General features: G+C 42.0%; 3 protein-coding genes across 5 annotated transcripts in view; 2 read left to right on the top strand and 1 right to left on the bottom strand.

The window, feature by feature from the left end:
- The window catches only part of ube2m (ubiquitin conjugating enzyme E2 M), a 7,535-nt gene extending 7,264 nt beyond the window's left edge, over positions 1–271 (top strand). The window contains exon 6 of the mRNA XM_082185667.1: positions 1–271. This exon is cut by the window's left edge and continues 829 nt beyond it. The gene's annotated coding sequence lies outside the window, so the exon portion shown is untranslated.
- Positions 272–33,957: 33,686 nt separating this feature from the next.
- Positions 33,958–61,193, top strand: kpnb1 (karyopherin (importin) beta 1). Of its 3 annotated transcripts, none has more exons than XM_082186066.1 (22): positions 33,958–34,170; positions 34,928–34,986; positions 35,504–35,686; positions 37,165–37,365; positions 41,458–41,610; positions 41,688–41,747; positions 41,901–41,990; positions 43,080–43,190; positions 43,282–43,371; positions 47,533–47,757; positions 47,839–48,030; positions 49,665–49,795; positions 51,285–51,432; positions 52,088–52,159; positions 52,243–52,387; positions 52,989–53,071; positions 53,452–53,559; positions 54,307–54,450; positions 56,247–56,352; positions 56,432–56,546; positions 58,482–58,643; positions 60,013–61,193. In XM_082186066.1, coding segments are annotated over exons 1-22 (2,619 nt in total). In that variant the 5' UTR covers positions 33,958–34,130; the 3' UTR covers positions 60,014–61,193. The 3 variants fall into 3 exon arrangements, with proteins under 3 accessions (XP_082042192.1, XP_082042191.1, XP_082042190.1); XM_082186065.1 differs by having other exon boundaries at positions 43,270–43,371; positions 60,089–61,193; XM_082186064.1 differs by having other exon boundaries at positions 43,270–43,371.
- Positions 61,194–64,944: 3,751 nt separating this feature from the next.
- csf3b (colony stimulating factor 3 (granulocyte) b) lies at positions 64,945–67,322 on the bottom strand. Its single transcript, XM_082185668.1, has 5 exons — positions 66,982–67,322; positions 66,576–66,724; positions 66,235–66,333; positions 65,760–65,900; positions 64,945–65,288 (listed from the first exon to the last, which is right to left on the bottom strand). The coding sequence occupies exons 1-5, from the start codon at positions 67,052–67,054 to the stop codon at positions 65,103–65,105; spliced, it is 648 nt and encodes a 215-aa protein (XP_082041794.1). The 5' UTR covers positions 67,055–67,322; the 3' UTR covers positions 64,945–65,102.
- Between the last annotated feature and the right edge of the window lie 4,262 nt (positions 67,323–71,584).

The following is a 71,584-nucleotide window of genomic DNA, read 5'->3' as shown; positions in this document are numbered from 1 at the left end:
AATAAAATATTGATTTGAATGCCTACATTTTAAGATTAGTGTAAATTACAACAGCAGATTGTCTTTAAATAACAACAACGACGACAATAAAATGTTTTATCTGACTTGGACCAAAGTGCCTCTGCATCAGGACAGACAGTTGCATCGTCAGAACATGGATTATCATGTTGATTATTAACTTTAACATAGGAGAAAATCATACATGTGTTCATGTGATAATCCAAACGCTCTGTTTTGCTGTGTCATCATTAATTAAAAGCTGTAAAAATCACATTTCTTTCTAACAGTTTTACACATTACTTCGATATCCAGTGTGAATGTGCGAGCGAAAGCCACAGGTCCTCACAGGAAAAATCAGGCCACTATTAGCTGCCATCATCCCCATATACTGATTGGCTTCATCACTGTCTCCTCTCCACCAGTAAGCTGGTGTGTGGTGGGCGTTCTGGCGCAATATGGCTGCCGTCGCATCATCCAAGTGGATGCATTGGTGGTGGTTGAGGAGATTCCCCCTTCTATGTAAAGCGCTTTGAGTGCAGAGAAAAAGCGCTATATAAATGTAATGAATTATTATTATTATTATTAAATAAATCAGATTTAAGGAAAAGCATATTTCCTCTTCACTGTGAACAAAGTCTTCAATATCTGGGTCTTGTTCTGGAAACTTCCATTTGTCCTCGAAGAGTTCTGATTGTCTTCTGTCATTGTGTTTTATAAATCTGTCAGAGAAACTCAGGATGACATGTTTCGGTGATATTAGAAGGTTGAAGCGTTTGAGAAGCAGGAGAGAGGAAGAGCTGGAGAACATTGATGATGATGATGAAGGACCGGTTACAGTAACGACCCGCTGGAGAACACTGATGATGATGGACCGGTTACAGTAACGACCCGCTGGAGAACACTGATGATGATGGACCGGTTACAGTAACGACCCGCTGGAGAACACTGATGATGATGGACCGGTTACAGTAACGACCCGCTGGAGAACACTGATGATGATGAAGGACCGGTTACAGTAACGACCCGCTGGAGAACACTGATGATGATGAAGGACCGGTTACAGTAACGACCCGCTGGAGAACACTGATGATGATGAAGGACCGGTTACAGTAACGACCCGCTGGAGAACACTGATGATGATGAAGGACCGGTTACAGTAACGACCCGCTGGAGAACACTGATGATGATGGACCGATTACAGTAACGACCCGCTGGAGAACACTGATGATGATGAAGGACCGGTTACAGTAACGACCCGCTGGAGAACACTGATGATGATGAAGGACCGGTTACAGTAACGACCCGCTGGAGAACACTGATGATGATGGACCGGTTACAGTAACGACCCGCTGGAGAACACTGATGATGATGAAGGACCGGTTACAGTAACGACCCGCTGGAGAACACTGATGATGATGAAGGACCGGTTACAGTAACGACCCGCTGGAGAACACTGATGATGATGGACCGGTTACAGTAACGACCCGCTGGAGAACACTGATGATGAAGGACCGATTACAGTAACGACCCGCTGGAGAACACTGATGATGATGAAGGACCGATTACAGTAACGACCCGCTGGAGAACACTGATGATGATGAAGGACCGGTTACAGTAACGACCCGCTGGAGAACACTGATGATGATGAAGGACCGGTTACAGTAACGACCCGCTGGAGAACACTGATGATGATGGACCGGTTACAGTAACGACCCGCTGGAGAACACTGATGATGATGAAGGACCGGTTACAGTAACGACCCGCTGGAGAACACTGATGATGATGAAGGACCGGTTACAGTAACGACCCGCTGGAGAACACTGATGATGATGAAGGACCGGTTACAGTAACGACCCGCTGGAGAACACTGATGATGAAGGCCGTCACTGACAACATTCAGATGCTCTTTCCCTCCAATTTCCTTCTGTTCTCTAATCAACAGATTCATAATCATATCTGTGTAGGCCAATGTACAAACAGCCTAACATTTAAAAAAAAAATTGTTGATGCATTGATTTTGAATGAAATGATTAATGAAATGTTTATTCCTTAATATCACCATATACTTAAAGGTGTCAGTGTTGTTTAATAGAAATAACATGGAAAAACACTATATTGGGTTCCAGTAAGAACTAAATGAGGATGCATTAAATGTGTCTTGCCCTGTAGTTGTTGTTTATGAGAAATAATTACTTATCTTCATAATATATAACCTTTTACTGTTCATACACATATCAGCACAAATCATGACCCGCCACAAGACCTGACAGATGTCCATTCATGAAGAATTATTCTTTTGTGCTCATTCTTATAAATAAACCAGTTCACAGATCGCATTGAATGATTCATTTCTAATTTTGACTAATCCGATTCCAGACGGAGTCAAATCGCTGAATTAGTTTGTCCGAGTCAGAAACTGGGAGAAACATGATCACACACACATGTTCTCCTGAAGGCTTGAGAACGTAGAGGCTTCACACAGATTATGGTTTTGCGTTTCACTGCTACTTGTCCATTGTTTTCTCTGTTGCATTGATGGATGTATTTGACGCTAGTATATTCTGCACTGCCTCACACATGAGCGCTCAAGTTAGAATAAGTTAAGACCTTACATTTACATTTATGCATTTGGCAGACGCTTTTATCCAAAATGACTTACATTGCATTTCAAGCTACACATTTACATTCTTATCAGTTCTTGCTTTCCCTGGGAATCGAACCCATAACCGAGCCCAACGCTATACTGTTTGAGCTCCAGGAAAGCTCTAAAGCTCTGTTACAGCAGTGAGTTACAGTAGTGTGTTACAGTAGTGTGTTAGAGTAGTGTGCTACAGTAGAGTGTTAGAGTAGTGTGTTAGTGTAGTGTGTTAGAGTAGTGTGCTACAGTAGAGCGTTAGAGTAGTGTGCTACAGTAGAGTGTTAGAGTAGTGTGTTAGTGTAGTGTGTTAGAGTAGTGTGCTACAGTAGAGTGTTAGAGTAGTGTGTTAGTGTAGTGTGTTAGAGTAGTGTGCTACAGTAGAGCGTTAGAGTAGTGTGTTACAGTAGTGTGCTACAGTAGAGCGTTAGAGTAGTGTGTTACAGTAGTGTGCTACAGTAGAGTGTTACAGTAGCAGGGCTCTAGAGTGCGACCAAATTTTGTAAGGGTGCGACTAAAATTTTTCCTAGGTCGCACCGGTGCACCTAATGTCCTCGCATCCGCTGCCTCTCCACGAACTAAGTGTTTGTTCTCCTTTGACGGAACTCACACTCTTCTCTCACGCTTAATGAGTGATGACGGAGGACAGAATTAAACATTCAAACGTAGCCTGGTTACACTTAAGGTCTGTGATATTAGTCTGATTTTATTTTAGATTTCGGCTTCCAAAGATTATAAAAAATAATATATTGAGGTAAAACCATTAAAAACTATAGCCGCATTCTATCTAGCGCAACTTCTTCCCTTCGCAGCATTACACTGTCATTTCTCCCTAAAACTCAAACCTAACGACAGAATCAGCACGATCGGTGATTGTTGTAAAATGCAGTCTAGCTACTGTTGCTAACTTGCGAGACGCGTTAAATAATTAAAAGAGCTATTAAAAGCACAAAATCTGCGCAAGAGATGTTGTTCGCAAGGCGGCACGCGCTCCGAAACCGAGACAAGCAAATTATAGCCTACTTTGGGTTTAATGTGCGTGTCTAAACGATCAAATGTACACAAAAGTATGTCAAAATGACCGGCTTGGAGATTCACTAAAAACAGTTTATGTCTTAAATGGACGTAGTTATGGAAATAGTTGGGAGAATATGGTGCATCAGATCAGTAGCAGATCTGCACTCGGTCTTAAAGGGGCCGCAGTCTAGTAAACATGCGGAGGATTGCGCCATTAATGCGAATCAAACAACAAGAGAAAAATCACTACAAAGCTCTTGAAAGAATAACTTCAGCTTTATTAAGCATTAATATATTTATGAAAAATTATGCAGTGTTATTTTACATTTGATTACTTTATTAGATTTCTTTTTAGACTAATATATATATATATATATATATATATATGTGTGTGTATGTATATATATATATTTATATATATAAAAACAAAAAGAACCGATAAGAATACAGTTAAAGTACCGGATCGATAAGCAGTATCGGTAAGAGTAGGAATACCGTTAAAACCCTTTACTCCCCGGTCAATGCTCCGACAACAGCCCAGACATGAAGCTACTTCAGCCACCATTCTCCCCAGTCCCTGGTAAGATGCCAAGCCCTGGTCTTTCGTCGGAGATGGCATCCGACTCAGAGACGGAGGTAGAGCCTATACCGCGCCTGAGCTAGAGACTCAAAATAGTTAGTTTGGCAGCTCAGTGAAGCACTTTAAATTATTTTTTTATTTTTTTATTTTTTATTTACCTACACCTTATTCTTGTTTAAAATCATTTACATAATATGAATGTATATAGAGCGTGATAAAAAGGTGACCTTGAAATTGTGGCGTTAAAGGTGACGCGAGCCGAGAAAAATTTTCGGTGCACCCAAATTTTGTGCTGGTGCACCTAAATAAAAAAGTTAGGCGCACCAGTGCAACCAAGGCAAAAAGTTAGTCTGGAGCCCTGAGTAGTGTGCTACAGTAGTGTGCTAGAGTAGAGCGTTAGAGTAGTGTGTTACAGTAGTGTGCTAGAGTAGAGCGTTAGAGTAGTGTGTTACAGTAGTGTGCTAGAGTAGTGTGCTACAGTAGAGCGTTAGAGTAGTGTGCTACAGTAGAGCGTTAGAGTAGTGTGTTACAGTAGTGTGTTACAGTAGTGTGTTAGAGTAGTGTGCTACAGTAGAGTGTTAGAGTAGTGTGTTAGAGTAGTGTGCTACAGTAGTGTGCTAGAGTAGAGCGTTAGAGTAGTGTGCTACAGTAGTGTGCTAGAGTAGAGCGTTAGAGTAGTGTGTTACAGTAGTGTGCTAGAGTAGTGTGCTACAGTAGAGCGTTAGAGTAGTGTGCTACAGTAGAGCGTTAGAGTAGTGTGTTACAGTAGTGTGTTAGAGTAGTGTGCTACAGTAGAGTGTTAGAGTAGTGTGTTAGAGTAGTGTGTTACAGTAGTGTGCTACAGTAGAGTGTTGGAGTAGTGTGTTAGTGTAGAGTGTTAGAGTAGTGTGCTACAGTAGAGCGTTAGAGTAGTGTGTTACAGTAGTGTGCTACAGTAGAGTGTTACAGTAGTGTGCTACAGTAGTGTGCTAGAGTAGTGTGCTACAGTAGAGCGTTAGAGTAGTGTGTTACAGTAGTGTGCTACAGTAGAGCGTTAGAGTAGTGTGTTAGAGTAGTGTGTTACAGTAGTGTGCTACAGTAGAGCGTTAGAGTAGTGTGTTACAGTAGTGTGCTAGAGTAGTGTGTTAGTGTAGTGTGTTAGAGTAGTGTGCTACAGTAGAGCGTTAGAGTAGTGTGTTACAGTAGTGTGCTACAGTAGTGTGCTACAGTAGAGCGTTAGAGTAGTGTGTTACAGTAGAGTGTTACAGTAGTGTGCTACAGTAGAGCGTTAGAGTAGTGTGTTACAGTAGTGTGCTACAGTAGAGCGTTAGAGTAGTGTGTTAGAGTAGTGTGCTACAGTAGAGTGTTACAGTAGTGTGCTACAGTAGTGTGCTAGAGTTGTGTGCTACAGTAGAGCGTTAGAGTAGTGTGTTACAGTAGTGTGCTACAGTAGAGCGTTAGAGTAGTGTGTTAGAGTAGTGTGTTACAGTAGTGTGCTACAGTAGAGCGTTAGAGTAGTGTGTTAGAGTAGTGTGTTAGAGTAGTGTGTTACAGTAGTGTGCTACAGTAGTGTTAGAGTAGTGTGTTAGTGTAGTGTGTTAGAGTAGTGTGCTACAGTAGAGCGTTAGAGTAGTGTGTTACAGTAGTGTGCTACAGTAGAGCGTTAGAGTAGTGTGTTACAGTAGAGTGCTACAGTAGTGTGCTACAGTAGAGCGTTACAGTAGAGTGTTACAGTAGTGTGCTACAGTAGTGTGCTACAGTAGTGTGTTACAGTAGAGTGTTAGAGTAGAGTTTAGAGTAGAGTGTTAGAGTAGAGTGCTACAGTAGTGAGTTACAGTAGTGTGTTAGAGTAGAGTGTTACAGTAGTGTGTTAGAGTAGAGTGTTAGAGTAGTGTGTTACAGTAGTGTGTTAGAGTAGTGTGTTAGAGTAGAGTGTTACAGTAGAGTGTTAGAGTAGTGTGTTAGAGTAGTGTGTTACAGTAGAGTGTTACAGTAGTGTGCTACAGTAGTGTGTTAGAGTAGTGTGCTACAGTAGTGTGTTGGAGTAGTGTGCTACAGTAGTGTGTTACAGTAGTGTGTTAGAGTAGTGTGCTACAGTAGTGTGTTACAGTAGAGTGTTAGAGTAGAGTGTTAGAGTAGTGTGTTAGAGTAGTGTGTTACAGTAGAGTGTTACAGTAGTGTGCTACAGTAGTGTGTTAGAGTAGTGTGCTACAGTAGTGTGTTAGAGTAGTGTGCTACAGTAGTGTGTTACAGTAGTGTGTTAGAGTAGTGTGTTAGAGTAGTGTGTTACAGTAGTGTGCTACAGTAGTGTGCTACAGTAGTGTGTTACAGTAGTGTGTTACAGTCGTGTGTTACAGTAGTGTGCTACAGTAGTGTGTTACAGTAGAGTGTTAGAGTAGAGTGTTACAGTAGTGTGTAAGAGTAGTGTGCTACAGTAGTGTGTTACAGTAGTGTGGCCCTGCTGCTCTGCCGCTGCGTTGGATTGGTTTGCGTCTGTAAGCTTCGTATCTTTCGCTTTTAATCATTATTTACTATCATTCCTTGTTATTTATATTTATATTTATACTGCTAAATATAACTTAATCAACATCACACATTAACCTGACATCGCTAGCTTCAATCTAAATCTTTATTGGTAGCACAACACGCTTGAAATTCACTAGCCTGTTAGCGTAGGCTACCATCCGTGCGCTCTTTATTTATTATTTATTCTCTAGCGCGCCCGCGCCTTCCGTTCGCTTTTTATTTATTTATTTATTCTCTAGCACGCTCGCGCCTTCCGTGTGCTCTTTATTTATTTCGCGCCTTTTACGAGTTCATCAAAAAACTGTGGTGAGTATCACTCAACAAACACGGTGAGTCATGTCATCTTCTCCTTTTATTGTCACCTGCACCTCATGTAACATGTATAGCATAGCCTTCTCTGTCAGCACAGGATTTACATGTGATAAATGCAGGGAGATAGTAAAGCTGACGGGGAAGATTTCAGAACTAGAGACACGCTTCCAAACTTTAATCGAGGTTAATTGTAAGAGTGCAAGGACTTTAGATACTGTTTTGGATGCGACTAGCTTAGTGAACTCTGTACACTGTTCGGTTCCGGCTGAAGAAGAGCCCTCGCAGCAGGGCAATTGGGTGACGGTGAGACGCTCTAGTCGCGGGACAAAACACCGCTCTTCCGTTCCGATTACAACATCAAACAGGTTCTCCCCACTCAGTGAAACACCCACTGAGAATCCTGTTGATTGTGCCCTAGTTCTGGAATCTACTTGCTGCACTTACTGCCACAGACTTTTACAAAGGATTGCAGTTCTTGAAACAAAGTTATTTACGGGACCACCAAACCAGACGGAACACACAACAGAGCTTCGTCATGGACACCCTCAGCATATAGCCGGTGAGTCCCATGAAACTAGTGCTCCTCGACAGGTAGAGAAACAAGCCGATCGACTTACAAATCGATGGCACAAACAGGGAGCGAGACCCAAAGGCACTCGAGACATCAGATTGTCACGAGCCCCACATATTACCGCAGTAGCATCCTCTACCCCAGATACAGCTCTGACAAGGATGTCAAACACTGGTCTCCCACCAACACCTATACATCTTGAGAACAGATTTGAAGTACTAATGAATGTAAATGAGGAATCCCCAAACGTGATGAATGTGATCGAACACAGACTGTATCAGCCAGTAGCTAACACTGATGCTAACTGGCGCTCAAGGTCGAGCAGACAGCGGCACTCAGCTCAGAGCGCAGCCGAGCCCAGGACTCTGATAGTGGGGGACTCCATAATCAGAAACATTAGCAGCAGGGATACAACTACGTGCTGCCTTCCACAAGCAACAATTTCTGATATAAACAGGGAACTTCAGAACATTCTAATGAAACATAAGACTGCAAATCGACTCATAATTCATGTGGGGAAGAATGATATTCATAAAGAGCAGTCAGAACTCCTTAAGAAGGATTTCAATGAACTTTTTGAAACACTTAAAAGACTGAAAGTTCAAACATTCATCAGTGGACCACTCCCAGCAAGAGGGACAAACAGGTTTTCACGGCTGCTTGGGATTAATACATGGCTGCAAAAAACCTGCAATATAAAAGGAGTAAACTTCATTGACAACTTCAATCTTTTCTGGAGTCAGAGACAACTATTTCATCGGGATGGCCATCACCCAAACAAACTTGGTTCAAGAGTGTTAAAGGACAATATCGACTTCTCCCTCAATCATCCTTCTGCAGTGTGTGTCAATCTGAACGACACACACACACCTGGAAACAGTATGAATGAACACGGGACTTCACTTCAGCAACAAGATGGACATGCGGTTGACATATCACACAAGGACAATGATAACACCACTGAGCCACAACAACCTCTGCTCACGGACACAATCTCAGCTGAGCCATGCCCACAGAGCTCACCACAGACAGACACATCAGAACTGCTCCAAGATTCAGCACCCAAGGACGACTTCCTGGAAAACAGCCAGGGAAGCCAGGACAGCATATCACAGCCTCCTATAACACCTGAGCAACAGCCCCTTTCACCAGATACTTTCTCACTCTCGCCAGCGACTCCACTCCTGTGCTTCTCACAGAAAATGGAACAACTAGTGCATGCTGGAACCAGACTATCCCACTCCTTTGCTGCAAGCCCCCAGATACCAACCAAAAATCGTCAGGCACCTCAAACACCGAAGCCTGCGCGCCGAGCTCGCCCGCCCCCTCCTCCTGTGAGAGCTCTTCGGCCTCTTCGGCCAAAACGCCAGGGCCCACACCCTCCTCCATCTGCTCGAGGTGAACCAAAAACAACTGATACCAGCTCTCAGTGATTTGTTTTGGGTTCCTGTTATGATAACAGTAACTTTCTCAAATGTTTACAGAACAAGCGGGAACCCAGTGTGCCTGTATCTTTCTCTATTGCTGTTCTATTACAAGATAGAAAGTCTAAGGCCTTCAATAGCCGTACAGCAAACCCAACTAATCTGGTGCCTATTACATGTCAAACTAAGATTGCTGTGGGGACAAAAAGTAAGACTGTTAAGTTAGCACTTTTAAACATTCGCTCACTTAAAAATAAATCACTTCTAGTCAACGACTTAATAACCACAAACAACCTGGACTTTATGTTTCTAAATGAAACCTGGCTAGAAGACAACTGCAGTGCAACAATCCTCAATGAAACATCCCCTCCTAACTTTACTTTTATGAGTGTCTGCAGAGCTGTTAAGAGAGGTGGGGGTCTAGCTGCTCTTTTTAAAGATATTTATCAATGTAAGCAAATATCATTTGGGAATTACCCGTCTTTCGAATATCTGGGTACTGTGTTAAAAGGTGCTCCTCGCATTTTACTTATCATTATTTACAGGCCTCCAAAATATTCTCCAGCCTTTGCTGAGGACTTTACAGAACTGTTATCAACAATTACCTCAGAGTTTGACTGTTTTGCCATTGCTGGAGATTTTAACATTCACATAGATAATGCAGAAAACAATATGGCAAAAGAAATCAAAACTGTTTTAAAAACTTTTGATCTGACTCAGCATGTACATGGATCCACACACAATCATGGACACACTCTAGATTTACTTATCAGTAAGGGTCTAAACATTTCATCGATTTTTATTAAGGATGTAGCACTGTCTGATCATTTCTGTATTTTCTTTGATATATTGATCTCTCCTGCCACTGAAGCTGGATCTGTGTCTGTCAAGAAGAGATGCTTAAATGAGAACACTAGTGTACTATTTATGAAGGCTATATCCTTAACACCAAGCATATCTGCTGACTCTGTTGATTTTCTCCTTGATTCTTTTAACTCAAAAGTTAAAAATATAATTGATGATATTGCTCCTGTTAAAGTCAGGAAGAAGAGTGGCAGACAAAAAGCACCTTGGAGAAACTCAACAGCAGTGCAACATATGAAAAGACAATGCAGAAAAGCAGAGCGCATGTGGCGGAAGACAAAACTTGTAGTCCATTATAACATCTACAAAGACAGCCTGCATGCTTTCAATATGGAAATAGGCAAAGCTAGACAGACTTTCTTCTCAAATATTATAAACAGCAATTTAAACAACACACGCACTCTTTTTGCTACTGTAGAGAGACTGACAAACCCCCCAAGCCAGATTCCTAGTGAAATGCTCTCAAACAGCAAGTGCAGTGAGTTTGCTTCTTTCTTCTCTGAGAAAATCAATAATATCAGAAAGGTGATCAGCACATCCTTGAGTTGCACTGGGGTCAGACAGATCAGACCACCTGAGAAAGTAGTTACTATGTCTGACTTCAAAGAAATTGATGGCAAAATTTTGGAAGAAACCGTACAACACCTTAAAACATCAACATGCGCCCTTGACACACTTCCCACATCTTTCTTCAAAATTGTGCTAAACAGTTTAGAAGCAGATCTTCTAGAAGTGGTAAATGCCTCACTTCTCTCTGGGAGTTTTCCAAACTCCCTGAAAACTGCAGTTGTCAAGCCCCTCCTGAAAAAGAGCAATCTGGATAAGACCATATTAAGCAACTATAGACCGATCTCAAATCTTCCTTTCATAGGCAAGATCATTGAAAAAGTTGTCTTCAATCAGCTGAACAAATTCTTAAGCTCGAATGGATACTTTGACAATTTTCAATCTGGTTTCCGACCGCACCACAGCACAGAGACAGCGCTCATAAAGATAATAAACGATATTCGCTTAAATACTGATTCAGGCAAATTATCAGTGCTGGTACTACTCGACCTCAGTGCTGCATTTGACACTGTCGATCATAACATACTTCTTGACAGGCTGGAAAACTGGGTGGGGCTTTCTGGGACAGTCCTAAAATGGTTCAGGTCATACTTAGATGGGAGAGGTTATTATGTGAGTATAGGAGACCATAAGTCTGAGTGGACATCCATGACATGCGGAGTCCCTCAAGGCTCAATTCTTGCGCCACTCCTGTTCAACCTGTATATGCTCCCAATGAGCCAAATAATGAGAAATAACCAAATTGCTTACCACAGCTATGCAGACGACACACAGCTGTACTTAGCCCTATCGCCTAACGATTACAGCCCCATTGACTCCCTGTGCCGATGCATTGACGAAGTCAACAGTTGGATGTGTCAAAACTTTCTTCAATTAAACAAAGACAAAACTGAAGTTATTGCGTTTGGAAACAAAGATGAAGTTCTCAAAGTGAACGCATACCTTCACTCTAGGGGTCAAACAACTAAACATCAAGTCAGGAATCTTGGTGTGACACTAGAGTCAGACCTTAGTTTCAGTAGTCATGTCAAAGCAATAACTAAATCAGCATACTATCATCTGAAAAATATTGCAAGAATTAGATGCTTTGTTTCCAGACAAGACTTAGAGAAACTTGTGCATGCTTTCATCACCAGCAGGGTGGATTATTGTAATGGACTCCTCACTGGCCTTCCCAAAAAGACCATAAGACAGTTGCAGCTCATACAGAACGCTGCCGCCAGGATTCTGAGCAGAACCAGAAAATATGAACATATCACACCAGTCCTCAGGTCTTTACACTGGCTCCCAGTTAGATTTAGGATTGATTTTAAAGTATTATTACTGGTATATAAATCATTCAATGGCCTAGGACCTCAATACATTGCAGATATGCTCACTGAATATAAACCCAACAGATCACTCAGATCATTAGGATCATATCAGCTAGAAATACCAAGGGTTCATTCTAAACATGGTGAGTCTGCTTTTAGCTATTATGCCAGCCACAGCTGGAACCAGCTTCCAGAAGAGATCAGAGGTGCTCCTACAGTGGTCACATTCAAATCCAGACTCAAAACACTTCTGTTTAGCTGTGCATTTACTGAATGAGCACTGTGCCGCTGTTCGTCCGACTGTTTGTACTGTACTGTATTTTACTCTATTTTTCTAAACTGTTTTAATTATTCTTATTTCTTTTAATTATTTTAATTTCTCCTATGTCAGCAGGGCATTTAGCCCGAAACTGTAAATGCCCACTCAGAAGGTGATAATGTGAAAGTGATTAATGTGGGTTTGAAAGTAGAACAGTATTTAAATGACGATATTAAAGTTTTCGTCTGAGAAAGAATGTGAACGCAGTGCTAAAGTGCTAAAGAAAGTGAAAAGAACGTGTGAGAAAATTAGGGAGAAAAGAAAGTTAAAGGAAAGTTGATAGATGGAAGTCGTAAGAAGATTGAAGGTTAAAAGAAGGTTGAAAGATTTAAGTCTTAAGGGAATCCTTTGAAAGAAAGATCTATAATAAATATTCTTTTTTATTTTTTAAAAGTCAAGTCAAGTCAAGTCAAGTTTATTTGTATAGCGCTTTTCACAATACAGATTGCATCAAAGCAGCTTCACAGTATTAAATTAAAATAATACAACAAAGTTTGTTTCAAGAGGAATTTATTGATTGATAAAATTAAATTAAATATCCCCAAAATATCCCCAACTGAGCAAGCCAAAGGCAACAGTGGCAAGGAACCGAAAAACTCCATCAAGTGACCTAATGGTGTCCTAAAACTCCATCAGGTGCCTTAATGGAGAAAAAAAAAAACCTTGGGAGAACCCAGGCTCAGTCGGGGGCCAGTTCTCCTCTGGCATTGGATAGAGGCCGGATTGTAGTTTGAACTGTAGGATTATATGAATGCCTGGCTGAAGAGATGCGACTTTAATCTAGTTTTAAACTGGGAGAGCGAGTCTGAGCAACGAACAGTATCAGGAAGACTATTCCAGAGTTTTGGAGCCAAATGTGAAAATGCTCTCCCTCCTTTGGTGGTTCTGGATATCCTAGGTATGACCAAAAGCCTTGAATTTAGTGATCTCAAAGAGCGCGATGGATTATAGGGCGATAGAAGATCCGTTAAATAGACTGGAGCTAAGCCGTTTAGGGCTTTATAAGTCAGTAGCAATACCTTGTAATTAATACGGAACTTTATAGGTAACCAATGCAGTGATGATAAAATCGGTGTTATATGATCATATTTTCTTGATCTCGTAAGAACTCTAGCGGCGGCATTTTGGACTAACTGTAGCTTGTTTATTGAGGATGCAGGACAACCAGCTAATAAAGCATTACAGTAATCCAGTCTCGAGGTCATGAATGCATGAACTAACTTTTCTGCATCAGAAACTGATAGCATATTACGTAGCTTAGCAATGTTTCTAAGGTGGAAAAAGGCTGTTTTTGTAACATAAGAAATATGATTTTCAAAAGACAGGTTGCAATCGAGTATAACATAAAAATAAAAGTATTGTATTTTATTTTATTTTTCTAAACTGTTTTAATTATTCTTATTTCTTTTCATTATTTTAATTTCTTCTATGTAAAGCACTTTGAATTGCCATTGTGTATGAAATGTGCTATATAAATAAACTTGCCTTGCCTTGCCTTGCCTTGCCTTGCCTTGCCTAGTTATTGGCGATTCTATTACATGGAACGTGAAAATAGAGACACCAGCCACCATAGTCACATGTTTGCCGGGAGCCAGAGCGCCTGACATCAGAGCAAATTTAAAAGTGCTGGCTAATGCTAATCGTAAATTCTCGAAAATTATTATTCACGTCGCTACTAATGATGTTAGGCTCCGCCAGTCGGAGATCACCAAAATTAACATTAAAGAGGTGTGTGAACTTGCAAGTACGATGTCAGGCACTGTAATTTGCTCTGGCCCTCTTCCTGTTCGCAGAAGTGATGAGATAGTCAGTAGATTGTCCTCACTCAATGGCTGGCTGTCTGATTGGTGTCCGCGTAATAATATAGAATTCATAGACAGTTGGACAAGTTTTTGGGGCAGACCTGACCTGTTGAAAAGAGATGGTATTCATCCCTCCTGGGATGGTGCTGCTCTTCCCTCTAGTAATATGGCACATAGTCTTAGAGCTCAAACATGACAATCTGGGGCTCAGGTCAGGAAGCAGATAGACTGGCTAAACCGACCGTCTGCTAGCTGTCTCACGTCACCAATGTCAGATAAATCCCATCACATAGAGTCTCTTTCACCTAGATATCATCATATAGAGACTGTGTCTGTTCCCCGAACTAGGAAATACAAAAAACTCCTAAACCCATTCAAGGGTAAAAATGTTATTGATGTTCAACAAATAAAAAACAGATATAATACGGATGGACAAATGATAAAGCTTGGGTTGCTGAATATTCGATCCCTTACTTCAAAGATTACTTTTATAAACATGAGCCTCGTCTGAAAGGCAAAGGGGGAGGTGTTGCTGTAATTTATAGTAATATCTTCAGAATTACTGAGAAGTCTTGTTTTAAATATAATTCTTTTGAAGTGTTGTTGCTAAATGTAAAACTATCTAGTGTAAATGATAAATCACGTTTAACATTTGTGCTGGCTACTGTATACAGGCCACCAGGGCACCATAAAGATTTTATCAAAGAATTTGCTGATTTTCTATCAGAGTTAGTACTGGCTGCAGATAAAGTACTAATTGATGGTGATTTTAATATACATGTAGATAATGAAAAGATGCATTGGGATTGGCATTTAAAGACATTCTGAACTCTATTGGAGTTAGACAACACGTGTCAGGACCTACTCATTGTCGTAATCACACTCTAGATCTAATATTATCACATGGAATAGATGTTGATGCCGTTGAAATTCTGCAGCAGAGCGTTGACATCTCAGATCATTATTTAGTCTCGTGTAAACTTCATTTAGCCAAGGCTGCAAAGTTGACTCCGTGTTATATGTTAGACCTATCACTTCTGCCACTAAAGATTGCTTTATTAATAATATTACTGATCAGTTTCATCATCTCAGCATACCAGATAGCTTAGAAGAACTAGATATTGCAACAGAAACTATTAACTCTCTTTTCCAGCACTTTAGACACAGTTGCTCCTTTGCGCTTAAAGAGGATTAAAGAAAATAGTCCAACGCCGTGGTACAACGAGCACACTCGGGCCCTTAAGAGAGCAGCCAGAGAGATGGAGCGCAACTGGAAGAAAACAAAACTAGAGGTATTTCGCATTTCATGGAAAGAGAGCTCGATTGCATATAGAGAGGCTTTAAAAGCTGCTAGATCTGATTATTTTTCAAACCTATTAGAAGAAAATAAACAAAACCCTAGGGGTTTATTTGAAATAGTGGCTAAACTAACAAAAAATAAATCCTCAACCCTAGACGTTTCTAAACAACACAGCAGTAATAATGACTTTATGAACTTCTTTACTAACAAGATTGATAATATCAGGGAGAAAATTATAACTATGCAACCGTCTACTACAGTATCGCATCAGGCAGTGCATTGTAGTCTCCTTGAAGAAAAAATGTATTCATTCGTTGCTATAGGAGAGGAAGAATTTACTAAACTCGTTAAATCATCTAAATCGACAACATGTATGTTAGACCCTATACCGACTAAGCTACTGAAAGAGATGCTTCCAGAGGTCACAGATCCTCTTCTAAATATCATTAATTCATCTTTGTCAATAGGATATGTACCGAAAACTTTTAAGCTGGCTATAATTAAACCTCTTGTTAAAAAAACGCAACTTGATCCTACAGAATTAGTCAATTATAGGCCGATCTCGAATCTGCCTTTTCTGTCAAAGATACTAGAAAAGGCAGTATCCTCAAAACTATGCTCCTTTTTAGAAAGAAATGGTATCTGTGAGGATTTCCAGTCAGGATTTAGACCATACCATAGTACAGAGACAGCTCTCATTAGAGTTACAAATGATTTGCTTTTATCATCCGATCGTGGTTGTATCTCTCTATTAGTGTTACTCGATCTTAGTGCTGCATTTGACACTATTGACCATAACATTCTTTTAAATAGACTCGAAAATGATGTTGGCATTAGTGGAATTGCACTAGCATGGTTTAAATCATACTTATCTGACCGTTATCAGTTTGTAGCAGTAAATGAAGAGATGTCCTATCGTTCACAAGTTCAGTTGTTATGATGGTGCAAGGAGATGAACCCAAATACAGACAGTGTACAATGAACACAAAGTTTATTGGTACAAAAACAGGAAAAACCCACGAGGGGGCAAAACATGGACAGGACGAGGAATCTTGGGCTGACAAGACTAAACTACGACTAGACAATAAACAAATAATACTTCTAATAAATACTCACAATGACAAGAGGAACAAGAGAGTTCATGGGGGATAGTCCAGGGTGGATGGGTGGACTGGGGGTCTTGGGTTTTCGGGACGAGGGCTGAGGACGAGGAATCCGGGCAGACTTGGATGGGGACACATGAGGAAAAGTCTTGGGGGAAACAGTCCGGGGCTGAGAAGTGGCGGGGGTGACCGGGGGAACAGCAGGTAACGTAACAGGATACATGACAGGGGGTGTAGTAGGCGGCCGAGGAGTGGAGAGAGGCAATGCTGCAGCAGGCTGCGGAGCTGGAACGGGGTCATAGAACTCCACAGTAGAACCAGAACTCCTCACATCAGACTTGGAAGTAGTGCTTCTCATATCTGATTCGGGATTAGCGTTTTCTGCAACCGACTCAGGAACAGCAATCCGGGCAGCTGACTCAGGAACAGCAATCCGGGCAGCTGACTCAGGAACAGCAATCCGGGCAGCTGACTCAGGAACAGCAATCCGGGCAGCTGACTCAGGAACAGCAATCCGGGCAGCTGACTCAGGAACAGCAATCCGGGCAGCTGACTCAGGAACAGCAATCCGGGCAGCTGACTCAGGAACCATACTCCTTACAGCTGACTTGGGGACAATACTCTCAGCAGCTGCCTTGGGAACAGCGCTCTCTGCAGCTGACCTGGGAACAACGCTCTCTGCAGCTGACCTGGGAACAGCGCTCTCTGCAGCTGACCTGGGAACAGCGCTCTCTGCAGCTGACCTGGGAACAGCGCTCTCTGCAGCTGACCTGGGAACAGCGCTCTCTGCAGCTGACCTGGGAACAGCGCTCTCTGACGCTGACTCGGGAACAGCGCTCTCTGACGCTGACTCGGGAACAGCGCTCTCTGACGCTGTGGGCTCGGGACTTGAAGACAAGACAGGTTTGGAAGGAATTTCTAGGATCTTGACTAGACTTGACAGATAATTGGATAAGGCTTCAGTGGCAATGACAATAGGCATCCTTCGACGAGCTGATACCGATTGCAGGACTGCTTCTGCAGCTTGATCGGCCGCAGCTCTCACAGCAGCTGACTTGGGATCAGCGCTCTAAGCAGCTGGCTTGGGATCAGCGCTCTCAGCAGCTGACTTGGGATCTGCGCTCTCAACAGCAGACTCGGGAGCAGCCCTCTCCGCTGCAGGCTCAAGAACAGCTCCCCCAGCAGCAGACTTCAGAATAGCCTTCACTGTAGCAGGCTCAGGGACGGCTTTCACTGCAGCAGACTCAGGGACGGCTCTCTCTGCAGCAGCGGTAAGTTGAGAAGCCGACACTGACCCAGGGGAAGACTGAGACGGCAGACAGGGGACTCCCTTCTTCCTCTTCTTTCTCCTGGGCCGTGGAGCAGAGACCAAAGCCGGGCTTGTGACAGGTAGGGGAAGCGCAGCGGGGACCGAAACTGGTGCTGGGAGGACAGTCTCAGGCAGGACAGACTCAGTCGAGGAGGACTCCGAAGCAGACTCCCTCGTTTACCGCGGAGACTTACAGGTGCAGATGACACCTCGGGAGTCGAAGTGGAGCGCACCTGGTCCCCCTGCGTAACAACGGTTAAAACGCGACCCTCCGGGATCACTGGAAGCCTGGCAGATGGCGACGACACGGTGGGACCCTGCGGCTCCTTCCGACACAAACAGTCCACCATATCACTGAATGGGCGACGAATCAGCCCCTCCCGTTCAGTCAGAGGAGGAGAAACATTGAGACTCGCGATGAGGTAAGAATTGAGGAGGAACTCCGGTATGAAAAACCTCCTCTCTTCCACGACCTGGGCGTACTTTCTCAACGACATCTCTCCCTGAGGGGGAAACGGAGTCTTGCCACTCTTTGTGTCAGAGATAGTTGACTGCCACCATTGTTCTCGGGTGTCCGATAGTCGCTTGACACTAAGGGACATACTGTCTGCTGGGTTCTTAGCTGGTCGGTTCATTCTGTTATGATGGTGCAAGGAGATGAACCCAAATGCAGACAGTGTACAATTAACACAACGTTTATTGGTACAAAAACAGGAAAACAAAACCCACGAGGGGGCAAAACATGGACAGGACGAGGAATCTTGGGCTGACAAGACTAAACTACGACTAGACAAACAAACAATACTTCAAATAAATACTCTCACAATGACAAAACTTTCCACAAGGTAAGGATGGCTGACGCGAAACAGTCGTTCCGAAGCTTTGCGAGATCCCGAAGCGCAGATGTTTCGAAACACTGATCCGAAGCGTGATTCAAAACACCTATGTCACGTGACTATGGCCAAACAAAGCCTCGAAGTGTTTCACTAAGTGTTTCATCAGGTGTGGTCCGCCGAATCAGCGTTTGATTGACACGGTCGGGAACAGACCACACAGTCGCACATCTGTATAAAAGTGAAATCAACGCATATTGACCTCGTGGGTTTTTGTGAGAGGAGTTTGATTTTGAGATAGCGGATTTTTGGTGATATAGTGACATAGTGCGATTTGATTAGTTATAGGCTATTTAGGCTTGCATTTAAATTTAACTGGAATTTAAATGAAACTGGAAAGAGATAGCAGTAATCTTTCCTCATTTGTATGTCCTAGCTAAAAAAATATCTCCGCCGTCTGCGTCAATGGTCTCGTGGTCAGTGCGCCGACATGTAGCGTCTTTGCACTCGGGCGCTCGTGGACCTTTCTCGCCTCGTTTTTTTGTCATCTCTCTACTGTCCTGTCACAATAAAAGGAAAATCACCAAAACAATATATATATATATATATATATATATATATATATATATATATATATCTTTGCATGCCAGCAACAAGTGTCCCTTGTGAGAGGATTTTTTCAAAGGCTGGAGAAATTATCTGTAAAAAAAGAAGTAGTCTAAGTCCTTCCACAGCAGAGAAATTAATATTTTTGAATAAAAATCTCTAAAAAAGTGAGACATTGTGGCTTGATTTCTTTTATTAATATTCATTTTGCAAGACCAAAATAACATTATGCACAGTGAGGAGCCTATAGGTTACAATCTTCACATATTAGAAAATTATAATAATAAAAAAACAACAAATTTTTTTAATGGCTCGTCAAGGTTGTTTCAGATCAACACCTGCAAGTGACCACTAGGTGTCACCGTTGAGACGGGTGTCGGATTGATTCGAAGCCTCGAAACACTATGGCACATTTGGTTCAACTGTTTCATTGCTTCACGAGGCCTCGATCTGGCCATCACTACCACAAGGTACTCACAGGTATGATTAGCAATAATAATGAATAACACTCATGTAGGAACCACAATGAACCAACACAGGACAGCAAACACAAGGGGATTAAAAAGGGAACAAATTATGAGGGCAACAGGTGATAATGGGGAAACAATAATGACTAACGAGGAGAACAAGGGGGCGGGGTAAGGTAACGAGACAACACAAGCACATGGCCCAAACAAAAGGCCATGTGCTTGCACACAAAACATGGGTCTGTCATGATCCTGCCTCAGACTACATTTACATTTACATTTAGTCATTTAGCAGACGCCCTTATCCAAAGCGACTTACAAATTAGGACTAAGTTCAGCGAGTCATCATAAAGAGGCAAAAGCAACAACAACGCAGGAAGTGCTCAAAATACGAAGTTCAGGTATTATTCAGAGTAGCATAAGCCTGATAAGTGATGTTTCAAAGGGAAAGGAATTTTTTTTTTTTTTTTTTTTTTTTTTTTTTTCTATAAGGTTAAGTGCTCACGGAAGAGATTGGTTTTCAGCTGTTTTTTGAATGTTGTCAGGGACTAGAAAAAGATAATGACAAGAGGGCAGAATCATGACATCAGTATGGCGTACCACAAGGCTCAGTAAAAGGACCGTTGCCGTTCACTCTGTACATGCTACCCTTAGGAGATATCATTAGGAAGCATGGCATTAGTTTTCACTGTTATGCTGATGATACTCAGCTCTATATTTCTTCACGCCCAGATGAAACTTACCACTTCACAAAATTAACGGAATGCATAGCTGATATAAAAAATTGGATGACTAGTAATTTCTAACTACTTAATTCTGAAAAAACAGAGATTCTAATTATTGGACAAAAAACGTCCTCACGTAATAATCTAGAATACTGTCTAACACTTGATGGCTGCTCTGTCAAGTCTTCGTCGTCGGTTAGGAACCTGGGTGTGCTCTTTGATACCAATCTTTCATTTGAAAGTCACGTGTCTAGTGTCTGTAAAACCGCATTTTTCCATCTTAAAAATATATCTAAATTACGTCATATGCTCTCATTGACAAATGCGGAACAGTTAGTTCATGCGTTCATGACCTCAAGGCTAGATTATTGTAATGCTCCACTGGGTGGTTGCCCTGCATGCTTAATAAATAAACTACAGCTGGTCCAAAACGCAGCAGCTCGAGTTCTTGCCAGAACTAAGAAGTATGACCATATTAGCCCAGTTCTGTCAACACTGCACTGGCTCCCTATTAAACATCGTATACATTTTAAAATATTGCTGATTACTTACAAAGCACTAAATGGTTTAGCTCCGCAGTTCTTGAGCGAGCTCTTAACGCATTATAGTCCTTCACGTCTATTGCGATCTCAAAATTCCGGCCAGTTAATAATACCTAGAATATCAAAATCGACTGCTGGCGGTAGATCCTTTTCCTATTTAGCACCAACACTTTGGAACAATCTTCCTAACATTGTCCGGGAAGCAGACACACTCTGTCAGTTCAAAGCTAGACTAAAAACACATCTCTTTGACCTAGCATACACATAACACATAATAGACTTCTATAATTCCATATTAGGCTGCATAGATTAGGCCAGCCGGAACCGGGAACACTTCCCATAAATCCTGATGTACTCGTTACATCATAAGAAGAATGGCGTCTTTGCTAATATTAGTCTCTCTGTTTATACCGAGGTTTACCGCAGTCCGTCGGATCCAGGCCGTATCCAGATCTGAAGAAGGACCAGCGCCTGGACGCGACGACAATGCAGTCCTGAAGTGTCAACAAGACTCTCCGTTTCCTGAAGTGAGGTGGACCTCGGCCGTATCCAGATCAGATGGTGGATCTGCACCTGGACCTAACCATGACGCATCCTGAGGTGCCAGCCTCATCAGCCCTGTGAAGGCCTCATCGACACGACCAATCTGACTTCTGGCCTGTAACGCTGCCTGGATCATAATCATACACTGTTTGCTCGTTGGCCTGAGGAGAACTGGCCCCCGACTGAGCCTGGGTTCTCCCAAGGTTTTTTTTCTCCATTCTGTCACCTGATGGAGTTTTGGTTCCTTGCCACTGTTGCCTTGGCTTTTGGCTTGCTTAGTTGGGGACATTTAATATTCAACAATATTATTGATCTGCCTTATTATGGGTGGACGATGATGCAATTTTCTTCTAGAAACAAACTTTGTTGTATTATTTTCATGCTATCAATGTGAAGCTGCTTTGATACAATCTGTATTGTAAAAAGCGCTATATAAATAAAGGTGACTTGACTTGACTTACAGTAGAGTGTTACAGTAGTGTGCTACAGTAGAGTGTTACAGTAGAGTGTTACAGTAGTGTGTTACAGTAGTGTGTTAGAGTAGAGTGTTAGAGTAGTGTGTTAGTGTGTTAGAGTAGTGTGTTAGAGTAGAGTGTTAGAGTAGTGTGTTAGAGTAGAGTGTTACAGTAGTGTGTTAGTGTGTTAGTGTAACGATAACCAGCTGGAGTGCCCTTGAAAGCCTCCAGAGGGCACTCCACACCAGACTATCATGTTTCACTCACAAACTACATTTCCCATAACTCACTGCCCGGACTCATCATCACTTATCACTGATCACATTCACCTGTACCTCATTCACTGATTGCATTCACCTGTCTCATCCTGTTAGTCTGTCTATTTATACCATGTTCATTCATTCACTCACCGCGAAGTCTTGTTTGTGTCACACTGCATTTCTGAGCGTTTTCCCTGTTTTCATGTCTCTTGGTTTTTTGGATTTATTGCCTGTTCCCTGGATTACTCTTTTGCCTCTGACCCCTGCCTGTTTTGTTTGTTTGTTTGTTTGTTTGTTTATTTGTTTGTTTGGACTGCCTACCTGTGTTTTGACCCATTGCCTGTACTTTGGATTACGCCTTTGGATTGCGCCTTAAATAAAAGCTGCATTTGGATCTGAACCTTCGTGTCTCCGAGCAGTTCGTGACACAAACAAGACTTCGCGGTGAGTGAATGAATGAACATGGTATAAATAGACAGACTAACAGGATGAGACAGGTGAATGCAATCAGTGAATGAGGTACAGGTGAATGTGATCAGTGATAAGTGATGATGAGTCCGGGCAGTGAGTTATGGGAAATGTAGTTTGTGAGTGAAACATGATAGTCTGGTGTGGAGTGCCCTCTGGAGGCTTTCAAGGGCACTCCAGCTGGTTATCGTTACAGTTAGAGTAGAGTGTTAGAGTAGTGTGTTACAGTTGTGTGTTACAGTAGTGTGTGTGTTTTATGGTGCGTCATTTTAAACACCTTTTACCTTATTTTAATTATTCTCAGGTTAGGTAAAGTAAGTCAAATCTGTCCTAAATAATAAGCATTTGAATTTCCATACTTACAATATTTACATCACAGAAGACTTCTCCGTGGTCAGTTCAGCTCAATCTTTTGTAAAACAGAGACTTATATAATTTTTTTTATTAAATACAGATTAACTAGTTTACATAAAAGGTATCAATATATAAAATAAAAGTAAATCAAAACCAAATAATTTACAAGCTTTTATCTTCATGAGGCGCAAGGGCAAGGCATCTAACACCGGAGAGGCCATCCTTGGTGAATCAGCCTCTGACTGGACATGTCATCCCAGCTCTTTTTAAAGTCCATCAACTTTTTGGCATCTTCAGAAATCTCCTCCTGGAAACTCCCTAAAACTTGTCCATTGGTAATCCCCTCCTGGAAACCTAGGACTTGGTCATTAAAGCCTTTGCCTCTTCGTCCTCCTTCTTCTGGACATTTTCTTCATCGCTGTATCTTCTGTATCTCGTCCGCAACACATAGACGGTAATGCTTGCATTTTTCTTCTTTCTTTGGCAAAGCTCTTTCTAATACATTTTCAATTTCTCTCTACTCTGCCATATGCTTAATAAATGCTTACAACATTCTGTGTGGTATGTTTTTCTTTATAAACCATTTTCTCAATGAATGATTTTACAAAAACAATTGCAGTGTTTTTCTTCATTTACCATTTTCTCAATATATGGTTACAATGATTATTACAAGTGTCTTACATTATATAACACTTTCTTAATACAGTTACAATTGTGGTTTACTACAACAGATAAGTACTTCATATACCAAAAGGCATAATTATAATACAATAATTGCATATGTGTTAGAGTAGTGTGTTAGAGTAGTGTGTTAGAGTAGTGTGTTAGAGTAGTGTGTTAGAGTAGTGTGTTAGAGTAGTGTGTTAGAGTAGTGTGTTAGAGTAGTGTGTTAGAGTAGTGTGTTAGAGTAGTGTGTTAGAGTAGTAGTGTGTTAGAGTAGTAGTGTGTTAGAGTAGTAGTGTGTTAGAGTAGTAGTGTGTTAGAGTAGTAGTGTGTTAGAGTAGTAGTGTGTTAGAGTAGTAGTGTGTTAGAGTAGTAGTGTGTTAGAGTAGTAGTGTGTTAGAGTAGTAGTGTGTTAGAGTAGTAGTGTGTTAGAGTAGTAGTGTGTTAGAGTAGTAGTGTGTTAGAGTAGTAGTGTGTTAGAGTAGTAGTGTGTTAGAGTAGTAGTGTGTTAGAGTAGTAGTGTGTTAGAGTAGTAGTGTGTTAGAGTAGTAGTGTGTTAGAGTAGTAGTGTGTTAGAGTAGTAGTGTGTTAGAGTAGTAGTGTGTTAGAGTAGTAGTGTGTTAGAGTAGTAGTGTGTTAGAGTAGTAGTGTGTTAGAGTAGTAGTGTGTTAGAGTAGTAGTGTGTTAGAGTAGTAGTGTGTTAGAGTAGTAGTGTGTTAGAGTAGTAGTGTGTTAGAGTAGTAGTGTGTTAGAGTAGTAGTGTGTTAGAGTAGTAGTGTGTTAGAGTAGTAGTGTGTTAGAGTAGTAGTGTGTTAGAGTAGTAGTGTGTTAGAGTAGTAGTGTGTTAGAGTAGTAGTGTGTTAGAGTAGTAGTGTGTTAGAGTAGTAGTGTGTTAGAGTAGTAGTGTGTTAGAGTAGTAGTGTGTTAGAGTAGTAGTGTGTTAGAGTAGTAGTGTGTTAGAGTAGTAGTGTGTTAGAGTAGTAGTGTGTTAGAGTAGTAGTGTGTTAGAGTAGTAGTGTGTTAGAGTAGTAGTGTGTTAGAGTAGTAGTGTGTTAGAGTAGTAGTGTGTTAGAGTAGTAGTGTGTTAGAGTAGTAGTGTGTTAGAGTAGTAGTGTGTTAGAGTAGTAGTGTGTTAGAGTAGTAGTGTGTTAGAGTAGTAGTGTGTTAGAGTAGTAGTGTGTTAGAGTAGTAGTGTGTTAGAGTAGTAGTGTGTTAGAGTAGTAGTGTGTTAGAGTAGTAGTGTGTTAGAGTAGTAGTGTGTTAGAGTAGTAGTGTGTTAACGAGTTTGCTTGCCCATAAAATCTTTAAGATATTAGGTTAAACTTATTTGGCTTGCTGTCCACTGAAGAGGGGCTCGATGAAGCAGCTTCAACTCGAGCTCTGATATACTCTGATATATCTGATATGGCAGAGGTGTTAGTGAGGCCAGCAGGGGGCGCTCACCTTGTGGTCTGTGTGGGTCCTAACGCCCCAGTATAGTGATGGGACACTATACTGTCAAAGAGCACCGTCCTTCGGATGAGACGTAAAACCGAGGTCCTGACTCTCTGTGGTCATTAAAAATCCCAGGATGTCTTTCGAAAGAGTAGGGGTGTAACCCCGGCATCCTGGCCAAATTTGCCCAGTGGCCTCTGTCCATCATGGCCTCCTAATCATTCCCATATATAATTGGCTTCATCACGGTCTCCTCTCCACCAGTAAGCTGGTGTGTGGTGGGCGTTCTGGCGCAATATGGCTGCCGTCGCATCATCCAAGTGGATGCTGCACATTGGTGGTGGTTGAGGAGATCCCCCCTTCTATGTAAAGCGCTTTGAGTGCCGAGAAAAGCGCTATATAAATGTAATGAATAATAATAATAATAATAATACCCCCCAGTGGCTAAATGTAGGATATGATAATTGAAGGGCAAGGTACCTGAGATGAAGGTGGAGTTTGGGGAGGTGGAGGGATACTGGAACAGCTGATGCTAGAGAGAGGTAAGCGGCTGCTTATATACTCAGGCTGTTGATTGAAAGATTAGATGGGCTCACTCCTCCCTAACTTGCGTTTAGGAACTTCATTTAGTGTGTTAGAGTAGTGTGTTAGAGTAGAGTTACAGTAGTGTGTTAGAGTAGTGTGTTAGAGTAGTGTGTTAGAGTAGTGTGTTAGAGTAGTGTGTTAGTGTGTTAGTGTAGTGTGTTACAGTAGTGTGTTACAGTAGTGTTCTACAGTAGAGTGTTACAGTAAAGTGTTACAGTAGTGTATTAGTGTGTTAGAGTAGTGTGTTAGAGTAAATTAGAGTAGTGTGTTACAGTAGTATGTTACAGTAGTGTTACAGTAGTGTGTTAATGTAGTGTGTTACAGTAGAGTGTTACAGTAGTGTGTTAGAGTAGTGTGTTACAGTAGTGTGTTAGAGTAGTGTTACAGTAGTGTGTTACAGTAGTGTGTTAGAGTAGTGTGTTACAGTAGTGTGTTAGAGTAGTGTGCTACAGTAGTGTGCTACAGTAGTGTTAGAGTAGTGTGTTACAGTAGAGTGCTACAGTAGTGTGTTACAGTAGTGTGTTACAGTAGATCGTTAGAGTAGTGTGTTACAGTAGTGTGCTACAGTAGTGTGTTACAGTAGAGTGTTACAGTAGTGTGCTACAGTAGTGTGTTACAGTAGTGTGTTACAGTAGTGTGCTACAGTAGTGTGTTAGAGTAGTGTGCTACAGTAGTGTGTTACAGTAGTGTGCTACAGTAGTGTGTTACAGTAGTGTGTTACAGTAGTGTGTTAGAGTAGTGGGCTACAGTAGTGTGCTACAGTAGTGTGTTAGAGTAGTGTGCTACAGTAGTGTGCTACAGTAGTTTGCTACAGTAGAGTGTTACAGTAGAGTGTTAGAGTAGAGTGTTACAGTAGTGTGCTACAGTAGTGTGCTATAGTAGTGTGTTAGAGTAGTGTGCTACAGTAGAGTGTTACAGTAGAGTGTTACAGTAATGTGTTAGAGTAGTGTGCTACAGTAGTGTGCTACAGTAGAGTGTTACAGTAGAGTGTTACAGTAGTGTGCTACAGTAGTGTTAGAGTAGTGTGTTAGAGTAGAGTGTTACAGTAGAGTGTTACAGTAGTGTGCTACAGTAGTGTGTTAGAGTAGTGTGCTACAGTAGTGTGCTACAGTAGTGTTAGAGTAGTGTGTTACAGTAGAGTGCTACAGTAGTGTGCTACAGTAGTGTTAGAGTAGTGTGTTACAGTAGAGTGCTACAGTAGTGTGCTACAGTAGTGTGTTACAGTAGAGTGTTACAGTAGTGTGCTACAGTAGTGTGTTACAGTAGTGTGCTACAGTAGTGTTTTACAGTAGTGTGTTACAGTAGTGTGCTACAGTAGTGTGTTAGAGTAGTGTGCTACAGTAGTGTGCTACAGTAGTGTGTTAGAGTAGTGTGACAGTAGTGTGTTACAGTAGTGTGTTAGAGTAGTGTGCTACAGTAGTGTGCTACAGTAGTGTGTTAGAGTAGTGTGCTACAGTAGTGTGACAGTAGTGTGTTACAGTAGTGTGTTAGAGTAGTGTGCTACAGTAGTGTGTTAGAGTAGTGTGCTACAGTAGTGTGCTACAGTAGTTTGCAACAGTAGAGTGTTAGAGTAGAGTATTACAGTAGTGTGCTACAGTAGTGTGCTATAGTAGTGTGTTAGAGTAGTGTGCTACAGTAGAGTGTTACAGTATAGTGTTACAGTAGTGTGCTACAGTAGTGTGTTAGAGTAGTGTGTTAGAGTAGTGTGTTAGAGTAGTGTGTTAGAGTAGTGTGTTAGAGTAGAGTGTTACAGTAGAGTGTTACAGTAGTGTGCTATAGTAGTGTGTTAGAGTAGTGTGCTACAGTAGTGTTAGAGTAGTGTGTTACAGTAGAGTGCTACAGTAGTGTGCTACAGTAGTGTTAGAGTAGTGTGTTACAGTAGAGTGCTACAGTAGTGTGTTACAGTAGAGTGTTACAGTAGTGTGTTACAGTAGTGTGTTACAGTAGTGTGCTACAGTAGTGTGTTAGAGTAGTGTGCTACAGTAGAGTGTTACAGTAGTGTGCTACAGTAGTGTGTTACAGAGTGTTACAGTAGTGTGCTACAGTGGTGTGTTACAGTAGTGTCCTACAGTAGTGTGTTACAGTAGTGTGCTACAGTAGTGTGTTAGAGTAGTGTGCTATAGTAGTTTGCTACAGTAGAGTGTTACAGTAGAGTGTTACAGTAGTGTGCTATAGTAGTGTGTTAGAGTAGTGTGTTAGAGTAGTGTGCTACAGTAGAGTGTTACAGTAGAGTGTTACAGTAGAGTGTTACAGTAGTGTGCTATAGTAGTGTGTTAGAGTAGTGTGCTACAGTAGAGTGTTACAGTAGAGTGTTACAGTAGTGTGCTACAGTAGTGTGTTAGAGTAGTGTGTTAGAGTAGAGTGTTACAGTAGGGTGTTACAGTAGTGTGCTATAGTAGTGTGTTAGAGTAGTGTGCTACAGTAGAGTGTTACAGTAGTGTGCTATAGTAGTGTGTTAGAGTAGTGTGCTACAGTAGTGTGTTAGAGTAGTGTGCTACAGTAGTGTGTTAGAGTAGTGTGCTACAGTAGTGTGTTAGAGTAGTGTGCTACAGTAGTGTGTTAGAGTAGTGTGCTACAGTAGTGTGTAAGAGTAGTGTGCTACAGTAGTGTGTTAGAGTAGTGTGCTACAGTAGTGTGCTACAGTAGTGTGTTAGAGTAGTGTTAGAGTAGTGTGCTACAGTAGCGTGTTGGAGTAGAGTGTTACAGTAGTGTGTTAGAGTAGTGTGCTACAGTAGTGTGTTACAGTAGTGTGTTAGAGTAGTGTGCTACAGTAGTGTGTTAGAGTAGAGTGTTACAGTAGTGTGTTAGAGTAGTGTGCTAGAGTAGAGTGTTAGAGTAGTGTGTTAGAGTAGTGTGTTAGAGTAGTGTGTTACAGTAGTGTGTTAGAGTAGTGTGTTAGAGTAGTGTGTTACAGAAGTGTGTTAGAGTAGTGTGCTACAGTAGTGTGTTACAGTAGTGTGCTACAGTAGAGTGTTAGAGTAGTGTGTTACAGAAGTGTGTTAGAGTAGTGTGCTACAGTAGTGTGTTACAGTAGTGTGCTACAGTAGAGTGTTAGAGTAGTGTGTTAGAGTAGAGTGTTACAGTAGTGTGTTAGAGTAGTGTGCTAGAGTAGAGTGTTAGAGTAGTGTGTTAGAGTAGTGTGTTACAGTAGTGTGTTAGAGTAGTGTGTTAGAGTAGTGTGTTACAGAAGTGTGTTAGAGTAGTGTGCTACAGTAGTGTGTTACAGTAGTGTGCTACAGTAGAGTGTTAGAGTAGTGTGTTAGAGTAGTGTGTTACAGAAGTGTGTTACAGTAGTGTGCTACAGTAGAGTGTTAGAGTAGTGTGTTAGAGTAGTGTGCTACAGTAGTGTTACAGTAGAGTGTTACAGTAGTGTGTTAACGAGTTTGCTTGCCCATAAAATCTTTAAGATATTAGGTTAAACTTATTTGGCTTGCTGTCCACTGAAGAGGGGCTCGATGAAGCAGCTTCAACTCGAGCTCTGATATACCCCCCAGTGGCTAAATGTAGGATATGATAATTGAAGGGCAAGGTACCTGAGATGAAGGTGGAGTTTGGGGAGGTGGAGGGATACTGGAACAGCTGATGCTAGAGAGAGGTAAGCGGCTGCTTATATACTCAGGCTGTTGATTGAAAGATTAGATGGGCTCACTCCTCCCTAACTTGCGTTTAGGAACTTCATTTAGTGTGTTAGAGTAGTGTGTTAGAGTAGAGTTACAGTAGTGTGTTAGAGTAGTGTGTTAGAGTAGTGTGTTAGAGTAGTGTGTTAGTGTGTTAGTGTAGTGTGTTACAGTAGTGTGTTACAGTAGTGTTCTACAGTAGAGTGTTACAGTAAAGTGTTACAGTATTGTATTAGTGTGTTAGAGTAGTGTGTTAGAGTAAATTAGAGTAGTGTGTTACAGTAGTATGTTACAGTAGTGTTACAGTAGTGTGTTAATGTAGTGTGTTACAGTAGAGTGTTACAGTAGTGTGTTAGAGTAGTGTGTTACAGTAGTGTGTTAGAGTAGTGTTACAGTAGTGTGTTACAGTAGTGTGTTAGAGTAGTGTGTTACAGTAGTGTGTTAGAGTAGTGTGCTACAGTAGTGTGCTACAGTAGTGTTAGAGTAGTGTGTTACAGTAGAGTGCTACAGTAGTGTGTTACAGTAGTGTGTTACAGTAGATCGTTAGAGTAGTGTGTTACAGTAGTGTGCTACAGTAGTGTGTTACAGTAGAGTGTTACAGTAGTGTGTTACAGTAGTGTGTTACAGTAGTGTGCTACAGTAGTGTGTTAGAGTAGTGTGCTACAGTAGTGTGTTACAGTAGTGTGCTACAGTAGTGTGTTACAGTAGTGTGTTACAGTAGTGTGTTAGAGTAGTGTGCTACAGTAGTGTGCTACAGTAGTGTGTTAGAGTAGTGTGCTACAGTAGTGTGCTACAGTAGTTTGCTACAGTAGAGTGTTACAGTAGAGTGTTAGAGTAGAGTGTTACAGTAGTGTGCTACAGTAGTGTGCTATAGTAGTGTGTTAGAGTAGTGTGCTACAGTAGAGTGTTACAGTAGAGTGTTACAGTAATGTGTTAGAGTAGTGTGCTACAGTAGTGTGCTACAGTAGAGTGTTACAGTAGAGTGTTACAGTAGTGTGCTACAGTAGTGTTAGAGTAGTGTGTTAGAGTAGAGTGTTAGAGTAGAGTGTTACAGTAGTGTGCTACAGTAGTGTGTTAGAGTAGTGTGCTACAGTAGTGTGCTACAGTAGTGTTAGAGTAGTGTGTTACAGTAGAGTGCTACAGTAGTGTGCTACAGTAGTGTTAGAGTAGTGTGTTACAGTAGAGTGCTACAGTAGTGTGCTACAGTAGTGTGTTACAGTAGAGTGTTACAGTAGTGTGCTACAGTAGTGTGTTACAGTAGTGTGCTACAGTAGTGTTTTACAGTAGTGTGTTACAGTAGTGTGCTACAGTAGTGTGTTAGAGTAGTGTGCTACAGTAGTGTGCTACAGTAGTGTGTTAGAGTAGTGTGACAGTAGTGTGTTAGAGTAGTGTGCTACAGTAGTGTGTTAGAGTAGTGTGCTACAGTAGTGTGACAGTAGTGTGTTACAGTAGTGTGTTAGAGTAGTGTGCTACAGTAGTGTGTTAGAGTAGTGTGCTACAGTAGTGTGCTACAGTAGTTTGCAACAGTAGAGTGTTAGAGTAGAGTATTACAGTAGTGTGCTACAGTAGTGTGCTATAGTAGTGTGTTAGAGTAGTGTGCTACAGTAGAGTGTTACAGTATAGTGTTAGAGTAGTGTGTTAGAGTAGTGTGTTAGAGTAGAGTGTTACAGTAGAGTGTTACAGTAGTGTGCTATAGTAGTGTGTTAGAGTAGTGTGCTACAGTAGTGTTAGAGTAGTGTGTTACAGTAGAGTGCTACAGTAGTGTGCTACAGTAGTGTTAGAGTAGTGTGTTACAGTAGAGTGCTACAGTAGTGTGCTACAGTAGTGTGTTACAGTAGAGTGTTACAGTAGTGTGTTACAGTAGTGTGCTACAGTAGTGTGTTAGAGTAGTGTGCTACAGTAGAGCGTTACAGTAGTGTGCTACAGTAGTGTGTTACAGTAGAGTGTTACAGTAGTGTGCTACAGTGGTGTGTTACAGTAGTGTGTTACAGTAGTGTCCTACAGTAGTGTGTTACAGTAGTGTGCTACAGTAGTGTGTTAGAGTAGTGTGCTATAGTAGTTTGCTACAGTAGAGTGTTACAGTAGAGTGTTACAGTAGTGTGCTATAGTAGTGTGTTAGAGTAGTGTGCTACAGTAGTTTGCAACAGTAGAGTGTTACAGTAGAGTGTTACAGTAGTGTGCTATAGTAGTGTGTTAGAGTAGTGTGCTACAGTAGAGTGTTACAGTAGAGTGTTACAGTAGTGTGCTACAGTAGTGTGTTAGAGTAGAGTGTTACAGTAGGGTGTTACAGTAGTGTGCTATAGTAGTGTGTTAGAGTAGTGTGCTACAGTAGAGTGTTACAGTAGGGTGTTACAGTAGTGTGCTATAGTAGTGTGTTAGAGTAGTGTGCTACAGTAGAGTGTTACAGTAGTGTGCTATAGTAGTGTGTTAGAGTAGTGTGCTACAGTAGTGTGTTAGAGTAGTGTGCTACAGTAGTGTGTTAGAGTAGTGTGCTACAGTAGTGTGTTAGAGTAGTGTGCTACAGTAGTGTGTAAGAGTAGTGTGCTACAGTAGTGTGTTAGAGTAGTGTGCTACAGTAGTGTGTTAGAGTAGTGTGCTATAGTAGTGTGCTACAGTAGTGTGTTAGAGTAGTGTTAGAGTAGTGTGCTACAGTAGCGTGTTGGAGTAGAGTGTTACAGTAGTGTGTTAGAGTAGTGTGCTACAGTAGTGTGTTACAGTAGTGTGTTACAGTAGTGTGTTAGAGTAGTGTGCTACAGTAGTGTGTTAGAGTAGAGTGTTACAGTAGTGTGTTAGAGTAGTGTGCTAGAGTAGAGTGTTAGAGTAGTGTGTTAGAGTAGTGTGTTACAGTAGTGTGTTAGAGTAGTGTGTTAGAGTAGTGTGTTACAGAAGTGTGTTAGAGTAGTGTGCTACAGTAGTGTGTTACAGTAGTGTGCTACAGTAGAGTGTTAGAGTAGTGTGTTAGAGTAGTGTGTTACAGAAGTGTGTTAGAGTAGTGTGCTACAGTAGTGTGTTACAGTAGTGTGCTACAGTAGAGTGTTAGAGTAGTGTGCTACAGTAGTGTGTTAGAGTAGTGTGCTACAGTAGAGTGTTAGAGTAGTGTGCTACAGTAGTGTGTTACAGAAGTGTTAGAGTAGTGTTAGAGTAGTGTGTTACAGAAGTGTTAGAGTAGTGTGTCACAGTAGAGTGTTAGAGTAGTGTGCTACAGTAGAGTGTTAGAGTAGTGTGCTACAGTAGAGTGTTAGAGTAGTGTGCTACAGTAGTGTGTTAGAGTAGTGTGCTACAGTAGAGTGTTAGAGTAGTGTTCTACAGTAGTGTGTTAGAGTAGTGTGTTAGAGTAGAGTGTTAGAGTAGTGTGTTAGAGTAGTGTGTTACAGAAGTGTGTTAGAGTAGTCAAGTCAAGTCAAGTCAAGTTTATTTGTATAGCGCTTTTCACAATACAGATTGTATCAAAGCAGCTTCACAGTATTCAATTTAAATAATACAACAAAGTTTGTTTCAAGAGGAATTTATTGATTGATAAAATTAAATTAAATATCCCCAAAATATCCCCAACTGAGCAAGCCAAAGGCAACAGTGGCAAGGAACCGAAAAACTCCATCAAGTGACCTAATGGTGTCCTAAAACTCCATCAGGTGACCTAATGGAGAAAAAAAACCTTGGGAGAACCCAGGCTCAGTCGGGGGCCAGTTCTCCTCTGGCCTCTAGTGTGCTAGAGTAGTGTGTTAGAGTAGAGTGTTAGAGTAGTGTGCTAGAGTAGTGTGCTACAGTAGTGTGTTACAGTAGTGTGTTACAGTAGTGTTTTAGAGTAGTGTGTTAGAGTAGTGTTACAGTAGTGTGTTAGAGTAGTGTGTTACAGAAGTGTTAGAGTAGTGTGTTACAGAAGTGTTAGAGTAGTGTGTTAGAGTAGTGTGTTACAGTAGTGTTTTAGAGTAGTGTGTTAGAGTAGAGTGTTAGAGTAGTGTGCTAGAGTAGTGTGCTAGAGTAGTGTGCTACAGTAGTGTGTTACAGTAGTGTTTTAGAGTAGTGTGTTAGAGTAGAGTGTTACAGTAGTGTGTTAGAGTAGTGTGTTACAGAAGTGTTAGAGTAGTGTGTTAGAGTAGTGTGTTAGAGTAGTGTGTTACAGTAGTGTTTTAGAGTAGTGTGTTAGAGTAGAGTGCTAGAGTAGTGTGTTAGAGTAGTGTGCTACAGTAGTGTGTTACAGTAGTGTGCTAATCCTCTTCCTCATCCTCCCTCCTCCTCTTACTCCTCCTCCTCTTACTCTTCTTCCTCATACTCTTTTTCCTCTTACTCATACTCTTCTTTCTCTTACTCATACTCTTCCTCCTTTTACACATACTCTTCCTCCCTTTACTCATCCTCTTCCTCTTCTGCCTCTCAGATTGTTTCCATCTATTGTTTATATCATTAGTCAGTGCGCCTGTACACTTTTCATATTTCATACTCAACATATTTCATACAGTTAGTTTGATCACATCATTAGAAATAAGTGTTAACAGTTTTGGCCTGTTGTGTGTAAACACTGAATTAGAGTAGAGTAGACTTTTTTTAAATAGAGTGCATGGGATTAGAAAAAGGTGTTTAACTGCCTGAACTTGTTTAAGGTTTTAAAGAAAGAGTGATTTATTCAACAAATGGGTTAAGGCTATTGGGAATTTGGTTCAGAGAATGAGGTTTAACAACTGTGAAAGACCGATGATGCTGTTTGTGACGGACCGCGCGAGCTTCGTGATGCTGCGCATGGGCGGAGACTGTGACGTTAGCGCGTGACGTCAGCGCGTGATATCGTTCGCAGGCGGGAGTTCCGCGCGGCCTTTTCCTCGCGACAGCGGCTGATGAAGAAGCGGATACCCGCGAGAACTGCTCGTCCTCGTTATTAGGCGTGGACGCGATTCTGACTTTACACGACCGATTCCTCGTTCCCGTCACTGCAGATCTCGTCGCGTTTGCGCGCGTCAGGATGGAGCTGATCACAATCCTCGAGAAAACCGTGTCTCCAGGTACATGAGCCTCGCCCGCACGCGTCGGATCCACACATGTGTGTGTTTCTCACGCGTGCGATCCTAGATTGAAGGGTTTGTGTGTGTGTGTGTGTTAGCGGGCGGCTAATATAGTGAAGGCCTCTCGACGCTTGTCCTGTTGTGTGAACAGCTGCTGAAACGCACAAAGCTGCACTTTATTTCTAAAGACTGTCGACGAGAACAGCAAACGCGCGCGTCAGCCGTCAAAGCCTGCGCGCGTCGCGTTTGTAAACGGCGTTTGCCGGCCTGTGCGGCGACCCGAGTCTCTCACGGGCGGAGAATGCGATTATCAGAGTAAATATAAAAACTCAAAGCTCTTCCTCATATTCCCGCACATGTGCTGATGTTGCGAGGTTTGTCGTGTTCTCAGGTTAGTCTCGATAAAGTTATTAGCAGGTTAGCATGCTACTCAGGAAGTGGCTAGGTGCTAGCATGGCTAGTTCTCAGTCATTGCTATCTGCCTCAGAAAGTTTCTAAGTTCAAGCTCAGTTTTAATGTCCGCCATTTCTCTCGCTCTTTAATACATGTAAATTGCAGGCATGTGAGCGAGTGGGTTTTTTTGTTGAGTGTGAGGCGGGAATGAAGCCGATCACAGCATGTGTGTGTGTGCAGTTTTGCTACAGCGTTTGAGACGCGTGAGTTTGCGGGTGTTTGGCGGGAGAGGAAAGCTGTGATGCTTCATGCGTGTCATTCGTGATTGATCATGAGTTTCTTCTTGATTGTGGTTGATTTTCAGATCGAAATGAGCTGGAAGCGGCACAGAAGTTTCTGGAGCAGGCGGCCATCGAGAACCTGGTGATGAAGCACAACACACACACACACTCATTCACAGCTCTGATGTCTGTCACACTGACCTCTCACTCTTCACTGAGTTCCTGGATGTGTCTGAAATCAAAGACTGCACTCTCTGAAATACAGGTTCTGGCAGTGGTGCCTCAGAAAAGCCATGTTTGGTTCTAAAAGAGCCTTTATTTCAAGAGTGATGTCAGTTTCTTTATGAATCTTTAGGAAACTGCTGTAACTCCAGCTAGATCAGGATGTGTTTTTAGAGACCTACATCCAGTAATCATGAAACGACACGAACCTTGCTGTCCTTTACAGTGACGTAATGAGCACTGAGACTCTGGCAGGTTTATGATCGATCAGCTCAAGTAGAGCCATATTAGAATACAGGGTTAGCATCTTCTGTGCGTTAGCATGTTTCACTGTGTGTGTTTGTCGAGGTGAAGGAGAGAGCTCAAGATGGTTCTTGATCATCTGACGTTCCTCCAGTATGAGGGCTGGTCTAAACCCACGCCTCGGTTTGTTTCAGCCGACGTTCCTGGTGGAGCTGTCGAAGGTGTTGGCCAATCCCGGGAACACACAGGTGGCCCGAGTGGCAGCGGGTCTGCAGGTGAAGAACTCCCTGACCTCGAAGGACCCGGATGTGAAGACCCAGAACCAGCAGAGATGGCTGGCCATCGACTCCAGCGCACGCAGGGAGATCAAGAACTACGTAAGCCCACATTCTCTCAGTGCGTACATGACACCGGACACTATAGATCAGGGTTACTGCACAGCTCAGACGTCGCTCTACAGCTTCATCATACTCTTCCTCATAGTTCAGGTCTGGAAATGCAGGTCTTGTGATTGAGCAAATATTTACTGACTGAAGGGATTCATTGAGTTGTGCAAAATGAACAGATTTGTGTTAATCGGACTTCTCAAGACCTAATGGCATTCCCTAAAAAATAATATTTGTACTGGATTCTATTGTGTGTATATATACATTTATTTATTAATTAATTTTTTGTTTGTTTCATAATTAATTGTGGTTTACATTAAAGCTTTATAGATGTGTTGGCTCAGTGAATCCTCATATTAATGTACAGTCAGCATAAAGGCAGTATAGTCTTGAGTAATCAAGGCCAGTGTCACCGGAATGGAAACCATACTGAAATACTACTTTTAATAGCTGGTTTTATCCTCAAATTATAACTATAGCATACTTTTAAAATATTTACTGACTTAACCATTTATTAAATGTAATGGAATGTCCAATTTTAATATAATTCATTCAGTCCATGATCATAAGTGTCACTTTATGCAGCTTTACTTGGTGTGAAACTCTTCTCTCTCTGTGTTTCAAAACTTATTTTACTCCTTAACTCTTTCCCTGCCAGCGTTTTAGAAAAGTTGCCGCCAGCATTTGATCATTTTCACGAAAGTTTCATGTCCCCTAGAATATTTTTCTGTATGAATATCTCTCTGAACAACATGTGGTGTATCAAAAGAAAGAATAGAGCCTCTGCTTTTAAACAAACTTATTCAGCTTCATTCTTTTTTCATCAACATTTGAATGTAAGTTTCATTAAAAAAGCAACATTTTGAATTAGGGTTAGAAAAATTGCTAAGACCACATCCAGATCAGATTCAGGACGATGATCACACACAGATCTAGTCCATCAACACTCAAAGCTTCAGTCGTTTCCTCTTGATGGTTCGACATTTCATTCTGTAACATTAGGCAGGTTTGATTTAAATGCTGTTTAATATTGATGATCGCATTATTTTACCCACGCATTTGCCTACATATGCTATCGCTTGTTTCTGTTTCTTCTCCTGTGTTTAGATCAGGAGATTCTGTTCTCTTTCAGAAGATGCCTAATAGCGCCCCCTACCGTATAAGTGGAGAACCGGAAAATTCCATCATGGGCAGCAAAAGAGTTAATTGTCACGCTAAATATGTAGCAGAATTAATTATCAGTATTTAAGTATCGTGCCTCTCGATACATCAGTATCACAAGCGTCTCTACTTTTATGTGTGGTAACCCTTCACGTTCAGAGTCCGCAGCACTCGCATGAGTCTTTGGGCTTTAGAAGACCTTGGAATGTTCTTTGGTCTCCAGTAGGGCTGTCCATCGTTGGGTCAACAGGCAGTCGATTCGTCATTCACAAGCTTTGATTTCTGTGTGTTGGTCTCGTGTGCTGTAGGTGCTGCAGACTCTGGGTACGGAGACCTATCGGCCCAGCTCAGCGTCCCAGTGTGTGGCTGGCATCGCGTGCGCAGAGATCCCAGTGAACCAGTGGCCCGAGCTCATCCCTCAGCTGGTGGCCAATGTGACGGACCCCAGCAGCACTGAGCACATGAAGGAGTCCACGCTCGAGGCCATCGGATACATCTGCCAGGACATCGTGAGTCCTCAGTCATAATCATAACCATAACTCTGCCAGGACATCGTGAGTCCTCATCCATTACCATAATCATAGCCATAACTCTGCCAGGACATTGTGAGTCCTCCGTCATAATCATAACCATAACTCTGCCAGAACATTGTGAGTCCTCAGCCATAATCATAACCATAATTCTGCCAGGACATCGCGAGTCCTCAGCCATAACCATAATCATAACCATAACTCTGCCAGGACATTGGGAGTCCTCAGCCATAACCATAACTCTGCCAGGACATTGAGAGTCCTCCGCCATAATCATAACCATAACTCTGCCAGGACATCGGGAGTCCTCAGCCATAAATGGTAAATGGACTGCATTTATATAGCGCTTTCACAAACCTATGGCCACCAAAGCGCTTTTAAGCGCCTCACATTCACCCATTCACTCACTCATTCACACACTGACGGCGGTGTCAGCCATGCAAGGCGCCATCCAGCTCGTCGGGAGCAGCTGGGGTTAGGTGTCTTGCTCATGGACACCTCGACACTTGGTCAGGTGGAACCGGGGATTGAACCACCAAACTTTCGGTTTGTAGACAATCTACATGAACCACTGCCGCCCCTGCATAACCATAACTCTGCCAGGACATCGTGAGTCCTCAGCCATAACCATAACTTTGCCAGGACATTGTGAGTCCTCCGCCATAACCATAACTCTGCCAGGACATCGTGAGTCTTCCGCCATAATCATAACCATAACTCTGCCAGGACAATGTGAGTCCTCCGCCATAATCATAACCATAACTCAGCCAGGACATTGTGAGTCCTCCGCCATAATCATAACCATAACTCTGCCAGGACATCGTAAGTCCTCCGCCATAACCTTAACTCTGCCAGGTCATCATGAGTCCTCCGCCATAATCATAACCATAACTCTGCCAGGACATCGTGAGTCCTCCGCCATAACCTTAACTCTGCCAGGTCATCATGAGTCCTCCACCATAATCATAACCATAACTCTGCCAGGACATCGTGAGTCCTCAGCCATAATCATAACCATAACTCTGCCAGGACATCTTGAGTCCTCAGCCATAACCATAATCATAACCATAACTCTGCCAGGACATTGTGAGTCCTCAGCCATAATCATAACCATAACTCTGCCAGGACATCTTGAGTCCTCAGCCATAACCATAATCATAACCATAACTCTGCCAGGACATCGTGAGTCCTCAGCCATAACCATAACTCTGCCAGGACATTGTGAGTCCTCAGCCATAATCATAACCATAACTCTGCCAGGCCATTGTGAGTCCTCAGCCATAATCATAACCATAACTCTGCCAGGACATCGTGAGTCCTCAGCCATAATCATAACCATAACTCTGCCAGGACATTGTGAGTCCTCAGCCATAATCATAACCATAACTCTGCCAGGACATTGTGAGTCCTCAGTCATAATCATAACCATAACTCTGCCAGGACATCGTGAGTCCTCAGCCATATCCATAATCATAACCATAACTCTGCCAGGGCATCGTGAGTCCTCAGCCATAACCCATAATCATAACCATAACTCTGTCAGGACATTGTGAGTCCTCAGCCATAACCATAATCATAACCATAACTCTGCCAGGACATCGTGAGTCCTCAGCCATAATCATAACCATAACTCTGCCAGGACATTGTGAGTCCTCAGCCATAATCATAACCATAACTCTGCCAGGACATCGTGAGTCCTCAGCCATAACCATAATCATAACCATAACTCTGCCAGGACATTGTGAGTCCTCAGCCATAATCATAACCATAACTCTGCCAGGACATCGTGAGTCCTCAGCCATAATCATAACCATAACTCTGCCAGGACATTGTGAGTCCTCAGCCATAATCATAACCATAACTCTGCCAGGACATCGTGAGTCCTCAGCCATAACCATAATCATAACCATAACTCTGCCAGGACATTGTGAGTCCTCAGCCATAATCATAACCATAACTCTGCCAGGACATCGTGAGTCCTCAGCCATAACCATAATCATAACCATAACTCTGCCAGGACATTGTGAGTCCTCAGCCATAATCATAACCATAACTCTGCCAGGACATCTTGAGTCCTCAGCCATAATTATAACCATAACTCTGCCAGGCCATTGTGAGTCCTCAGCCATAACCATAACTCTGCCAGGACATTGTGAGTCCTCAGCCATAATCATAACCATAACTCTGCCAGGCCATTGTGAGTCCTCAGCCATAACCATAACTCTGCCAGGACATTGTGAGTCCTCAGCCATAATAGGGCTGCTCGATTATGGAAAAAATCATAATCACGATTATTTTGGTCAGTATTGAAATCACGATTATGTAACACGATTATTTCACATGACTTTGGGAACGTGTTGCATTTATTAAAAAGACACGGTAACACTTTACAATAATGTTAATTCGTTAACATTAGTTAATGTATTAACTAACATGAACTAACAATGAGAAATACATTTGTTACAGTATTTATTAATCTTTTTTAATGTTAGTTAATAAAAATACAGCTGTTCATTGTTTGTTTATGTTAAGTTTACAGTGCATTAACTAATGTTAACAAATACAACCTTTCATTTTAATAACGTATTAGTAAGTGGTGAAATTAATATTAACTAAGATTAGTAAATGCTGTAGAAGTATTGTTCATTATTGTTAACTAATGCTAATTAATGAACCTTATTGTAAAGTGTTACCAAAGACACCTTTCAACAATTCTTAAAAAATCGAAATTTGAACATTGTACTTTTTGAACTATAATAAATAATATAGTATTTTAATATATTCCCGCAGGTCTACCACTTATAGCCTAATGCGGGAAATTCCCCCGCAAACATTGATTCACTTTAGCATGTAGATTGTATGAGTAGCCGAAATGAATCCACACAGATTATAAAATCAAATCAATAATTTTAAAACTTTCTCCAAGACGCAATTTCACAAACCGCGTGAGTGTTCAGCGGTGATGCGTCTTCTCTCTCTCTCTGTCTCTCAAAATGCGCTGGACAAGGCAAGCGTCGAAACTACACATTCGCGTTCAGGAGTCGGGACATGATGGAATTGTCACTTGCACAATCGGGCCAGCATTGCATCGTAACTAAAGTTGATAATTTTTACTTCGTTTTAAGTTTTATCAGTTTAAACATTCAAGCTGAGAGAGTTTATGGCATCGGGAGGGGCGGATGTGCGTGTGCGCGCGTCATTCAGAACACAAGACAAAATAAGAGCGTTCTTTCAAAACAGAACATGGCAAAATAATCGTTTTTTACTCGATTATACTATTTTGGTGATCGTTGGGAGCAAAAATCGAAATCGAAATTCAATTAATTGCACAGCCCTAAGCCATAATCATAACCATAACTCTGCCAGGCCATTGTGAGTCCTCAGCCATAACCATAACTCTGCCAGGACATTGTGAGTCCTCAGCCATAACCATAATCATAACCATAACTCTGCCAGGACATCGTGAGTCCTCAGCCATAACCATAATCATGACCATAACTCTGGCAGGTCATCGTGAGTCCTCAGCCATAATCAGAACCATAACTCTGCCAGGACATCGTGAGTCCTCAGCTATATCCATAATCATAACCATAACTCTGCCAGGACATCGTGAGTCCTCAGCCATAACCCATAATCATAACCATAACTCTGTCAGGACATTGTGAGTCCTCAGCCATAACCATAATCATAACCATAACTCTGCCAGGACATTGTGAGTCCTCAGCCATAACCATAACTCTGCCAGGACATTGTGAGTCCTCAGCCATAACCCATAATCATAACTCTGCCAGGACATTGTGAGTCCTCAGCCATAACCCATAATCATAACTCTGCCAGGACATTGTGAGTCCTCAGCCATAACCATAACTCTGCCAGGACATTGTGAGTCCTCAGCCATAACCATAATCATAACCATAACTCTGCCAGGCCATTGTGAGTCCTCAGCCATAATCATAACTGCCAGGACATTGTGAGTCCTCAGCCATAATCATAACCCATAATCATAACACTAACCCTGTTACTGCACTGTTTCATGATGCCCATTTAATTTAACCTGGCCAACCCTTTCAGGACCCAGAGCACCTTCAGGACAACGCCAACCAGATCCTGACCGCCATCATCCAGGGCATGAGGAAGGAGGAGCCCAGCAACAACGTCAAGCTAGCCGCCACTAATGCGCTGCTCAACTCACTGGAGTTCACAAAAGCCAACTTTGATAAGGAGGTACTGCCAGTTACGGTGCGGTTAGAAGTCTTCATGCAGGAAACAGGCTTTACATCTCTGGCTTTCTCTTTCTCTAGACTGAGAGACACTTCATCATGCAGGTCGTTTGTGAAGCCACACAGTGTCCGGACACCAGGGTGCGTTCCTCTCGTTTAACATGCAGAACCTGTCCATCAAACTGATTATCTCCTTTACAGACGTTGAGATTGACAATTAAGTGTCCATGAGTGTGTTTAATGCTATAAGATGCTCTGGAAGCAGTACATGTGTCTAATTCTGTGTTTCTGCAGGTGAGAGTGGCTGCGTTACAGAACCTGGTGAAGATCATGTCCTTGTATTATCAGTACATGGAGACGTACATGGGCCCTGCATTGTTTGCTGTAAGTTTGCAGATGAGGATGTTGAATAATACTGGTATTCATGCACTGATGACCTTGACCTTGTAGAATGACAAACTATAAGGTTCATAATGAGGTCATATACAAGCTTCAAAGATTCTCTTGTGACTAACAACCTGTGTGAGAATGAAAGATGAGTCAGTCCCAAAACTGTGATTCATTGACATGGAATACTAATGTTTGGGCAGTTCATTATTAGGCCAGCTATTTTAACGAAACCACAGTTGAAAGTGGCGTTGTCTTTGTTAATTAGAGATGCACCAATTGTAATTTTCTTGGCCGAATCTTTTATTTTATTTTTTTTAAGTGATCTGCCAATACATATTCTGATTTTCTTCCTAAGAACTATAGAACAGCACATACAAACATAATCAACTTTTCTTCAGTGCAAAATTTTATTTAAAAAAGTCTAAAATAAGAACAAATAAACAAATTGCAAACAACAGCACAAATAAATGCAATAGAATAAAGAGAGATGTGAAATAAACACTGCTTTGGTGTGTGTGCTTTTTGGTGTGAGCCTCCCAGAATGCTTTAGATGTCTCGCTGATTAAAACACCTGGTTCAGCTCATCAGCTTGTCAGTGTGTTGAATAGGGAGACCTCTGAAGCGCTGCTATTGAGACAGGTTTGTGTCTGTGTGCACATGACTCTTTCTTAAGAGGCCACACCTATTACCAAATCAGGGGTGCGTTTCCCGAAAGCATCTTTAGCCAACTATGGTCGCAAGTTCATCGCAATGTCCATTGAACTCTATTGGCAACGAGGGAACTTGCGACCATAGTTGGCTAACGATGCTTTCGGGAAACGCACCCCTGACCAGAAGAAAACGGCACTAAAACATGTAACCTTTTAGGGAATGTTGTAGTTTAAAAACATGATGACATAAATTTAATGTAGATTTAAAATATTAAGGAACAATGTTGAAATCATTAGTTAAACTAAAATGACAGCAGAACTCAAATGACAGGCGTTGTGTAGCAGTGAAAGCGTCAGCACTCGTCTCGTCTCTGCGGAGGATAGTTGAATGCCAGTGATGTTGTCAGTGTCTCACCAGCTTCTCTGTTTTCAGATCACAATAGAGGCCATGAAGAGCGACATTGATGAAGTGGCCTTACAGGGGATTGAGTTTTGGTCCAATGTCTGTGACGAGGAAATGGATCTGGCCATTGAAGCCACTGAGGTGATGCTGGCGTTACATCTGCAATCTGCAAGTCCAACAAATGCTTTAGTTTTTGATGTTTGTTAACGTTTGTCCTCAGGCCTCTGAACAGGGTCGTCCTCCAGAGCACACAAGCAAGTTCTATGCTAAAGGAGCTCTGCAGTACCTGGTGCCCATCCTCACGCAGACGCTCACCAAACAGGTAAAGCTGGTGTCATGGCTGGGGCTTTCCCAGGTGTAAGGTGTGTACGCAGGAACTTCCTGGATTATCACTGGCAGACAGTGGCGCACACTCAATACGCTGAGTCTCATTCACTAACCAACTCCAGTCATATACTTGCTATTAGGGGTGGCACGGTTCACAAAACCCACGGTTCGGTTCGTATCACGGTTTTAGGGTCACGGTTTTCGGTTCTGTACGGTTCTTGTTGTTGTTTTTTCTTTTAATCTTTAACACTCCAAAAATTTACTTCAGCATATGATATATAGCTGAATTATCTAATTATTAATTAATTTATTTCATAAATGGGGTGTGTTTGCAAAACGCAGCTTCTCATTTCCCGTGGGCTGTGTCGGACAGTTATTTGTCACCACTTTTTGCCAGGGTTGATATTATGTCCCAGCACGGATGTACCAATACAAATAAATAAAACATTTCCAGTTAACTAGCAAAGTATTCGTTTCGTTCGTTTGTTAAATAAGAAGCAATCTAGCGCTGAAATGTGTTTTTTTTAATCAAGTGATCAAAGTGCTCGTTGCCGTTGCGATCAGTGGCGCTGATACAGTGTTCTCGTGGCTCGCGCACACACCGCAGCGGCCGCACATTCTTCACTCAGACGCGCGCTTCAGTCCGTTGAGGAGACTCTAGGCTACTCTATTCGTTCCGATGAAATCACAAAACAAAATTCATACAAATCTGTCCCTGCTTGATATACAACCGCTGATAAACATAATCGGTTTTGATGAAAAAGAAAAATATATACGAGTGCAGATTAGAACTCAGAACCTTTGACACGCTTGGCAAGTTCTGCCACTGGACCATTAAAGTACATACCGGTACGTGGAACAGTCGATCTATGTAGCCTATTTATTCACGTGAAAAAAACAACATATAGCCTAGTGGAGTTGATCTCATTAAATGTCTAAGTAAACCCAGTGTACTATTTAAATCGATTGCTGGACATTGTAATGTTATTCTACATTTGTCTGATTTATGATTTAGCATTGTATTAGCAGTAGCACGGGCACAAGGCTACATTGCGCATGCGTCGAACCGTGCGAACCGCGCGACGCACACACGCACCGAACCGAGACAAGCGAACCGAACGGTTCGGATGTTTTTTCATGTACCGTGCCACCCCTACTTGCTATGCTTATAAACTAGTCTTAAATAACTAGTTTGCATTTAGTTATTCCATTTAACAGTGTGACCATGATTATAACAGTGGCCTATCAGTTATTTGAGTAACAAATAACATAAAAATCACACAGAAATGCAGCCTGTAAGTGCACATGCACAGCCAGCGGGTGGAGTAGGAATTGGCCTTTTCTCTAAATCTCATGAACTAGAGTGTTTTTGCTGCTTTTATGCATTTTCTTCATGAACAGACTTTTTGTAACTTGTACAGTACCAGTCAAAAGTTTGGAAACGTTACTATTTTTAATGTTTTTGAAAGAAGTCTCTTATGATCATCAAGCCTGCAGTTAAAAAAAACAAACAAAAAAAACCAGTAATATTATGAAATATTATTACAATTTAAAATAATGGTTCTCTTTTTTAATATACTTTAAAATGTAATTTATTTTTGTGATGCAAAGCTGAATTTTCATCAGCAAGTACTCCAGTCTTTGGTGTCTTATGATCCTTCAGAAATCATTCTAATATGCTGATTTATGATCAATGTTGGAAACAGTTGTGCTGCTTAATATTTTTTTTATAACCTGAGATACTTTTTTCAGGATTATTTGATGAATAAAAAGTTAAAAATAACTATTTATTTAGAATAGAAATCTTTTGTAACAATATACACTACCGTTCAAAAGTTTGGGAACTAACTATTTTTTTTTTTAAGAAATTAGTACTTTAATTCAACAAGGATGCGTTAAATTGATAAAAGGTGATGGTAACGATTTATATTGTTAGAAATGTTTTTATTTTGAATAAATGCTGTTTTAATGAATAAATGCTGTTAAAGTTTTACTCATCAATGAATCCTGAAAAAAGTATTCCAAAAAAGATCGATTAATTGTCGATAATACATTTAATCGATACAACTTATCGATCATCGATTAAGCAGGTCTTCATGCGCGTGCGCGCTGCTCAACCGCGAAACGTAAAGCGAGCGCGCCGGAGTTATGTTTGGGACCATTTTACACCATCATGACTATAAGTTTGCGTGTGCATTCGCAGCCTTTTGTTTTGTGCAAATGTAAGTTGTATTACTGTTTATTTTGTGTATGCCTATCTATATCTGATTGATCTCATATTGGATGCATTTGGTTAAGAATTAACTCTGTAGTAAAGCGTCAGCTTCAGCGCGCGCAGCTCAAACGGCAGTGCACGACTAATAATGACTATTGGGACTGTAATATTACATAACATTATAAAGAGAACAATATTGTAATAAAACATTGTGAATTATTTGGGTTTAGTTGCCGTGTCGCGTTGCTCCAGGAAGAGCGCGTCCACAACATGAGTAGTTCTGAATGAATGGCACGTAACTTAGTTCAAGTTCACTTGTGCATGAATTTGCGTCATTTTGTGCAGATATAATTTGTAATATTATGTTTATTTTGAATATATCTGATTAATCTCATATAGGATGCGTTTCTTTTAGATAAATAACATGCTAGCAAAGTGCTCCAGTTTAACGGTAGCAGATTCATTCAGCGCGTGCGGTTGTTCCAGGAAGAGCGCGTCCACAACAGTCACACGTTCTAAGCGCATATGAGGCGGCGTTGGTGACACGTTGTATTAGTAGTTTTATTTGATTATTAAATAATTAATTTAATTATCAATCACATCGAAACATTTTACAATCATACTAGCCCTTTATTTATATTTAAAACCATTCTCATTGATTTGGTGACGAACATAGCGTTTTGAGCAGCATTTGCAGACCCTGTCATGCTGTCATAGCCACTGCAGTAGACGCATATCGCAGTATTAAGGCTAACGATTAATGGATTAATTGATCGTTAATTTAAACGACGATCGATCATGGGAATTTGTGAAAATTGACATCCCTAATATTAAACAGCACAACTGTTTCCAGTATCAAATCATCATATTAGAATGATTTCTGAAGGATCATAAGACACCAAAGACTGGAGTACTTGCTGATGAAAATTCAGCTTTGCATCACAAAAATAAATTACATTTTAAAGTATATTAAAAAAGAGAACCATTATTTTAAATTGTAATAATATTTCATAATATTACTGTTTTTTTTTTTTTTTTTTTTTTTAACTGCAGGCTTGATGAGCATAAGAGACTTCTTTCAAAAACATTAAAAATAGTAATGTTTCCAAACTTTTGACTGGTACTGTATATACAGTACATGTTTAGTAGTTTGGCCTTGTATGCTACACAATAAACAGATGCTAGGTCAACTGATGTTTCATGTAGTAGTTCTACTTTTATGGTCATGTATGATTTAGTAGTTGAATTAAGTCCTGGCTATACTTCATTTTCCATGTTTCCCTCCGCCTTTACTAGTATACTCCTTTGGCCAGGTGTGCGGCCACAGACTCGTTCGGCACGTGCGCACTATCTAGTGGACTTTGTTTCCAAAAAAATTTGGTTGCACATGTATGCCTACGACCGGAGTATACTTTGGGCTTTAAGCAGTGTCATGTACAGTATTTTTACATTCAGTTGACATCTGTAAAGCTGGTTTGTCTGTATTCATTTTACATTTACATTTATTCATTTAGCTGACGCTTTTATCCGAAGCCACTTACAATTGCTATATATGTCAGAGGTCGCACGCCTCTGGAGCAACTAGGGGTTAAGTGTCTTGCTCAGGGACACATTGGTGTCTCACAGTGGATTCGAACCCAGGTCTCTCACACCAAAGGCATGTGTCTTATCCATTGCGCCACCACCACCCACCCACCCATTCAGCCTCCAGGACCAGAACTATCAGCTTTATAGAATTAGTTGTGCTGTATTATCACTTATGTTACTCATATATCATGTAATGGAGCAGCTCATATACAGAAGACCAGCTCTGGCTTCCAGTCATATGCATTGAAAAACTGCTTTGAAATAGAAATGAAAGTGTTTGCTGCTATATAGTGTTAGTTAATTCTTCTCTGAATTCTATGGGAATGTTACTGAGTCTGTATGTGCTGTTTGAAGGATGAGAATGATGACGATGACGACTGGAACCCGTGCAAGGCCGCTGGCGTGTGTCTGATGCTCTTAGCCACGTGTTGTGAGGACGATGTGGTGCCACACGTGTTGCCCTTCATCAAAGAGCACATCAAGCACCCAGACTGGCGCTACCGGGACGCCTCGGTCATGGCCTTCGGGTCCATTCTGGAGGGTCCCGAACTCAACCAGCTCAAACCACTCGTCATCCAGGTAACGGTTTACACTCGAGGCTAATGCAGCGGTTGACCTGTGTGACTGTGTGTGTGTGTGACGCTCTCGGTGTGTTGTCAGGCCATGCCCACGCTCATCGAGCTGATGAAGGACCCCAGTGTGGTGGTGCGGGACACGACGGCTTGGACGCTGGGACGCATCTGTGACCTGCTCCCCGAGGCTGCGATCAATGAGGTGTATCTGGCCCCGCTCCTGCAGTGCCTGATCGAGGGCCTCGGGGCCGAACCACGCGTGGCCTCCAACGTCTGCTGGGTAACAACACCTTCAACACCTTCAACACCTTCATGTTCTGTCACATGACTGCTTTCATGATGACACGTCATCTTCTGAATAATCTGGTTATGTAAATGTGTTAGTATCAGTTTTCCTTTATTCTTAACCAATTTCAATTAACCAATCTACACCTGGCATGTAAACTCATTAACCAGCGTTCTGTAGCTATTTGAAGTGCACATGTGATGCAGTAGGAAATGTATATTGGAAACTATGACTCTTTCTTTACCCAAGAAATTATCAAATGTGTCCTGATCTCATGCAGCCGAAATAGCAGTTCAGTCAAAATACTGCGTATTTATTAAACATCACATCTCGCATAACAAATGAAATGTTCGCAGTAGATACACCAATGATTGGGTTTTGACGTCACACCCGGAAATAACCGGATTTATTAATGGTTTGTAAGTGTGGTTTATTTGCTTTCCTGGGCTGTTGTTTGCCATGTAAACCGGAACATGTTAATTCAGTAAGCTGGTTTTTGTGAGCTTTCAGTGTGCATGTAAATGTGCTCATTGTATTGGGGTGTTGGAATAACTGGGCTTTGCACTAGGGTGAAGGAATTTCCCAGTGAGAGGCTCAATATCGTGCATTACAATATGCAATATCATCGCCATTCATGTATTTATTGCTATACAAGTAAGGGTTACAATGTGGTCAGCATGGACGAAAACGAGGACATAAGGAACCTATGAAACTGAAACTAAACATGTGTTGAAACGGGAACTAAAGTGAGCAGAATGAGGTTCCAACATTACAGATTATAACAGTTCCGATCCTTAACTGCCTGGACGACAGGCTTTCTGCTGATGTCACCAGTATCAGCACTGCTGGTCTCTGTGTGTTCTACACGGGTGCAGTTACAGTGTTACGCCACTAGGCAGCAACGGACTCTTTAAGTGAGTCATTAAACCGTTCATTCAACGAACACATTCAAAAACGCTGATTCATTCAAAGACAGATTTAATGAAACAAGTTGTTAAAGTGCCGCTTTACAAGGCTCAGCTGACTAGCAATGTCGTATGAGCAACACTGAAGCTAATGCTTTACTTCATAGAAATCAATGGCATTGATTCACTCTCTCAACCTTCACTGTCTGTTTAGGCTTGTTAAGTGCAAATCCACAGAGTCTTATTAACTTATTAACTTTTAATACTCATACACAACGTGTAAAACAAGAAGGGCATAGCCTTATGAAAGAATGTGAGTATCGCGGTTGCTAGTGTTCCTCTGCGGTGGGATTGTCAGTATCGCGGTATTGTGGTTATCGCGACTGCCCTACTTGGCACTGAATCTAACGCAACAAATGTTTAGACCAAACCTCTACGTATTTGCATAAATATTGGTACAATATAAATGTTGCACTGTAAAGTGTGTGTGTGTGTGCATGTAGTTGCATATGTAATTACGCTGTTGGCCGTGACTGCGAGCCCCTAACCCTGAGCCCCTAACCCTGTCTGGATATCGCCTCAATGGCAGCAAAAGTCAGTCTGGTCTACCTTTGAATCAAATGCTGTATTTTCTAAAGCGTGTGTGGTAGTTGAAGACACCCAGTATAGAGTGTGATCGGTGTGTTGGAGCTGTAAGATGAGGCTGACAGATGCTGTTTTCAGGCCTTCTCTAGTTTGGCTGAAGCTGCGTATGAAGCCACGGACGCTGCCGAGGACCAGGAGGAGCCCAGCACTTACTGCCTGTCCTCGTCCTTCGAGCTCATCGTGCAGAAGCTGCTGGAGACCACAGACAGGTAAACATCAGCACACACCTGACAGAGGCGGCTCATTCACTTGTGCAACAAACTTCTTATAAACTCTTATTCTCTTTCAGTGAAGGGTTAGGAAAATGAAAGCGCATAAGCTTCAGACACCATCTTGTACATTGTTTCCTAAATAATACCTGCTAATGTAGGTCAGGTTAGGGTCACTGCTATTAGGGTCAGGTTAGGGTCACTGCTGTTAGGGTCAGGTGATGGTCACTGCTGTCCAGAACGGGTAAGGGTCGGGTCAGGGTCACTGCTGTCCAGAACGGGTCAGGTTAGGGTCACTGCGGTTAGGGTCAGGTCAGGGTCACAGCTGTTAGGGTCAGGTGATGGTCACTGCTGTCCAGAACGGGTAAGGGTCGGGTCAGGGTCACTGCTGTCCAGAACGGGTCAGGTTAGGGTCACTGCTGTTAGGGTCGGGTTAGGGTCACTGCTGTCCAGAACGGGTCAGGTTAGGGTCACTGCTGTGCAGAACGGGTCAGGTTAGGGTCACTGCTGTTAGGGTCACTGCTGTTAGGGTCAGGTTAGGGTCACTGCTGCTAGGGTCAGGTTAGGGTCACTGCTGTTAGGGTCAGGTGATGGTCACTGCTGTCCAGAACGGGTAAGGGTCGGGTCAGGGTCATTGCTGTCCAGAACGGGTCAGGTTAGGGTCAGGTCAGGGTCACAGCTGTTAGGGTCAGGTGATGGTCACTGCTGTCCAGAACGGGTATGGGTCGGGTCAATGTCACTGCTGTCCAGAACGGGTCAGGTTAGGGTCACAGCTGTTAGGGTCAGGTGATGGTCACTGCTGTCCAGAACGGGTAAGGGTCGGGTCAGGGTCACTGCTGTCCAGAACGGGTCAGGTTAGGGTCACTGCTGTTAGGGTCACTGCTGTCCAGAACGGGTCAGGTTAGGGTCACTGCTGTTAGGGTCGGGTTAGGATCACTGCTGTCCAGAACGGGTCAGGTTAGGGTCACTGCTGTGCAGAATGGGTCAGGTTAGGGTCACTGCTGTTAAGGTTAGGTTAGGGTCACTGCTGTTAGGGTCAGGTGATGGTCACTGCTGTCCAGAACGGGTAAGGATCGGGTTAGGGTCAGGTCAGGGTCACTGCTGTCCAGAACGGGTCAGGTTAGGGTCACTGCTGTTAGGGTCAGGTCAGGGTCACTGCTGTCCAGAACACGTTCAGGACGTTTCAGTGCCATGTGTTCACATCCATCCTTAAATACCTCCATTTGTGGTTTGAGAGATCTGATCAGCCCATTTCCAGCTGTATTTAGTGATGACCTCTTGTGATCCGATCACCAAAAACGGTGAATAATAACCTGCTGTAAAAAGGGCCAGTAATGTTATATCCAGTAATGAAAATATCATATCTACATAAGGAATAGTAGGTGAATATGATCTGAGCTCTTCTCTGGCTATCCTCTTCTTCTCTGGCTATCCTCTTCTCTGGTTATCCTCTTCTCTGAGTCTCGGCGTGTTGTCTCTCTGTTGGCAGGCCCGATGGGCATCAGAATAACCTGCGCAGTGCAGCGTACGAGGCCCTGATGGAGATTGTGAAGAACAGTGCGAAGGACTGTTACCCAGCGGTGCAGAAGACCACACTGGTCATCATGGAGCGACTGCAGCAGGTCCTGCAAATGGAGGTGAAGAAAAGCCGCTCGCTGCTCAAGGGAATGATGTTGAGTAGGGCTGGGGAATCAGACATCACATGATTCAATTTGGTTTCCTTTCACAAGCTTGCAATCCTATTCAGTTCCGATTCTCCTGACCCTGAACCCTGTCAGTGGCTACATTAATGTTAACTAACTGATTTGTATACAGACATTCAAATTACACAAGATATTAAACAAATATATTATATTTAATAAATATAATATTTTATAATAACTGTGAGACAATTTTCTACCCCAAGTTTATTTTTATAAAAACAAAGCGGTGACTAATTTATTCAAACAAACATTAAATATTGACCGAGTTTAAGTAAAGATATGAGTGTGTAATATGGTGCATATATTTACCAAAATGCTTCTGTAGTTATTCTTCTTGCTAACTTTCAAGTTTATGGTCATTGAATGGCTTTTCTGAGGTAAATGTGAGGTTTGAAAACAACAGACTAAAAGCTTGGTTATTTTCTGAGATTTAATAATCCATATTTCAACTAAATTAGAATGGATTAAAATAGTTCAGCGTGTGTGAGATGTTTAGACACAGCTTGATTTGCTCTGGATATAGCAGCAGTGTTTGCAGATGATGCTAGTGTTGTGTTGATGTAACTGAATGCTTGTGTGTTTTGTCCAGTCTCACATCCAGAGCACGTCAGACAGGATCCAGTTCAATGACCTGCAGTCTCTCCTGTGCGCCACCCTGCAGGTCAGACCTCAGAACACCTGACCGTGAGTGTGTGTGTGTGTGTGTCTGATGTGTGTGTTCTCAGCTCTCTTGTTCTCCAACAGAACGTGCTGCGTAAGGTTCAGCACCAGGACGCGCTGCAGATCTCAGATGTGGTGATGGCGTCTCTGCTGCGCATGTTCCAGAGCACGGCTGGTTCTGGAGGCGTTCAGGAGGATGCGCTCATGGCCGTCAGCACGCTAGTGGAAGGTGAGACTAGCATATGAGCTATACGCGCTGTTCATGCTAGTGGAAGGTGAGGCCTGCATGTCCCGGTGCTAGTATATTAGCTATACACGCTGTTCATGCTAGTGGAAGGTGAGGCCTGCATATCCCGGTGCTAGCACATGAGCTATACGCGCTGTTCATGCTAGTGGAAGGTGAGGCCTGCATATCCCAGTGCTGACGTCAGCTATCGGCTCTGGTTACTGCTGGGATTAAGGTGCATTATGCTGGAAACCATCACAAATGGCCACATGGTAAATACCGGCACACGTTCTCTGGCGTTGTTTCCCCCGGTGGTTTTGATCGGGTCTCCAGTGCATTACAGCTGACAATCTTATCCTTTTCTTTTGGCTCTTTCTGTTCGTTTGAGCTGCATAACATTGCTTCTTATTTTGATCATGTTTGTGTGACGCTTGACCCGTGCGAGAAGGTGATGTAGGATGTGATAAAATAAGTTAAAATCTGACTAAACTTATTTGAGAAGCCTTCAGGACTAAAATAAGCTTCACATGAAGTTCACACGCTTTAATCAGTGTCTCGTTACCGCTGTGAATGAATTAACTTTTCCCTTTTCCTTCCAATCCAGTTTTGGGCAGTGATTTCTTGAAATACATGGAAGCCTTCAAGCCGTTCCTGGTCATCGGGCTAAAGAATTACGCAGAATATCAGGTAACGCTTGTGCCGAAGCGCCAGAGTTTGTTGATGATTGTTCCTCCTGCTGCTTTGAGGATTTGCAGCTCAGGATTTTGTATCATCACAGAGAAAGCGAGTCTATTTCACCCAGCGTGTGCCGACCCTGTGGTCTCGTGGCCACGCTGGATATTGCGGGACTCTACAACTACAGCAGCTTCCACTGAGTGGCTCTTTAGTAGACGATTCACACAACCCAAACAATCTCTCTTTTAAAATATAACCTTGAGCTTCATATTTAAAATGAAGTTGTTTACACTGATTTATGGTATGGTAGGGTGTGTTAAAATTGCATGGCCAATGTAAAGTTTTTTTTTCAAGAGTCCCACAGATGCGATGCATTGCTTGTGTGTGTGCAGGTGTGTCTGGCTGCGGTGGGGCTGGTGTGTGATCTGTGTCGAGCGCTGATGGCCAATATTCTGCCTCACTGTGATGAAATGATGCAGCTACTGCTGGAAAACCTGGGTGTAAGTAATAGCCATTTCCTTAAAGACACCTTTTGTGTGTGTGTGTGCGCATGTGCAACAGAACACCCTCTAAAATCACGCATCTGTACAATGTGATTGGTATTGCACTACTACTATAATACTATGTGACATACCATATTTATATTCAGAACTAAAATGGAAAAATATCAGTATAATGCAAATTATAGCAGCATTCATTATAAATTACACCAGTTTCGTTTTAAGTTTATTTGAGCTTGAACTTTCCTGCATGTGATAAAATATACAAATAAACTTGAGCTTGAGTACTCGTGCACACATTAGTACTGGTTTCTAATGACTGTGTGCATGCTTGGTGTTAGTTGCAATATATAAATTGCAACGAAAAAAAAAAAAAAAAGTGACTTATATTCCAGAAAACACGATAATTAAGAAGCTCTCCTAATCACTTTAGTGTTCAGGTTGTCTGGGTTTAGGAAACATCAGTGTAAATATTTGATGTTTTTTCATTCCATTGACCAGATTAAAGATGTCCTTATAAATAACAGCTGTGGTGTGTGACAAAGTTATTATAGAAACAAACTAAAACTTAATCGAGGCCAGTGTCAGGCAATAAGAAAACAAATGGGGTCAATTGTGTTTCTGAAGCTTTTGTTTCATTTTCCTCTCTCTCCCTCTATAAAGCAGAATATGGTATTTCCACTGCTGCATTTACAGTAGAGTAATGCTGCGTTTACAGTAGAGTAATGCTGTAACGTGTGTTTGCAGAACGAGAATGTGCACAGGTCTGTGAAACCCCAGATCCTGTCTGTCTTTGGTGATATTGCTCTTGCCATTGGAGGGGAATTCAAGAAGTACCTGGACATTGTGCTGGACACACTGCAACAGGCCTCGCAGGCACAGGTGGACAAGGTAACCACTCACTCACTCACTCACTCTCCAAAACACTACCAGCGCACACTCCTATGCACTCCCCAAAACGCTACCAGCGCGCACTCCCCGAAACACCACCAGCGCACACACCTGCGCACTCACCAAAACACCACCAGCGCACACTCCTGCGCACTCGCCGAAACACCACCAGCGCACACTCCTGCGCACTCGCCGAAACACCACCAGCGCACACTCCTGCGTACTCCCCAAAACACCACCAGCGCGCACTCCCCAAAACACCACCAGCGCGCACTCCCCAAAACACCACCAGCGCGCACTCCCCAAAACACCACCAGCGCGCACTCCCCAAAACACCACCAGCGCACACACCTGCGCACTCCCCAGAACACCACCAGCGCACACTCCTGCGCACTCCTCAAAACACCACCAGCGCACACTCCTGCGCACTCCTCAAAACACCACCAGCGCACACTCCTGCGCACTCCCCAAAACATTACCGGCGCACACTCCTGCGCACTCCTCAACATTACCAGCGCACACTCCTGCGCACTCCCCAAAACACCACCAGCGCACACCTGCGCACTCCCCAAAACACTACCAGCGCAAACACACAGCTCAGTGTTTCTACCTCTCGGGGTATGTGTGTAGCTGCAGTCACTCAGGTCGATGGTGACGTCATGTGCAGACACACTATTAGTGAGAGCACAGTAAGAGATTCATTGCACAGTGTAGAGTAGGTAACTTCATTGATTAAAACTGGAGTTTTCACAAGAACATTGTTGAACTGAAGAACTGAACAGCTTCAATGATGATAATGTCTATGACCTTTGCTCGCTTTCTCTATATAGTTTATATTTGACCCGTGCTGGCAAAATGAGTGGGAATGGTGAGCTACAGACTAACGAGTGAAAAATGTCTAGCGATCCCAATGCTCCAAATAGCAATTATACATCTAAACCTATAGGGGCTTTTGCACCAGATAGTTCTAGGAATTAGCCACCAGGTGGTTCCCCAAGAGCTAATGCTTCCCATAGGAACGTTTTCTGGTTGCATTCGCAGCGCCAGTAGGAACTCAGGAGTGACGTAAGCCGCGCTTGTTGTTGTGACTTTTATTTTGACTGCGCTGAGAACGCCAGAGCCTGAGGAAACAGAGCTTGCATTCATTAGTTTACAATCTTTCTAACAGTCCTGTCTAATACATTATTAGATAGAACTGTTATACATAGAAAGACAGTATATGAAGTTATTAGCGTATGCCGTGTTTGTCCAGTGTTGCTGAGCAGAAATAGCCTACATAATCATGTTTCTCTTGATCCCCTTAAAGTTGCGTTGGCTTTTCTCCTCAGCGTAAGGGTTAAGAGCTCCATCTGTCTCTTTTCCATGTTCCTAGAGTTAGTTTTGAATCTTTATTTGTGCACTTAAAAGTGTCGTTATTCTCTGCTCTTCCCAACGCACAAGTTTGGTTTCGTTTTTAAAGCGCAGTATTCCAGCTTTGTGAATATTCTTAGCGAATCCTCAATGACATGAATCTGAACCAATGAAATAGGTGTATAGGAATAGATTCTGTCGTACTGTTCCAGGTAACTGTTGTGAAGCTCACTCCAGAAGTAGAACAGCTGGCCATACGTGGTGTATAGTGCATTTAAAAGGGTTGTTTTGCTTCAGAGGACATTAACCCATCCTCTGGGGTCGTTATCAATGCCTGAAATTAAGTTGGCCTTTTCCTGAACTGCTTCCTGTCTTTTCTTCGTTCAAACTGGAAGCTAAACCAGGCTAACTGGGAGATTAACTAGTTGCTGCTTATGTTGTTTCAGACAGACTATGATATGGTGGACTATTTGAATGAGCTGAGAGAAGGCTGTCTGGAAGCTTACACTGGGATCATCCAGGGCTTGAAAGGAGACCAGGAGAATGTACACCGTAAGTTTACCTTTATCCACCTCGTAACTGAAGATGAGAGAGATTCATGTATAAACCCTGTTTCCCTCAATCTGTGCAGCCGATGTAATGCTGGTACAGCCTCGTGTCGAGTTTATCTTGTCTTTCATTCAACACATTGCTGAGGATGAAGACCGCTCTGACGGGGTCGTGGCCAACGCTGTCGGCCTCATAGGGTAAGAGCTCGCTCAGACGGGCCAGTGCTTCAGGCTCTCACTGGATGTTACTGACCAATATAACCTTGTATTCTCACTAGGGCTGTACTCAACCAAAGAAAATCTTGGTCGACTGAAGTCCTGAAATTTTCGACTAAAAATCGACTAAAATCGACTAAAAATGACGTTAGAAAAAAAAAACGTTAAATTAATTAGATGTGCACTGTGCGCAGTACTTGGTAGCCTTGTTGTCCGCCTAAATGAATTATAAATAAACAAACAACTAGTAGGCTATTTGCAGTATATTAAATCGTTTTTGACCTAATTATTTTGCACTGAAATGAGTCTGACACTTGAGTCTGTCAGCTCTGACAGCGCTGCATCACCTGCGCAATATCATAGCTTATGATTTCCGAAAATAGTACTGTTGTCAACTAGTGATATCATCACAAGAACTGTTGAGGAATATACAACATAATTTAGACAATTATTTTTGTCATATGTTATAATAATAAGTTATTATTAGTCAGACACTATCATTTCACCGTGCATGTCCTCGCACCGAGCGAGGCTGATGAGCTTAACGTTAGCTTCGCAGCTGAGACACGAATAGACTATTAACTTAAAGCTTTTACTCTTAATAAACACAAAAGGCACGTCCACTTTAATAAAAAAATTATATTTATTAAACAAACCAGATCAAGAGCAGAAACGAAATAAAGTGCATAACTGAAAAATAAAGCATCCTAGGCTCAAAACTAACAACCAACAGCACAGCGCAATTGCGCATTAGGCTCCAAATAAAAAATAAAAAAGTTAGGTTATCACACTAAAACATTGAAATATGCAAATTCTGATATGTTCATAGCTTACTCAAAACAGACAGGGCAAGCTAACGCAGACAAGTGAGCTTACCACTTTTACAGTAGATGATATGTCATGTTTGTCGTCAAGCTGTGGAAAACTGTTGCTTGCAAACTTTGCATTCAACCTTTTTCCTGTTATCAATTTTAACAAAATGCTGCCACACTGTCGATTTCTTTGTTGTTGACATGTTAGAAGAGGACTGACTATTAAACGCTCTCACAATTAAATAAATAATATTCAGCATCAAACCTACTACGCTCGACGCTCTCTCTTGGGTTGGGCTAATCCAAAAAAGGTGAAAACAAGGGGGGTGTTTTGAAGACAGACTGTTACAGTGAAACAAGGGTATTCTGAAAACACCCCCATTAGCAGTTAGTGCTTTCCACCTGATGAAATGAGCGTGCCTCAGCGCGGCAAAACTGATGAAATAAACGCGGCAGAAAATCGACCAATCAGAATTTTGGTCGAACCAGAACGTATCGACCAACTAATCGACTAGTCGACTAGGACAGTACAGCCCTAATTCTCACCAAGTGCAGTTTCACAGTTCTCAATTCCAGAGAATAAAATAAAAGTAATAAAATAAGAACAAACGGATGACAAGACAGTGTTTTCTCATTCATCATCTAGACTGTGTTTGAGTGGTTCTGGTAGGGCTAACAGTAGTGTTGAGGTAAGAGATTGAGGACGTCAGCGGTCCTCAGTGTGTCTCACGCTGGCCATGTTGTCGAGCCCTGGACCGGTTACTAAAACAATACTAGGTTTAGTCTGTAAATTGGCCAGTCTTTTCTTCATTATTACAGTCTTCAACCTTTTGGGCTCATTATGGTTCAGAGCTCCAGCAGGAGGATCATGATTCACCAAGAAAACTAGTCTCAGTGGTTGTGCTCTGCGTTTATGGAGAGGTTGTAGTGTAGACTAGACACTGAATTCAGCCTTTTTCTGCTCTCGTGAGTCGTTGGGTTTAGAAGGACACTGCAGTTTTCTTTTTTGGGTGATTCTTATTAATCCTGTAGCTTGTTTATTGGTCTAGCATGTTCCTTCTGTTGCTCTAGCATGCAAGTTGACATTTCTTCCCCCCTCCTAAAGTGACCTGTGTACAACTTTTGGGAAAGACGTGATGAAGCTGGTAGAGGTTCGACCTCAGATCAACGACCTGCTGACTGAAGGCCGGAGGTCCAAGATCACCAAGACCAAGACTTTAGCCACATGGGCCACAAAGGAGCTGCGCAAGCTGAAGAGCCAAGCTTGGTATGTCTACTCATCAGACCTGTGTTTCTGCAGGGCTTTATTCGCATGAACATACATGAAGGCTTCTGGTCTTATGACTGCTGAGCAAGTCTTCAGGCCTGTTCACACCAACATGAATGTTTGGCACGAAACGGCTGTCCGATTTATGTTTAGACCAATGCTTTTTCATTCAGCACATCTGATCAGGCATGAAAACTCCTCATCTTTCGGCGAAATTCGCCGTTTTAAAACCAAAATGGGTCACCTACGTGATTTGTGCAGATCCGATGAGAAAATATTTATGGGGTGGGAGGGGGGGTCGTGGTCGTGGCCAGCATTTACCCGCTATATCTCTATAGTTACCATAAACTTAGCAGCTTTAAAAAACCAATCATCATTCCTAATGCCGAAACCTGACAGCCAATCCGAGTCAGAGTAGGGCAGAATTGTTTTCAAAGTCTTTAACACCGCGAGTCTGATGCGGTCTGATGACACACTGCCGAACAAAGAACCGCACGTCGGAAAGCAAGCCTGAGGTAACGTAAGTTAGCTTACAATGTTAACTGTCCTGTCAGATACAGACAGCGATGTTGCCAATGTCATTATTTTGACATAGAAGTGGGCGGGATAATATCGCGAGCGGGCGCGGGCACCGTGAGCGCTGAGCGAGCAGGAACGAGTCAGTTGTCGTCGATAAAGATGGATAATGCAAAAAAGCTATCGGGGGCTAAACATAGAAAAAGAAAGAGGGAAAAGGAGATGGCATGTCAATTGATGCAACAGCAGCTAAATAAGTGGATGGTGAAAGGCTACAGGTAGGATTTTGTTTTGTGTGACGTCCAGGCATGTAGGCTAATGCCATCGGGACTACCGGGAGATTCCCGGTGGGCCGACGTGCTTTTTGGGCCGATACATCTCATACTTTTTTGTTTCGTTTTTTGTCTTAACGCCCATAAAACTCGTACATCGGCGGCCCATTCGTTTTGTTTTGCTTAATTGGCGGCGCTGGGTTAGTGCGTAATGCATTGGTCAATAAAAAGTCAGCATTCGTTTTTTTTTCTGACACCTTCTCACCTTTTTTACCCCTGACCTGTTTTCATGCCTGATCTGATGGTTTTTTCAGCAGTTTCATTCTCTAACAGAATGTGGGAAATACAGCAGAATGTGTTTGCTCATCAGGCCTGGACTGCTCATAAATATTAGATCCACAAAAATGCATAGAGAAAAGTGAAGCCTATTCATTCGAGGGAGAAATGTGCCATGGACGTGTTTCTTACATTTGTTTTTGCATAGTTTAAGGTCCTCAAAGTCCCTAGTCTGCCACCTAATTGTCAGTTTTACGCTATTATTGTAGATTTCTTCTCAGCCATTGTTTTCTTGTTGTTTTCAGATTACTGGCTGTGGAAATTCTACCAAGAATAATGGAAATCAAACCCACTGAGGTTTCTTCTGTCTTTTACACATAGAAGTTGAAGCAGAAGTGACGTGTGCGCTGAGATGAGTGTCTGAGAATGTGAGCGAGTGAGAACGAGTGCGAGAGACATCACACCACCTTCAGAGTGCAACTCCAGCAGTTGCCAGCAGAAACTCAGTGGCCCACGACCTTCACCTCTTCTCCATGTGCAGAACGTGTCTCTGACCCCACAAAAAATTATTAAAAATGATCTACATTCTGTACACACTTGTGTTTGAAAAGCTAGTGCATCATATTAGTACAGACTTGCCAGCTAAAGAAAGGACAGTTTTGTTCATCTGCAGAGTTCATCTTTGAGGTGTTGCGACTGCAGATTGTTCCCTATCACACAATTCATTTGTCAGAAGATGTGAACGAGAAGGAAATGCTGCTGCTGGAGTTTATAATGGCGTGACTGGAGTGTGAGTGTGTGAATGAACGGAGGGGAAGCTGTTTCCACATCCCCTCTTACTATTTCAACCAATAATAAATAAACATGATAAATATCTTGTTTGCAAATTCCGTGAGATGCACTTATGTAAACCTAGGAGAGAGCGGCTGGTAGTCAGGGACGGGCAGCACTCGGGTGAACTGGCGCTGAGCTTCGTCATGCTTTTCTGAAAGTCAATTGCTGCAGTATAAATTCTTCCCCTTTCCTTTTTTTTTTTTTTTTTTTTTTACTAAATAAAAATAAATGGTTCTCTTATTAGTATGGATGGTGCAGAGATTTCATGTGTCCTAGGAAGGGAAGACTTTCGCCACTCGAGGGGGAAGTTCTAACGGAGCGCTCCGTGTTCCAAGGGTTCAGGAATTGCACACTTCCACATCCTACTTTATTCTCCATTTGTTTTGCAGGAAATTGAGTGCCAAATCCTTGCGGATACCAATGGACTTGAGCTTAATATGTTAACATGTAGAAGATGCAAAATAAACATGTCAACAATGTCACAAATTTATTTGCATTGATATGCTTTTGGTTGTAATTTTTTTATTTGTTTCTTGCGGCACTTAATTGGAGTCATTCACCGAGCTTTTAAAAAGAGACAATGGACAGAATTAGACATTTGTATGAGGTTATATTTTTCCATTGATATGAAAATAAAGTTAAATTAAACCTTTCTGTTTGTACTTCTGATAAATTTCCTTGTAATGCAAAGAGTCATAATTCCCATCAAGGCAGTCCAGTTTCCAATGGCACTGGATCCAATGGCACTGACACCGTTAATGTGTTGAAGAAATGGCCTTCAGACACGACTGGGTTATCCTGCTGATGTCTTTTCCACATGTGTGTAGGTCATGTTGATGTTCAACGTTGTTCTGAAATGTGCTTCATTAAGTTTTATAGACTTAACTAATGAGGGTGTAATGGGAAGCTTTCCAGAAACTAGCAGATGCTGCAAGAGCTGTAAGCAAACTCAACTCAAGAATCTGTCTTTACTGGGAACATTGTGGTTCATAAAGTCAGTGTGATTCTAAGGTAGTAAGAGTAAAGGCGAACAGATTTTGCATGATTGGTGTTAAATTAAAGAGCCTGATTGGTGCAGTTTAATTGTTGATGGATGTCACGTAAACTCTCAAGCCACCTTGTGCATTTATCAGTCGTTTTAAACCGAATAAATGAGCCACTTAAAAGTTTGGTGTTTCATGCTGATGCTTTCCTGCATGGTTTTCTTTTTTCTTTATTGCCTGCTAGATGTGTCCATAGGAAGTACGTGGAACCATGGTCTTGGTGTGCACCATTATTACCTTAAAGGGGAACTATTATGCACCTTTTTACAAAATCTAGTGCAAGTATCAGGTTTCCCCAGAATGTGTGTGTGAAGTTTCAGCTCAAAATACCCCACAGATAATTTATTATACCATGTTGTAAATGCCAATTTTGCAAGAAGACATGCTGTTTTCGTGCATGTATCTTTAAATGCAAATGAGCTGAAGAAGAAGGCGGAGTTTGTACAGATCAAGCCTCCTCTGATACTCTGCCAAAAACTAACAAACCATCTGTTTGATTATCATCTCTATTGAGGACATTGCAGTTCTTCATCATCGTGAAAGTTTATTATCTGCATGCGTTTTAAAACCATATCAGTGTAAACTTCTGATATATGGTTTTCTGAGCGCACACACCCGAAGCACGTGCACAGAGAGCTGGCTGTCCCGTGAGTATTAAACTAAGTTCTCTTTCACGTCTTATTGCGCTTAAACTGTCAAATACACACAAAGTTCACATAAACGCCGTTGGTCATGGCTATGGATGTAAACTTTACCATTATAGGGTGGGTGTTTACACTGCCGGCACATTTATGTTCAAACACCATGTAAAAGTGAATTTTGCACAATAGTTCCCTTTAACATGAAGGAAAAGCTTTATAAAATGTAAGGCCCGTTGATGGGTTATTTTACATTTACATTTATTCATTTAGCAGACGCTTTTAATCCAAAGCGACTTACAAATGAGAACAATAGAAGCAGTGAAACTAACAATAGGACAACAATATGCAAGTAGTCTACTATGACCCTTCCCAGTTTAACACAGTATGTGTTCTTTTTTAAATATTTTTTTTTAGGGTTAGGTTAGTTTTTTTTAAAGATAGATATAGAATAGAAGATACAGTGTTAGTATTAATGGATCAAGTGTTGCCGAAAAAGATGCGTCTTCATGGGAAAAGCCATGTTTCTGAATGACAGATACTAGTGATGACATGTAGATGGAGAAGAGAAGCGGTCCCAGCACTGAGCCCTGAGGCACTCCAGTAGCTAGATGTTTGGTCTTAGACACCTCACCCCTCCATGACACCCTGAAGGACCTACCTGAGAGGTATGACTTGAACCATTGGAGTGCGGTTCCCGAGATGCCCTTCGTCTTTAGGATGGACAGGAGGGTTATAAACATGAACTTTAGAACAGCTTTAAATGTGAGGCAATTTTGTATCTCTGATTTCATTTCTGTCTGCAATTTTACCACAGTAAACGATTTTCTCAACGCATAATTTCTCTGGTCACCTATAGGCTGTTGGTCTGATATGAATGAAATCTGGCACGCATCAATGTGACCCTAATTACAACATTATCAGCGTATTTACATTTTTGCTGATAATTCTGGAACTGTGATGCTAGACTAAAGTCTCAAGTTAATTTTCAGCTACATGAAGTTCTACCTCACCAGTCAGCTCTGCAGCTGGGTGGACCCAAGGGTCAAGGGTCATCAGTTAGAGAAGGGTCAAGAAGTCCAGCTCCATCATTCACCACCAGCTCCATCACGTGTCTGCGTCTGGTGTTGCTCAGACTGATGGCCTCCTCATGCATCTTTCAGTAAAGGGTTCCAGGTTTGAAAGAGGCAGAGACGGGTGTGTGGGTGTGTGTGTGTGAGTGAGAGACGCTCACATACGTTCATGGACACAGATGACCTTTTGCATGGTGGTTATGGTCAGATCTGTAGGGTTTTAGGAACCCAGATTTTTTTTTAAAAGAAGCATCAGTTTTTGCTTATCCACATGAATATTTACTATGTGAGCAATGGTGTTTTCCTTGGGTGACGACCTCGAAGTCCTTCATGTCTTAACTTCAAATCCAGAAGAGGCCAGTTAAGCAACAGGAGATTCTTGTTGACCATTCTGATGATTTTCCTCTCCAGAGTAGTAGATGTCTTTCTTGCCCAGGTTTGTTTCTTACAGAATCTCTGTATTTGTGCTTTGTGATGATCAGCAGTGAAATATCCTCCTCCAGAATTATTTTGTTCACTTCATGGCATTATGTAATTACTTGAATGAATCAATCAGCACTGAATTCTATATACGTCAGGTAGGGCTCAGACGTGGTTTGAAAGCTCTTAATTTCAACTTGGCACATTTTCGAGAAGAGTTCACATGGAGTTTAATAATTGAGCAGTGTTGAAGAAAGAGAAAGCCGGGTCGAGAGCCACTGGATCAGAGCAAAGCAGGTTGGAAAACGCCATCGTGTTTGAAAACGCCGCACTGATTGAACGGCAACTAGCTGTTTTCAGAGATATAAACTTGCCAGATCTTGTAGCTATCTATTATAAATCAATGTTAGATCTATGTCACTTTCACCATTGATGTGTGCTGATGGCTTTCATAAAAATGTAAATGCTGATTCAACATACTTCAAACATTCACATTTCAATAAGTGGTCATCCTCTGAGAAACTAACTTTACACCCATGACAGGGAAAGAACTGTTAAAATGAGGGAACAGTTTACTGTAATGTTATTTACCATGAGAATAATATACGCATATAGCTTTCTGAAGTATGGTTTTCACATAAAGATGGCTTTTTTATAAAGATATTAATGGTACTTTCAGCCATTTATTAAATTATGACCATTAAATATTTTTGATTCATAAATACTGTATGTCAACATTTTGATATTTTACAGAGACAAAATCTTTTTAAAAAATGCATTTGTTTTCTGAAATATTTTAATAGTTATTCACAAGTAAAAAATAATTTATAATCAGTAATAAATACAAATCTGGTTAAATATAAACCTACACCGCACCCATAGGGTACAACTTCTGTTGAGATAAATAACATCATAAAAATAATACTAACTACAATAAATAAATATATCAAAGTCATATAAAACTATATCCAGTTAAAACAATAGTATTATTCCAAAGTTGAATTTAACTTTGCCAAGAAAACCCATGATAACTTTTGTATTACAAAAATACAGTTACAGAAAATACCAAGTTTATCCAGTTGGACATTGAGTTGTTGGCCTGGTTCCGTCACTACGGGTCAGCTTTAGGACATTGAGTTGTTGGCCTGGTTCGGTCACTAAGGGTCAGCTTTAGGACATTGAGTTGTTGGCCTGGTTCGGTCACTAAGGGTCAGCTTTAGGACATTGAGTTGTTGGCCTGGTTTGGTCACTACGGGTCAGCTTTAGGACATTGAGTTGTTGGCCTGGTTCGGTCACTACGGGTCAGCTTTAGGACATTGAGTTGTTGGCCTGGTTCGGTCACTACGGGTCAGCTTTAGGACATTGAGTTGTTGGCCTGGTTAAGTCACTACGGGTCAGCCATAGACGCAGAGATGTGGCGAAGAGTCCGAAACACGTCCTGGGTGAAGCTCCGCAGCTGCTGGAGGGTAAGATGAGCCGCCACTTGGACCTGATAATCACTGCGGCCCTGCAGGGAAAGCCCTGGAAACCCGTCCTGGGATTCTGGACTGGGAATCTGGGCCAGCCGTTGCACCTGAGCCAGAAGAGAGAGAGCATTAATAATCTATGATCAGCTCGTTTTAGAAAGAAATGCTGAGTGTTGTTCAGTGAAATGTAACGTGCAATAATACTGTAGGATTTTCAAGAAAATGGGAAGGACTGGTGAATTTTTAGATGTTCATGAAATTTTCTTCATGTCACTTTAGGTTTTGTACTTTTTTTTTTTCATTCAAACATAATACGATAGGCAGCATTATTTAATTTGATAATAATTGTAATTCCTCTAAAATGGTATGTATTCAGCCACATATAATAATAATCTAACATTATATGTTCTTAAAGTCGGCATGAAACAGAAGTCGCACCAGTAAACGTATATATTTTGATTCAAGATTACGAGGCTTGTGAATTGAAATGAGGATAAATCCTTTAGAATAAACTGCAGTATTCCATTAAAACCAGAACTGATGTGATGGTGTTGGAGAGGCTGAAGCGTGAGGATTACCTTTTTCACCTGATCACACAGATCTCTGACGCCCGCGAGCAAAGGCTTCAGCTCTTCTGAGGAGTTCAAGATCACTCCGATTTCCTCCAGAAGCTTGTGGTGAAGCTCCAGGCCGTTTACAATACGGTTTAAACTCGTTTCCTGGTCAAAACAGTCAAGAACTGTTAAACATCTCTTTGAAAATGTTTAACATGCAAGCTTCATTCATCTAAATAGGACTGATTTGGGGTGATGCCAGTGTTTAAACTCGACTTCTAACAACATTTGCAGGTTTGATTCAGAATTAGATCCATAAATTAGAAGAGCTGCTGTCCTGCTCCAACACAGTTATGCTTCATCTATATCAAATATCAAAATGCTCTACAATCATCAATAGCAACATGCATCTCAATAGTATTCCTAAACTACTGTATGCTTCTTCCAGTTCTATATTCAGCATGCTTACACACACTTTACCATGCTAGAGAGTATTTACCATGGTGAGCTCCTCTGACTTGAGCACTGGAGGCGCAGGAATGCCAATGTCACTTAATAAATACTCCAAGCTTTTTGCTTCACTGGAAAGAGTCAAACCCTGCAAACAAACAAACACAGTTTCCATTATTATGTAGAATATAACACCAATAATGAACTCCTGTATTCTGTATCACTGTTGTGAACTAAAATGCATCGTGTAATCAGATGTAAGATAAAATATAATCAATTTGACAGGAATGTATTATTAGCTTGTGCTGATCTAAAGTTTGTCCATGAAATGTAAGATCTGACCTAATTTGACAGTGCATTGATGCCTAAAGTAAAGGTAAGCCTGCTCACCGCTGATGTGACGCACGCGTCGTGCGCTCCGCGAATGTTGCTCAGGATCTCCTTCGCTAAACTCACGGCGTTCTTTACCGCGCACGTCAGCTCGTGCCCGCCGAGCGGCGCGTTATAGACCAGCGTCAAACAGCAGTGCGCGACGAGAACTGGAGAAAACAGTGTTCAGAACATCAGAAATCTACATCACAAACACTGACGGAACCAACGCTCCACACACACACACACACACACACACACACACACACACACACACACACACACACACACACACACATACACACACACTCTTAGTGCACAGCGAACACAGCTGACAAAGTTGTAGTGCATTTTTTTTATCTTAATTTGTATCATTATTCGTAATGTGTTAAAGAATATTTTCTAAAAATGGTTCGGATCTACTTACTGAGGTAGAACTTCATTGTGGTTCGAAGTGCATCTAATATGTTGCAGTGGATTTCTATTCTATTTAAACCCATTGAAATTGTTCAACCAGGGAAACTTCCATGAGTTATCCACTTGTGGATTGCGTTGCGCTGCCGTATGACATGCGTTGCGAAAAAAACATATAGGCCTAAGGAAAAAAGGCATTTCTAACTCTTCCGGTTGTTGGGATAGGGGGGATATGACACTCATTACACGCATGAAACTCATTTATCATGACTCAAAAACACTTAATATCACACTAACGCTCAGCTCACGGGAATTCTTCAGTTTCGTCACTGCAGGAAGAACAATGCAAAAACCCAACCCACTCATTTATCAGCGTCACTGAGTGTTTAACAGTTGCTCAATTCGTTATTTCCCATTCGGCGTTTCCTGCACACTTTAACAATCTATACACCGCCTGTGGGAATAGAATAGATCAGAAATAATAATGTCTTCAACATTGCGATGGGTGAAAAAAGATTCACTTATATTGATTTCTAATCAGATGCTTTTCGTTGTTTTATCTCTGCCAGTTCAGCAAGAAGTCTCGTGAGACAATAAGAATAATGAATAATTGCTCAGGAACTAAATGAATTACACAACAAATTAATTATATTAGTCAGCACACTTTTAGTTATAAACACAATTGCATTATTAATTATGATTAGGCTAATTGTGCCTGTTTATTCCCATGTAGAATAAATTTTTCTCAAACGATCAGATATATTTCTCCTAAAAGCGTCAAAACAATAATAAAATAATAAAAAATCTTTGATAACATCATAATGAATATAAAGCCTAACAACATGTTCTCCATTACTTCCTCAGTTCTATTCTAAACATGGAGAAATCTGCTGTTCTGATTCGGTTAGGGTTAGGGTTAGGGTTAGGTAACCTAACCCTTTCGTCATTGATTCACCGCTTTGAAATGCCTTTTCTTATATAATAAGAACCGAATAAATAATAGTTAATAAGAACGAGCTGTCTAGACGAGATCAGGTTTTACTAGCAGTTCAAAGCATCTTTAGTTCGTATTTTCTGTCTAATATAGAACTTCACTGTAAGTTCTTTTTAGTGTTTGAATGCAATAATGTGAATATGCTGGAACAGAAAAAGAGAATTTAAAGCTAAAACTTCTTTGTTATGCGTTTAAATTTTGAAGAACGAGACTGAATATTTTTAATTAAATCATTAAATTGAATTATTTAATAAATCTTCCTATATTAAGGGTTCTGAATTATGCCTGATTCACACTGACAGCGTTTCAATATTTTCAATAATTTAGCAACATATTTGCACGTTCACAGTTTTCTGATGGTCATGATGACATTCAGGTAAACACATAAAACATTTGTTTATTTTTATTTATTTTTATTTTTAAAATATTTTAATTTAACATTATGATCAACTTCATTAATATAGCTTTTCAATAACTCACTGACCTCCGTTTGATGTTGATAGAGAACTGAATATATTTTATTTCACTTTTTATTTCACATTTTTATATCAATAGTAAAATGTGTGTTTTAGTAACCCAGCACTGTGTAAAGTGTGTGTATACACTGCGGATACTAGTGTGCAACTCCCATCAAACCCTCCCTGACCTTTACAGTAAAGAGGTCAGAGGTCGAAAGGTTGTGTCCAGGGAAAGCATCAGATGGTGTGTGTGTGTGTGTGTGTGTGTGTGTGTGTGCTGAAGGAGTGTGAAGCCCAACTAGCTGAACCTCTACAGTTGTTCGTTCGTTGGCCAGAGGAGAACTGAGCGACTGAGTCTGGTTTCTCACGAGGGTTTTCTCCATTCTGTCACTGATGGAGTTTTATTTCCTTCACTGTCGCTTTTGTCTTGCTTAGTTTTGGACATTTAATATATTCAACAATATTATTGATCTCCTGCATTGACACCATTACATGAGAACTGAACTTAACTGAGCTGGACGATGACATCACGGTTTATCCAGAGCGGCTGTATATAAATTAAAGCTGCCGTCGGCAAGTCTGGCAGATTGGGTCGATTAGCCAAAATTTTGAATGTTTACAACTCTCATGCCCCTCCCCACTACCAGTGAGCACCCTCCCATCGAGGTCGTGCTCGTCAGTGCGTCACTGTGCGTGTGTACCTGATTTTCTGTGAACGCGTCCGTCTCTTCAGCATCTATCAACACCATGGACTCGGAGGTAGGCTGCCCTGGCTAATCTGTCCATAGATAGCAATAACCGAGGAATTGGAAGCTTGTTAGTAGATTTTCTCTCCGCCATCACGCTTCATGCAATCTCCAGGCGAACTTCAGGCGTGGCGTGTGCATGTGATATTAACGTGCGCGAGTGAGGGGGGATCTGTGGCGTGTGCACGACCTGTGATTGACAGTCAGATCTCACACCCCCCTGCGCTGATTGGACCCGATGATCCGGGAGCGGTGGATTTTTGCAAAACAAATAACACGCTCCAGGTGGAGTTAGAAGCTCGGGTTTTTTTCTAAAACCATCTTATTTATGTTGTTCTGTCGGATTATAGTGTCAATTTCACTGAATATGATCAAAAAAATGTTGCCAACGGCAGCTTTAACTAAGTAACTTTTTTACAACAGAAATGCACCGTCACTGAACTGACTGAAGCTGGACTGTGACGCTGTTTTCTTCTAGATCTGCTGTGCAGCCGAAACACACTTTGTCGCATTATTTTCCTGTTATCACTGTAAAGCTGCTTTGAAACACTCTGTACTGTAAAATGCGCTTCATGAATAAGGATGACTGCAGACGGGGAGGTGTCCGGGATAAAGCTGGGCTCTTGAAGGAGAGGAATGACTTTAGATGAGCACTCACTCACAGGATGAACCCGAACCTCTGGACTGCACTGGATCCTCTTCAGTTTGTTGATCAGTGTATTCGAGAGGATGATGTGGTTCATGTTCATCTCGATGAGCCCGGCTGTTACACGAGGATGCTGTTTTTTTACTTTTCTAGTGTATCTAAAGCCATCAGGTCCCCCATTCTGAGATATACTGGAGTGCAGGGGTTGGTGACCTGGATAAGTGAGCCACAGTCGCTCCGGCTGGGAACGGTGTCTCTGAGAGAGTGTACGGTCTAACCTCCATTCTTCTTCACTCTATTTACATCAGACTTTAAATACAACTCTGAGTTCTGCTGTATACTGAATATATATATAATTCTGCTGGCATGTGTCAGGGACCTTGTGAAGGCCTTCAGTGACTGGAGTAATAACACCATGACACCAAAACTTCTTTTGCTCTCAACGAAGGCGGTCGCATTTTCCTACCCTCCTCTCCCTTATCTCCCCTGCTTTGCTCGTCTCGTCTCGTCTAGTCTACTTGTACTTTGAGAGACTCTCTCCGCACTGCTCTCCAAACTAAGAAATTATGGAATTGATCAACTGGTCTCTCAGCGCAATTGACACCATCTTCTCGACGAGAAGCTTGGGTTCGGGGGAACCTGACTGCCCTGCCGGAACGTTTGCAGCTGGCTACACGATGGACGCGTGGGGGAAGTGGCGGGTCGTGTGTCTGGCGGCTCTTTCCGTGGAGGACATTGAAGACATCTACCTATTCGGAACCATGATAACAGGTTTTCTGCTGTTTGGATTAGGCATTGCCCTGGTTTATCGAGGAATTAAGAAGACGGTGACAGCTGTCCAAAACCCCATAAGGCTGCCCGTCATGATTGAAGCAGTGGGCAGAGCTGTCAGCACTCAGACTGTGACTTTGGTGACTTTGAACCAAAATATGGATAACATCTTGGAGAAGCTTACAGCTTTGCAAAGGCAAATGGATCGTTTCGGAGACCAAAATGGACCAGGGGCTGCGTAAATTGGAATGCAGCTACTCGTCCCAAGACCAAACAACCCCAATCTTATCTGCTTTCGGCCCCCCTCAACCAGCACTGGCCTTGGCCGAGGCTGCTGCTGGAACTACAACTCCCCCCGTGGAGCACTGCAGCGTGACGCTCTTGCGTTCCTTCCCCCATCCCCCACAGACACCTGCTGATTGTTGACTCTGTCTGGGACCTGATCAAGGCTGTCTCCATAGCAATTGCTGTGTTTCGCAATGAAATCCTGCGGACTGAGGCTAGATTAGGATGCCAGACGCAGCGGCTCTCCAGGCCTACACATACACGCACTACATATATACAGATATGCAATCACCACCCCATACCCTCATCCCTCGCCTTCGACGCTACATACCACCAGTCTGGCAGGCGGGTCCGACCAGCGCCGAAGAATGGCTGCAGGAACCGGATGGCTGCTTGTTTGTGCTGGGTTACCTCCATCCCCAACTATCCTCCCCTTTTGCAAGTCTTGTGTGTTCATGTTGTGTACTGATTATGTGCCAATGTTGCTGAGGTGTTTTTTACTGTTCCCAAACTGGAGGAGCAGGAGGAGGAGGAGGAGGAGGACTTGTGCAGATCCAGGACACATGTGCAGCGGTTCGTATCCGTGAGGAGCAGTGTCCTGTACGTGTCTGGAGTGTACCTGGATATGAGCTGGACTGGTGCCTAAACACAGATTCTCCCTCAGGAGACTCAGGTGATGCTGTGTGTTTCATCAGTCATGTGACCTCAGGAGACTC

The sequence above is a fragment of the Leuciscus leuciscus genome (genome assembly GCF_965113295.1).
Source record: "Leuciscus leuciscus genome assembly, chromosome: 12".
Classification (NCBI taxonomy): domain Eukaryota; kingdom Metazoa; phylum Chordata; class Actinopteri; order Cypriniformes; family Leuciscidae; genus Leuciscus; species Leuciscus leuciscus.
The sequence above is the reverse complement of the archived record's forward strand: the minus strand, read 5'-3'. Positions and strand labels throughout refer to the sequence as shown.

Excerpts from the sequence above, each read along its gene's own strand:
- csf3b (XM_082185668.1), bottom strand. The coding sequence starts at position 67,054 with ATGGGTTTAAATAGAATAGAAATCCACTGCAACATATTAGATGCACTT. Across the intron at positions 65,901-66,234 it reads AGTCAGAGGAGCTCACCATG|GAAACGAGTTTAAACCGTAT; the intron begins GTAAATACTCTC and ends TGTTTTGACCAG. Across the intron at positions 65,289-65,759 it reads TGTGTGATCAGGTGAAAAAG|GTGCAACGGCTGGCCCAGAT; the intron begins GTAATCCTCACG and ends CTTCTGGCTCAG.
- kpnb1 (XM_082186065.1), top strand. The coding sequence starts at position 34,131 with ATGGAGCTGATCACAATCCTCGAGAAAACCGTGTCTCCAG. Across the intron at positions 43,372-47,532 it reads CGCAGACGCTCACCAAACAG|GATGAGAATGATGACGATGA; the intron begins GTAAAGCTGGTG and ends TGCTGTTTGAAG. Across the intron at positions 52,160-52,242 it reads TCCTGTGCGCCACCCTGCAG|AACGTGCTGCGTAAGGTTCA; the intron begins GTCAGACCTCAG and ends GTTCTCCAACAG.